This window comes from Bubalus bubalis, chromosome 3 (assembly GCF_019923935.1).
Source record: "Bubalus bubalis isolate 160015118507 breed Murrah chromosome 3, NDDB_SH_1, whole genome shotgun sequence".
Lineage (NCBI taxonomy): Eukaryota > Metazoa > Chordata > Mammalia > Artiodactyla > Bovidae > Bubalus > Bubalus bubalis.
In genome coordinates this window covers 17,394,066-17,458,232 of record NC_059159.1, presented here as the reverse complement: position 1 = coordinate 17,458,232, position 64,167 = coordinate 17,394,066, and the positions used below count along the sequence as shown (strand labels likewise).

The 64,167-nt window shown below is 45.7% G+C and overlaps 1 protein-coding gene across 2 annotated transcripts; it reads left to right on the top strand.

The window, feature by feature from the left end:
• The first annotated feature begins 4,024 nt into the window (after positions 1 to 4,024).
• Positions 4,025 to 22,590, top strand: LOC102413915 (ADP-ribosylation factor 2). Of its 2 annotated transcripts, none has more exons than XM_006060679.3 (5): positions 4,025 to 4,177; positions 7,296 to 7,462; positions 10,928 to 11,038; positions 17,810 to 17,934; positions 20,816 to 22,590. In XM_006060679.3, exons 2-5 carry the CDS (start codon positions 7,315 to 7,317, stop codon positions 20,975 to 20,977), a joined length of 546 nt encoding a protein of 181 aa, XP_006060741.1. In that variant the 5' UTR covers positions 4,025 to 4,177; positions 7,296 to 7,314; the 3' UTR covers positions 20,978 to 22,590. The 2 variants fall into 2 exon arrangements, with proteins under 2 accessions (XP_006060741.1, XP_006060742.1); XM_006060680.3 differs by having other exon boundaries at positions 4,133 to 4,285.
• The last annotated feature ends 41,577 nt before the right edge of the window (positions 22,591 to 64,167 follow it).

Here is a 64,167-nt window from a genome sequence, read left to right as displayed (position 1 = left end):
CTGAAGTTGAATGGTTCTATGAAGACCTATAAGACCTTTCAGAACTAACACCCAAAAAAGATGTCCTTTTTTTTATAGGGGACTGGAATGCAAAAGTAGGAAGTCAAGAAACATCTGGAGTAACAGGCAAATTTGGCCTTGGAGTACAGAATGAAGCAGGGCAAAACGCTAACAGAGTTTTACCAAAACACACTGGTCATAGCAAATGCCCTCTTCCAACAACACAAGAGAAGACTCTACACATGGACGTCACCAGATGGCCAACACCGAAATCAGATTGATTATATTCTTTGCAGCCAAAGATGGAGAAGCTCATTACAGTCAGCAAAAGCAAGACTGGGAGCTGACTGTGGCTCAGATCATGAACTCCTTATTGACAAATTCAGACTGAAATTGAAGAAAGTAGGGAAAACCACTAGACCATTCAGGTATGACCTAAATCAAATCCCTTATGATTATACAGTGGAAGTGAGAAATAGATTTAAGGGACTAAATCTGATAGACAGAGTGCCTGATGAACTATGGATGGAGGTTCCTGACATTGTACAGGAGACAGGGATCAGGACAATCCCCAAGAAAAAGAAATGCCAAAAAGCAAAATGGCTCTCTGAGGAGGCCTTACAAACAGCTGTGAAAAGAAGAGAAGCCAAAAGCAAAGGAGAAAAGGAAAGATATACCCATTTGAATGCAGAGTTCCCAAGAATAGCAAGGAGAGATAAGAAAGCCTTCCTCAGTGATCAATGCAAAGAAATAGAGGAAAACAATAGAATGGGAAAGACTCGAGATCTCTTCAAGAAAATTAGAGACAGTGTGGGAACATTTCATGCAAAGATGGGCTCAATATAGAACAGAAATGGTATGGACCTAGCAGAAGATATTAAGAAGAGGTGCCAAGAATACACAGAAGAACTGTACAAAAAAGATCTTCATGACTGAGGTAATCCCAATGGTGTGATCAGTCACCTAGAGCCAGACATCCTGGACTGTGAAGTCAAGTGGGCCTTAGAAAGCATTACTACGAACAAAGCTAGTGGAGGTGATGGAATTCCAGTTGAGCTATTGCAAATCTTAAAAGATGATGCTGTGAAAGTGCTGCACTCGACATGTCAGCAAATTTGGAAAACTCAGCAGTGGCCACAGGACTGGAAAAGTTTTCATTCCAATCCCAAAGAAAGGCAATGCCAAAGAATGCTCAAACTACCGCACAATTGCACTCATCTCACATGCTAGTAAAGTAATGCTCAAAATTCTCCAAGCCAGGCTTCAGCAATACGTGAGCCATGAACTTCCAGATGTTCAAGCTGGTTTTAGAAAAGGCAGAGGAACCAGAGATCAAATTGCCAACATCTGCTGGATCATCGAAAAAACGAGAGTTCCCGAAAACCATCTATTTCTGCTTTATTGACTATGCCAAAGCCTTTGACTGTGTGGATCACAATAAACTGTGGAAAATTCTGAAAGAGATGGGAATACCAGACCACCTGACCTCTTGAGAGACCTGTAGCTGGTCAGGAAGCAACAGTTAAAACTGGACATGGAACAATAGACTGGTTCCAAATAGGAAAAGGAGTATGTCAAGGCTGTATACTGTCACCCTGCTTATTTAACTTCTATGCAGAGTACATCATGAGAAACGCTGGGCTGGAAGAAGCACAAGCTGGAATCAAGATTGCCGGGAGAAATATCAATAACCTCAGATATCCAGATGACACCACCCTTATGGCAGAAAGTGAAGAAGAACTAAAGAGCCTCTTGATGAAAGTGAAAGAGGAGAGTGAAAAAGTTGGCTTAAAGCTCAACATTCAGAAAACGAAGATCATGGCACCTGGTCCCATCACTTCATGTCAAATAGATGGGGAAACAGTGGAAACAGTGTCAGACTTTATTTTTCTGGGCTCCAAAATCACTGCAGATGGTGACTGCAGCCATGAAATTAAAAGACGCTTACTCCTTGGAAGGAAAGTTATGACCAACCTGCTGCTGCTGCTAAGTTGCTTCAGTCATGTCCAACTCTGTGCGACCCCACAGATGGCAGCCCACCAGGTTCCACCGTCCCTGGGATTCTCCAGGCAAGAACACTGGAGTGGGTTGCCATTTCCTTCTCCAATGCATGAAAGTGAAAGTGAAGTCGCTCAGTAAGTGTCCGATTCTTCGTGACCCCATGGACTACAGCCTACCAGGCTCCTCCATCCATGGGATTTTCCAGGCAAGAGTACTGGAGTGGGTTGCCATTGCCTTCTAGACAGCATATTAAAAAGCAGAGACATTACTTTGCTAACAAAGGTCCATCTAGTCAAGGCTATAGTTTTTCCAGTGGTCATGTATGGATGTGAGAGTTGGACTGTGAAGAAAGCTGAGTGCTGAAGAATTGATGCTTTTGAACTGTGGTATTGGAGAAGACTCTTGAGAGTCTCTTGGACTGCAGGGAGATCCAACCAGTCCTTTCTAATGGAGATCAGTCCTGGGTGTTCATTGGAAGGAATGACGCTAAAGCTGAAACTCCAATACTTTGGCTACCTGATGCGAAGAGTTGACTCATTGGAAAAGACTCTGATGCTGGGAGGGATTGGGGGCAGGAGGAGAAGGGGATGACAGAGGATAAGATGGCTGGATGGCATCACCGACTCAATGGACACGAGTTTGAGTGAACTCTGGGAGTTGGTGATGGACAGGGAGGTGCTGCAATTCATGGGGTCATGAAGAGTTGGACACAACTGAGCGACTGAACTGAACTGAACACAGTCATTGGGCTTCCCTGATGGCTCAGGCCGGTCAAGTATCCGCCTGCAATGCAGGAGACCTGGGTTTGATCCCTGGGTTGGGAAGATCCCCTGGAGGAGAACATGGCAGCCTATTCCAGCATTCTTGGCTAGAAAATCCTCATGAACAGAGGAGCCTGGTTAGCTACAGTCCACGGGGTCCCAAAGAGTAGGGAGGACCAACTGAGCGACCAAGCACAGCACAGCACGGCATACAGTCATTAGGGCTTCCCAGGTGGCACTAGTGGCAAAGAACCCACCTGCCTGTGCAAAAGACACAAGAAACGTGGGTTCGATCCCTGGGTTGGGAAGATCCCCTGGAGGAGGAAATGGCAACCCACTCAAGTATCTTTGCCTGGAGAATTCCATGGACAGAGGAGCCCAGCGGGCTGTCCATAGGGTCGCAGAGTCAGACACGACTGAACCGACTTAGCACACATGCACATACTTTGTGACCAGGAAAGTATTAGGTTAAAAAGATTAAGATGTTATACAGACCTAGGTTTAAAACTCTGCCCAGCTCCTTTATAAAATAGAAATAATAGTAGACTCCAATTAACGCCGGGGCATTTTGGTCACACATATCAAGTCCTTGATATATTTCCTAACAAATTTCACGTGTTCAGTAGATGTTAGTTTTCCAGATTATGTACCATTAGGTACAACTATTTACGGGCATTAGTGAAACAAGATGGCATTGGGGGCTGAGTTAGCGACTGGATTTCTCAGTAAGTGAGGACTCTGGTTCTGTGCGTCTGAAGGAAGGTGCAGGTGGCTAGTATTTTCCCCAACTGTTGAAAATCTGTTCAAAATCAAGGCGACTGTTTAGCTTCAGACTGAACAGGAAATCTTCCTTATGCCTAATTTCGGTGCCGATGACTGGACGTTTCCCACACAGAAGTCCGCCTCAAGCTAGTTTCTACTTTTAGCTCAACCCGGGCAAATTTCCTTAAATATCTCTGTGAGCGTGGTCCCGCCCACATGCCCCACCCAGTTGGTCTGAATGCTCCCGGGGTTAATTCAATCCGTGGAATTTTTTCGAGCTGATTGGCGAAGCAAATCGGAAATCTTTTTACTTTTTTGATTGGTCGCACGCAGCCTTGGGGCGGGGCACATGGGCGTGCCTCGCCGGGACGCGGTGAGCTGTCATTGGAAGATGAAACCGGCATTTCCAGAGCTTCGTGCCGTCGCCTAGGTCGCAAGGGGCGGGCCTCCTCCCTCCCAGGCTTTTATTGTCCTTTACATTGGTCAGACTTGTTGTCACTCACGGAACCTGGAACTCATTGGTACAAAAGCTCCAAGAAGCGGTGGGTGATTGGTTGGCTACTGTTCCCGCCCCGATCCTGTCGCCATTTTACATAGGAGATCAGAAACCTTAAAGGGAGTGGTATTGGTACCGGTGGTCAGTTGGGCGATTGGTGAGTCGTGGGCTGCGGCGAGAGGGCTGCGGCACTCAAGGGCTGGCTGGGTTCTCGCAGCTTCAGAGAAAGGGAGGCTGGAGAGCAGCGGGTTGCCTGCAGAAACGGGTGGGTCTCCCTGTCTCTTCGCACTCTGTAGGGCAGGGGCTGCGGGACTAGTCTGCTTGGCTAGTCTGCTGCGGGGTTGGGGGGGTCGTGGCGGGGGCGGGGGGCGCCTCCGCTTTTTCGAGGGCCCGCAGGTCGAGAGGAAGCGGCCTAGCAGCTGGGCAGAAAGGATACTCGGACGCGTTCCCCGGGGGGACCCAGCGCGCGTGCCCGCCTGCTGCGCACGCCCACTTGGCCACCCGCGCTGGTTCGCGTCCTGGAGATCTCCACTCAGTTCTCTCTGATGGACAGTTGGTGCTTGTGTTAGAGGAAGGCGAGCGTGCCAGAGAGGCGCCGGGGTCGGCGGCGTCTTCCAGAGGGTCTCTAGCAGCCCAGCGGGCTTTGGGCGTCTGAAGCTAGGATGTGTATTGTGCTGTTGGAAGGAGGAATCGAGTGTTTGCTTCATAGGACATCTTAAATGTACCTCCCCTTGCGCAAAATGTTCCTTACGGTTTTTCTCATCTGTGAGATGTCTTTTTATCTAAAACAAAGACAAGGAATCTTTAACTTTGTCGCCCACAGGATTTTGAGTGCTGCAATGCATTGGACTTCTGTATGCTTTCTGTATGGCTTCCTATGAATAACTAAAGCATTTATTATCATTCTTTGGTTGTAGCAGTTTCCCTGTATCTAATTTTTGTTCAGGGTAAATGCTCTGCTCCTTTTCTCATGTCTTAGGATTAAATGTGTGCTTGGACATCATCCATGAAGTTTAGCAACTGTAGGACACGACTAAATTTCAGAGGTGGGGCCTCTGGAATTTGGTGACCTCACCTCTGAGGTCCCTAGGGAACTGATGAATGGGAGATGGACTGTCCTTGTTCCCTCTCACCTCTGCTCTGCCAAGGAGTAAAATTTCCCCATAATTAGCAGTTTAAAGGGAAACAAGGATTTTTTATTTTTCTTTGAAGAATCTTTGTAGACTTCAGTAACAAGGTTAGAGTTGTAGTCAGTACTACTTTTTATTGGAGGATAATTGCTGTACAGTATTGGACAGTACTACTTTTAAGTCTGTAATTAGAATGTCAAGCCCACACTTCAAATAGGCTGATCTGTTGAGATTAAAGATGTAAATTTCTGCAAAGCTAATCTGAGCAACAAATTTGTCTTGACTGTTGCCTTCCTTTATAGAGTCTCTCATGTATTCTACTGAAAAATAAAATATTGAACATTTGTACAGTTATATGTCAATATGTTGTTGTTCAGTAGCTAAGTCATGTCTTGATTCTTTTTGAACCCATGGACTGCAGCACACTAGGCTTCCCTGTCTTTCAGTGTCTCCCAGAGTTTGCTCAAACTCATGTCCACTGAGTCCCTGATGCCATCCAACCATCTCATGCTCTGTTGCCCCCTTCTCCTCCTGCCCTCAATCTTTCCCAGCATCAGGGTCTTTTCCAACCAGTCACCTCTTTGCATCAGGTGGCCAAAGTATTGGAACTTCAACTTCAGCATCAGTCCTTCCTTTGAATAACCAGGGTTGATTATTGCGATTATCTTTGGAGGAGTGATAATTGGGAAGGTGCACTAGGAGATCTGGGTCGATGATAATCATCTTTTTTTGATTTGGTTCATGACATTTCACTGAACTCTATGTTATCATGTATGTTTATGTAAATTATGTTTCAAAAGCTAATAATTAACAGTAAGGTGATCCTGTTGGTGGGAATATAAATTGCTACAGCCACTATGAAGAACAGTATGGAGGTTCCTTAAAAAACTAAAAACAAAGCTACCATATGATCTAGCAATCCTACTGCTGGGCATATACGCTGAGAAAACCATAATTGAAAAAGACACATCTTCCCCCGATGTTCATCGCAGCCCTGTTTACAATAGCTAGGACATGGAAGCAACTTAAATGTCCATTGACAGATGAATAGATAAAGAAGCTATGGTACATGTATACAGTGGAATATCACTCAGCCATAAAAGTGAACGAAATTGGGTCATTTGTAGTGATATGGATGGACCTGGAGTTTTATACAGAGTGATGTAAGTCAGAAAGAGCAAAAAAACAAATATTGTAAATTAATGCATATATGTAGAATCTAGAAAAACGGTGCAGATGAATCTATTTGCAGGGCAGGAATAGAGACACAGATTTAGAGAATGGACGTGCACACGGGGAGGGGGAGAGTGGAGCCAGTTGGGAGGTTGAAATGACATATGTACCATGTGTTAAATAGCTAGCTAGTGGCAAGTTGCCGTAAAGCACAGGGAGCTCAGCTTGGTGCTGTCTGATGACGGAGAGGGATGGGATGGGGGATGCAGGGGGGCCTTAGAGGAGGGAATATATGTGTACATATATACTGTTGTTGTACAGCAGGAACTAATGCAACATTGTAAAGCAACTATACTCTAATAAGAAAATGTAATTTTTAAAAAAGTGAGATGATGGTCAACACTGGGTGCTGTGGTCTCTCCCCCAATCTTTACCTGGTTAATTTCTTTGTTAGCCATGCAGTTTCCTAGTGCTGTTATTTCCTCACCTCTGAAATTTTTTAGGTTCTTTTTTGGGTCTTGATACTGTCTACTGGCCAAAGGCAACTATTAAATTTCTAAGAGGTGTTGATATCTAACCTGCCTTAAGGAGTTTGTTTCACAGTGTGTAGAATAGACTGGTTCTCTGCTTCATAAGTTCTCATTTCAGAAGTATTAGTTGTATCTGTGGTGGCATTGCTTCCATACTTAGGGTGACGAAAGCCTGCCACCATTGAGACTGGGTTTCCCATACCCCACTTGGATGCTGCAGTGGAAAAGTGAATTTTTTGGCAAGGCATCAAACGGCTTAGTTGAGTTTCCCCTATGAAACCAAGATACTCAGCTCCTTCCTAGCCAAACTATACTTGAAATTGTTCAAGTTTTGCTAGGAGCCACCTCCAGTGGAGGCTCGTATTTCGTGTGTATGTCTTGTATTTATGTGTCCATATCTCTGCAAAGAACCATTCCTTGACTTGCCTTTCTTTTCCTTCAGGTCACAGAATTCAGTAACAATGGGGAACGTTTTTGAAAAATTGTTTAAAAGTCTCTTTGGGAAAAAGGAGATGCGGATTCTTATGGTGGGTTTGGATGCCGCTGGAAAAACCACCATCTTGTACAAACTGAAGCTGGGAGAGATTGTGACCACCATCCCCACGATAGGTATGTTAGCGGCCTGAGACAGGACTAGTGTTCACCGCAGTATGTTGTGCTTTTACAGGCTGCTTACGTTGCTGAATTCTTACTTTGGAGAATCTTGTCCGCCTCATAAACTTCTTGAGGCCAAAACTGGGTAATATACAATTTCCTAATTGCTTCCTGGTATCTCTGGCTCATTGCTAGGTTTATAGGAGAGTCATACAAACAGATTTAGGTGGAACAAATTTAACCCTGTCGACTTGACCAAAAAAAAAAAAGGGAAAAGATAATGATGATTAAAATCAATCTTTCTTCCAGGAGCCTTTCCAAGTGGAAGCATCTCTCCACGCCAAGTGTGTTCCTGGCATTTAAAGATGTAGTGTGGAAAAAAGAGAAGGACATGGCATGGTTTTTTTTTTCTCCTTCACTTTGGCTCACACCGACTACTTGAGGTGGTGGTCCACTGATGATCTGAGTTGTTCCATTGCTGGAGGACAATCTGACGGTGTAGTTATTCCTGCAAACCAGCTCTGTGTTTTGTCGGCCATTTACGGCTTTTGCAAAGGCAGTTTTGGCAGAACTTAGTCTGTGCCTCCTGAGCTGCCTCTAAATCCAAACTCCTGAATGAGAATGGGCTCCCCGGGGGGGGCATGTGAATGTCATTAGTGTTCTGCAAGTTGGACTAGGCACAGGAACCAACTGAGCAACTTCGGAGATTGTAACATTTAAATGGGAAGAAAACCAAACAGAGAAAATGCTCATACCCATAGCTTTAAAAAATGTTATTAGTCCAAAAAGAAAATAGGATAATTACTTGTTTTTCTCCTTTCATAAAAATAATTCATCCTTCCGAAATGTCATACATACAGAAAAAATTTAAACAAATGTTAAAAAAAAACAAAACCTGTGATTTGGGTGAATATCTTTTTTTTTTTTTAATTTATTTTTGGCTGCACTGGGTCTTCATTGCTGAGCACATTCTAGTTGCAACAAGCGGGGGCTGCTCTCTGGTTGTGGTGCTCGGACTTACTGCAGCGGCTTCTCTTGTCGAGGAGCATGGGCTCTGGAGCATGGGCTTTGTAGTTATGGCACGTGGGCTTTGTTGCTCCAAGGCATGTGGGATCGTCCCAGACCAAGGAACAAACCCATGACCCTTGCATTGGCAGGTGGAGTCTTAACCTCTAGACCACTGAAAGGTTGCTACTGCAAGCCATGTGTTATGCCAGGATTCGTGACCTCCAGAGGAGAGGATTTCAATCCGGGATCAGAGACAAGGCTTGACTACTTGGAGCCTTTTGTGTAGCAAAGTTTCATTAAGGTATAACAGAGACAGGGAAAGCTTCTGACATAGATATCAGAAGGGGACAGAAAGAGTGCCCCCTTGCTAGTTTTTAGCAAGGCATTTTATGCCTGTTGGCAAGCTTCTAATCAGATAAGAGAGACACCTCAAGGCTGAGGGAGTTTCACCAGGCCCCTGTCCTACAGTATGCATATTTGAGATAGAATGGCAAAAGGTATGTCATCCCCAATCATAAATAACTGACATGAATACTGGTTTGTTGAGCCATTATCAACCCAAGGTTTGAGAAAAGAAAAAAAATGGTTAGTCTTAGGCAGAACCAGTTTCATCAACAGAGAAGGAAAAAAAAACGTCTGCCACCTGCAGTTTATTTCCTCCTGCCGCATGGGGACCTCTGGCCTCCCTGCCTGTTACCCTCTCACCACCAGGGATGTCCTGGTGAATATCTCTGTGAAGTCATATGCATGCTGTTTTCCAGCTTCCTCTGCATTACACAGCATCTTTGGTTCTCTTCTATGTCTTTACCTCTCTGTGGAATGCTTTCCTACCTTCTTCCTTACCACACCCACAAACCGCCCCCCCCAACCCCAACCCCACCGCTTATGTAGCTAAATGTCAGCTTATTCTTTCATTCTCAGTTTAAGCATCATTTCTCAGGGATCCCTTTTCTGGTCCCTTGGATGGTTTTCCCCTGTTGTAAGTTTCCATAGCAACCTGAACTTCTGAGTAACTCTCAGCACATTTGTCATTGCTCACTCACTGCCTCTCTTCCAAAAGTGTAAATAAGAGCAGGAATCATGTCTGCCTTGCTCACCACTGTTCTCAAGTGCCTAGCAAATTGCCTGGCACACAGTGGATGTCCAGTAAACTTATGGTGAATGGATTGAATACCAGTCTTGCGATAGATCATTGAACTAATGGCCCCCAATGAATCATGGCCCTCAGTAGCCACAGCCTTCACAGTCCCCTTCCACAGTGATACTGGGCATGGCCGTATGACATGCTTTGGCCAAGGGCACATCAGCAAATGTGATTCACACGGAGATTGGATAAGAGCTTGTGCCTTGGGGTTTGCCCTTTTGGAACACTACCACCACCACATGAGGGAGCTCAGTGCTCCTTGAAAATAAAAAGATTATCTGGAGAAGAGAGGTCCAGCCTACCCCCCAGAGGACTGTGCAAGAGGAAGCCCAGGCAACCTACTGAATTGGGGAGGGGGGAGAATCATTGTTCTAAGCCGTGTTCTAAATAAATCATTGTTCTAAATAATAACGGATATAGATCAACCTCCAGTTTTAGTAACTAGATAGTATGTGGCTCTGTGTTTAACAAATTTCCACTGATGGATGATTAGGTTATGTGCAACAGTTCTCTGTAAATGATCTTGATCATTCAAAGACCAGTCAAATGTGGCTGAGCTCACTAAGGAGATTGAAAAGGTACAGCCAGAGAAACATAAGGAAAATGGGAAGCCAGGGAAGAGTTTCAAGGAGGGAATGAACAGTAGTGTCAGATATAAAATCAAATTATGTAAGAACTGGAGAGCTGTTGATGGATTTCTCAACCTTGCTGACCTCGGTGAAACCATAAAGCATGGTGAAGCAGAACTAAGGTGTAATGGCTGAGAGGTAACAAAGTTTGACTTTAAAAGGGAGAAAGGGGTGGTTGCAGGTGATGACGTGGAGTCAAGGAAGGGTTTCTTTGAAGGATGTACTTTTACATCCTAAGCCTGCTGAGGAGAACAGGTTGGAGATTTCGAATGGGGCAGAGAAGAGCAATAGTAGAAGGTTCCAGACAGCATGGGTGGACCAGATCCAGCACATGGGTAGATGGAATCAGCATTAGCTGCTTCCTTGTTCCAAGAGGGAGGAAGTGTGGATGAAGAGGTAGGTGGGTTTCTGTGGTGTGTGGTGGGAGGCAGAAAGCAGCCCTATCGATGGCTTCTGTTTGCTCTGAAGTCTGCTGGAAGAGCTGCTGGGAGAGGGAGATGAGGCATCAGGTGGGAGACACCTGTCATGATGCACAGAGAGCAAGCTGACTTAACACGGTGTGTTGTGTAAGCTGTAGATCTTTGACTGGCAAGCTGCTTCATAAACGAAAAATACTGTCCAAATGTTAGCTGAAGTTATTTTGAATTGTTGAGCCAGCAATAGTCTGCATTAAACACTTTACCCATCTTCCCCGTGTAGGTTTCAACGTGGAGACAGTAGAATATAAAAACATCAGCTTCACAGTCTGGGATGTCGGCGGCCAGGACAAAATCAGACCTCTGTGGCGACATTATTTCCAGAACACACAAGGTAGAGATCATCCAGTTTCTCGCCTTGCAACCATTTCTGTTAAACGCATCTAAAGATGGGTACTTGAAGCAAAACCTTGGGGCACTCTGCTCTATCTGGACTGTCAGTCATTCCTTCTCTTTCGATGACCCACTTAAATTTACTGGGGAGGTTTTTTTTTGAGAAGTGGTCCCTGCCTTCTTTGGAAAAATACTTGGGCTTTAATGCTTTACACAGGCATCTCTTCTTAATCCAGAACAGTTATAAAATGGTTGTCCTGATGAGTTCCATCTTTTGGTTAATTGAAAGTGCCTTAGATGAAGTACCAATTTTTAAAGGATTTGAATTCTGTAAACTCCTTAAAGCCGGTTGAGCATATCTGAAAAATCATGCCTAAGGAGAGAAAGAGATAGACAGTGATGGTTGGAACCCCCAAACCCAGCATCCTGTGTGGCCATAGTCCCTCCCAGCTTCCCTGTTATCCACAAGTACATGAACAGGCACGAATATCCTAGATCAATGCCTTGTTTCCTTATACTGGATTTTTAAATGTTGGAGTTTTAATGTGTCCCATGCCAGTCTCTCTGAGTTTTTCCATTGATTATATTTTGGATAACCTTATAGATATTGCCTATCCAGGGATCCATAAGCTGTTCAGATAGTTTTTACACCCTCATTCTCAAACCATCTGGCATCCACATACTCATTTCAGAATTTACTTGGAGTCTTTTCATTTTGAAAATTCTACTACTGATGGTGGGTGTTTTCAGTGCATATGTTTCATAGTAATGACCCATATTTGTCTGTCTTTTCAGTCCAAATACCCAGGTCGACCACCTCTTTATATTGTATATCATTATTTTAGTGATGACCTTTAACACTTAAGTCTGTAGTTATTGCCTCAACCTGTAGATTTAGAACGTCTTTCCTCAGAATAGTGCATTTATCTTTTTTCACTTTTGTTAGTGGGAAATTGAAAATAAAGAACAAAGAAGATACATAACACATCCCCATGTACCCATTACACCCAGCTTCAAAAGTTATCAGCATTTTGCCCAGAGTGCGTGATAGCAAATGATGTCTCTTACTCATCGTCCTTCAGTGTTTATTTTAAACTGATAAAAGTTTTTGATTTCAATATTTATTTGGCTGAGCCAGGTCTTCCTATGGCCCACAGGATCTTCAGTTGCAGCATGCAAACTGTTAACTGTGGCACATGGGATCTAGTTCCATGACCAGGGATCAAACCCAGTCCCCCTGCATTGGGAGCATGGAATCTTAGCTACTGGCCCACCATAGAAGTCCCTAAAGCTTTTTTAAAAAAACTTAATCTCCATGCATTATCCCACTTCCAAAATTAATATCCTTTCTTTACTGTCTGGTACCCAGCTCTTGGGGGATTCCCTGGTGGCTCAGACAGTAAAGAGTCTGGTCTGCCTGCAATGCAGGAGACCAGTATTCAATCCCTGGGTTGGGAAGATTCTGCTGGAGAAGGAAATGGCAACCCACGCCAGTATTCTTGCCTGGAAAATCCCATGGGTGGAGGAGCCTGGCGGGCTGTAGTCCATGGGGTCACAAAGGGACATGCTTGAGCGACTTCACTTTCACCAGGCCTTGTTCAGGTTTCTCCAGTTCACATTTGACTTGTTGGCATCGGGAATCAAAGTTTACACATTGCATTTCATTGTCATGTCTCTTTAGTCTCTTATTCTACAACAGTTTATCCCTCCACTGTTTTCTGTCTTTCCATCTGCATTTATTAGCTGAAATCCTTCTAAATAAAGAATTCTTTTATCAAATATTTGGTTTCTCTGAAATATAGTTTATATAAGAAAGGCAGGAAAAAGATATAATTCTTTTCCCTTTATTGATTTTTGGAGAAACAGTTTGATGACCGTAGCAGCCTTCCATGATGTTAGTGTTAGTCACTCAGTTGTGTCCGACTCTTTGTGACTACGTGGTCTGTAGCCTGCCAAGCTCCTCTGTGCATGGAATTCTCCAGGCATGGAATTCTTCCCTGATGACGCTTAGATTTTTATGTTTTACGCTTCAATCTGTTGCAGACAGTATACGTTTTGACACTTAGTTGTTGCTGTTGAATCACTAAATTGTGTCCAACTCTTCTGCAACCCCCATGGACTGTAGCCTGCCAGGCTTCTTTATCCGTGAGATTTCCCAGGCAAGAATACTGAAGTGGTTTGCCTCTCTCCAGGGGATCTTCCTAACCTAGGGATTGAACCCATGTATCCTACATTGGCAGGCAGATTCTTTACTACTGAGCCACCTGGGAAGCCCACTCAGTGTACCGATTCAAATGTTAATCTCATCCAGAAACACACTCACAGACACACGCAGAATACTGTTTGACCAAATGTCTGGGCACCCTGTGGCCCAGTCCAGTCGACACATAAAATTAACTATCCAGAGTCCAAAATACTAGAGGTTTCATGTCCTCATTCTCTGAAGGGTTCCCTTCTCCCACCCTTTTAAAAGTTGTCACACTCAGTCAACAAGTAGAAATGCCTTTTTATTTTCAATCTTCTATTTATAGCAAGCCTAATTTTATTGAGTTTCAATAGCCATTGCTTTAATGGTAGGGAACTGGCTATATTCTAGGACCTTCGAGTGGGTGGTTTGGACTCTTGATGAAATAAGCAAATGGGGCCTCTTTGATGAATGGATTTTCTGTTTGAGTTGGTGAGTTCAAACATTGCATCCACTAGTAATCTTAGATGTTGCCCTTATTTTTCCTGCACCTTTGCAACAGATAGGCTGATTTTTTTATTTTAAATTTTCTTCTTCATCAGTATGTTGAGCAGAACAGACTTAATGATAGCTTAGCTCTCAATTAAGATAGTTAAGTAGGTGTAGATTGGAATGTGAACTATTTACGGGATTTCTTAGTTGATTTATCTATCACATGTGTGCTCAGTTGCTCAGTTGTGTCCAACTCTGTGACCCCATGGACTGTAGCCCACCAGCTTCTTTGTCCATGGAAATCCCCAGGCAAGAATACTGGAGTGGGTTGCCATTTCCTGCTCCAGGGGATCTTCCGACACAGGGATTGAACCCGTGTCGCTTGTGTCTCCTGCGTTGGCAGGTGGATTTTCTTAGAGAATGCATAAAATAGTGCATTAGATAGGCCATTAGTTGTGATGTGGAAAGATTTTTCTCCTTGATTTAGGTTCAGGTATTTGAATTTGCTAAATAGCAATGTATTTATATGGTTTAAAATTTAAAGAAGTGAAAATACACAGTGCAGAGTCGCCACCTCATTCCTGCCCCCAAACCACCCGGTTCCTCTTCCCATTTTTATTTCTTGTTTATCTGTCCAAAGATATTTTATGCATATACAGCCAGTTGTGGATACATATTTCTACCCACTTCTAAAAACAAATCACAGCACACTATTTGTTGATAATTTTACCTTTTTTTAGGTTTTCTTAGTTCAGACGTGTAGTGAGTCTGGTGCTGGTTCTTTTGTTTCTCACACAAGGATCTAAATAAAAAGAATATAAAATGGGACCTAATATTTATAAACCTTTATTTTTTATTGGGAATGGCCAATGAATCATATGTCAGCTTCTCCCCTGTCAGTTTTGCATGGGAGATTAAGGGTCTCCTAAGAATTCAGGAAAACCGCCTTTGCTCAGCTGTGATCGGAGTCCAGAGACTTACTGGAAGCCTATCAAGTCTTTGGGGGGAGTTTTGAACATTCTGCATTTTTTGGGTCTGATGTGATGTAACAGACATGACTTTGACTCTCATGTAAGCCCCAGACAGTCAGAAGCTGTGGGCACTCCCGTCTGCTGGAATGGGCTGTTCCGGGCAGCTGGTCAGGCAGCTGTTGGGTGGGCCTGGGAAGTGTGGGGGTGTCAGGGGTTGGGGAAGGGGTGTGTGGAAAGGGCCGAGGGCCAGCACAAGTTTTCCCTCCTAGACACAGTGGTGAGGTCTCAGTGTGAAAAGGAACCCGGAGTTCATCTCATTCCACTACCCTTTTCCCACCAGCAGAGTCCCTTCGGTGGGCTCCTGCAAGTGGCCACTGAAGCTGCTCACAAGTATCCAGTGAGGGGCAGGCCTCCTGAGGCGGCCCACGGCACCTGCAGTTCTGTTAACTCTTTTTTTTTTTTTTTAACTTTTTTTAATTTTAAAAAATTTATTTACTTCTTTGGCTTCATCAGGTCTTAGTTGTAGCTTACGGGATCTTCGTTACATCACGTGGGTCTTTCATTCTCTCTAGTCATGGCGCGAGGGCTTCGTTGCTCCGTGGCATGTGGGATCTTAGTTCCTCAACCAGGGATTGAACCTGAGTCCCCTGCATTGCAAGGCAGATTCTTCACCGCTAGACCACTAGGGAAGTCCCCTGTTGACTCTCTATCACCTCAACCTCCTGGAGTTGTACCCACTGATCTTCCATCTACTTCCAACAAGTTGAACCTCTCTATGTCATAGCTCTTAGATATTTGAAGACAGCCATCAGTCCCCTCGGTGAGTCTTTGCTCTAGGCAGAGTACTCCCAGTTATATAAATTGTTTTTCGTATGACATAGTATCTAATTCCTTTGCCGTCCTCGTCAGTCTTTACCCTTCCAGTTCGTCTGTGTCTTAGAGTGTGGGGTCAGCACCGACCATGTAACACGCCCAGGATGTTCTGACTGATGCACTGTATGTAGCCTAGGCTTTTTTTGCCCATATTTTAGAGACTGAGCTGCTCTCTCTTCTGTTGATACAGCCTAGGGTCACTATTATTAAATAGTTCTTCTGGCAGACACTTCCTGTTTTTGTCTGCCAAAGGGCTTATTGTCAGCTAACCACCCAGTTCTTACCGCCATTAAAGTCACATGCACCGCTGCTCAGAGCGTCTTCCCCTTCCTATATGTGGAATGTGTGCTGAGTTCCTCCTGGGCACCACCTCTGGAGACCCCGTGGCCCAGCTCCTCCGCCAGCCAGTGTGGCAGTGACCAGGTCTGTGCAGGCTTCAGCCACCTTTGCTCAGATGCGATGCGGCAGTCCCGTTCTTTGACCCATCTCTTGCTTCCTGGGATTTCTCTGGGCTGTAGTGTGGGATGCTGCAAAGATTTCTGACACCGATTGCCTGGGGTTGGGCCATACTTTACAGGTTAAGGGCAGAAGACGCCCTCACGGCAGACACCAGCTGAAAATTCAGGGCTCCCCAGACCACCCTCGCTTTATTTCAGCTGTTCGCAAATATGGCAGTTCCCAGGACACAACTGAGGGACTTCACTTGCACTTTTCACTTGCATGCATTGGAGAAGGAAATGGCAACCCACTCCAGTGTTCTTGCCTGGAGAATCCCAGGGACGGGGAGCCTGGTGGGCTGCCCTCTATGGGGTCGCACAGAGTCGGACACGACTGAAGTGACTTAGCAGCAGCAGCAGCAGTGTCCCTTAGGTTCTTTTTTTTGTTTGTTAATTGGCTGCACCGGGTCTTAGTTTCGGCCTATGGGATCTAGTTCCCAGACCAGGATCCAAACCAGGCCCCCTGCATTGGAAGCCCGGAGTCTTAACTACCAGGGAAGTCCCCCTTCAGATTCTGTCTTCATTAAAACAACTCGCAGGACTCAGATCGCTCCACTTACAGCCCCAGTTGTATTATATAGCAGAGGGATACAGAGGGACCAGCCAAAGGGAGAGATGCGTGTGGGAGCACACAAGGTTCACACGGCTTGTGTCTCCTCTTCCCATGCGGTCAGGGCTGTTACCCTGTGGCCCATAGAGGTGCCACATACACAGAGCGTTGCCAACTAGGGAAGACTGTCTGAACTTGGATGTTCATATACTTTTATTGGGTCTTTATCGTGTAGGCATGATGTAGAAATGAAGTAACTAAACATGAGCCTAACCTTTTCTCTATTCTTTTAAAAATTTTTATTGGAGTGTAGTTGCTTTACAACCTTGTATTAGTTTTTGCTGTACAGCAAAATGTATACATGTACTTACATCCCCTCCCTTTTGGACTTCCTTCCCCTTCAGGTGACCACAGTGCATTAAGTAGTTCGCTGTGCTATAGAGTAGGTTCTCATTAGTTATCTCTGTTATACATAGTATCAGTAGTGTATATGTGTCAACCCCCATCTCCCAATTCTTCCCCCTTCTCCCGCCTTGGTATCCACATATTTGTTTTTTATATCTGTGTGTCTGTTTCTCCCTTGCCAATAGGATCATCTATACCAGTTTTCTAAATTCCACATATATGCATTAATGTACAGTATTTGTTTTTCTTTCTGACTTACTTCATTCTATATGACAGCCTCCAGGTCCATGGTTCTACAAATGAGCCCGTTTTATTCCTTTTTATGGCTGAGTAATATTCCATTGTACGTATATATCGCATCTTCCTTATCCGTTTCTGGGTTAATGAGCATTTAGGCTGTTTCCAGTCCTGGCTGTTGTAAATAGTGCTGCAGTCAACATTGGCGTACGTGTGTCTTTTTGAATTACGGTTTTCCCTGGGTATATGCCCAGCAGTGGGATTGCTGGGTCATATCGTAGTTGTGTTTTTAGTTTTTTTAAGGAATCTCCATGCTGTTTTCCATACTGGCTGTATTCTCTGTCAACTGTTGTTATTGTTGATCTGTTGAGGGGCCATGGTGCCTCTGAAAAAGGCTGGTGGGGTGTCCAGCAGGCTCCCCAACTCTGGAGATTCTATATATGCTTCCGTATTGATTGCTTTCAATGAAACCACACACGTAAGCAGGCAGAGGCTGTCAGGACGTGTGAACAGCTACCCTCCCCAGGTTCAGATTACTAACACGCTGCCGCTTTCCATTCAGGTCTGATTTTCGTGGTCGACAGTAATGACAGAGAGCGGGTCAATGAAGCCCGAGAAGAACTAACCAGAATGTTAGCGGAAGACGAGCTCAGAGATGCAGTCTTATTGGTGTTTGTAAATAAACAGGTATGTCACTAGCTGTCTGAATACTGGGACTGAAAAGTACTACCAGCTGCTCGCTTTAAAAATAGAGATATTTAATTAGCTGCCTGCCTCCCTCTCACCAGTCCTGCCCGTAACCTTCCCCTTCACCTCCTTTTTAGTTTGGGTCTTAACATTCGTTCACTCGCTCAGCAAACATCCACTGAGCATTCACTAAGATCCAGGCATTGTTTGGGGTATTGGTGATACAGCAGTGAACCAGACAGACAGAAATCCCTGAGTTCATGGAATTTGCATTCCTAGTGGGTAGAGCGTCACTCAGTAACAGATATGTCCTATGTCTGGGGGGAGTCAAGGGAGAAGGGGCAGGTGTGGAGATGGATCAGAGGGCCCCTCTGATAAGAGGACGTCTGATCAGATGACACCTAGCTGCCATATAGCACAGGGAGCTGAGCTCAGGTCAGCACTCTGTGATGACTTAGGAAGGTGGGGTGGGGTGGGGGTGGGGTGGGAGGGAGGGCATATATGTATACATACAGCTGATTCACATCATTGTACAGAAGAAACTAACACCACATTGTAAAGCAATTACACTCCATTTAAAAAATAAATAAGCTATAAGCATATGTTGTACAACACAAGGAATACAGCCTATATTTTATAATAAGTATAAATGGAGTATAACTTTTAAAATTGTGAATTATTGTATACCTGTAAGCTATATAATCAGAGAAGGCAATGGCAACCCACTCCAGTGTTCTTGCCTGGAAAATCCTATGGACGGAGGAGCCTGGTAGGCTGCAGTCCATGGGGTCACTAAGAGTCAGACATGACTGAGCGACTTCACTTTGACTTTTCACTTTCATGCATTGGAGAAGGAAATGGCAACCCACTCCAGTGTTCTTGCCTGGAGAATCCCAGGGACGGGGGAGCCTGTTGGGCTGCCGTCTATGGGGTCGCACAGAGTTGGACACGACTGAAGCAACGTAGCAGCAGCAGCAGCAAGCTATATAATCAGAGAAGGCAATGGCAACCCACTCCAGTACTCTTGCCTGGAAAATCCCATGGATGGAGGAGCCTGGTAGGCTGCAGTCCATGGGGTCGCTAAGAGTTGGACACGACTGAGCAACTTCACTTTCACTTTTCACTTTCATGCATTGGAGGAGGAAATGGCAACCCACTCCAGTGTTCTTGCCTGGAGAATCCCAGGGATGGCAGGGCCTGATGGGCTGCTGTCTATGGGGTTGCACAGAGTCAGACACGACTGAAGTGACTTAGCAGCAGCAGCAAGCTATATAATATTGTACATCAACTATATTTTAATAAAAAAAAAAAGATGACCCCTGAAGGCCCTCAGGAAGGGAGCCAGACTGTTCTAGGAAGAGCACGGCAGCCAGTGCAGCTGGGGTAGAGTGGTGTGGGGTTGGGGGTCAGCAAAGGGGGAGATGAAATTGGATGATATGGGGCCAGTCCTTGAGGAAACTCGGTTTCCATGTAAATAACACAAAGCAGTAAAAGTGGGGGTAGGAAGATGTGGAACCATACAGCCTCAGGACAAGAAGCTGAAGTAAGGGTGGAAAAGGTGGAATCCTGTGGAAGTTAACAGCCTGAGATAAACAGTCATGTTTTGATGCATTTCCCCCTACTTTCTCCTTCACGAATACATTCGTTATGTAATTGAGATCTTACCATTTTGACAGTGTTGCGTCCTGTTTCATCATTTCAGATTTATCAGAGGCATGTTCTCTCGTCATCTAGCTCTTTGTAAGCACTGTTTTAAATGGTGGGGGCATCATAATTCACTTGGCCATTATCCCACCGTTAGATTGGATGTCAGTTTGAGGTTCATTAGTGCACATGGACTTTGATAAAAGAAAACGTTTGTTCTTTTTAATTATAGAACCAGGACACGTTCAGGGTATAGATCCACAGACAACTCACAATATCGAGTGAAACATTCTAGCCCCACTTTTCAGGATAAAACCATTGTTCAATTCCTTACATCTCTCTCCAGAGCTTATTCTGCATTCTGTTTTGCAACCTGCTTAGCATATCTTTGATGTCCTTCCAAATCATTGTCTAGATCTACTTTGTTTTTTTTTTTTTTTTTGGCTGCGCTTCGCAGCATGTGGGATCTTATTTCCCTCATCAGGGATCAAAACCTGTAGCCCTGCATTGGAAGCTTGGAGTCTTAACCACTGGACTGCCAGGAAAGTCCTCAGATCTACCTTGATCTTTCATGCTAATTTATTCAAATTCGGTTTCAGCTTACTACATGCTAGACACAGTTCTAGGCACTAGGAATACGTCAGAGAACAAGATAGACAGAGATTCCTTCCATGGTAAAACTTGCATTCTAGTTAAAAGAGGCAGGTAATAAACATACTCAGTCAGTCAATTTTGTAATTCAGTAAACTTGCGGTGAGGGCTGTATTTAAAACAATGAAGCAGGACAATCAGGAGGGGTCACGGGGGCACAAAGACCTTGCAGAGCGTCCTGAGAACTTGGGCTCTTTACACTGAGAGAGACAAAGGTGTGGAAGGGTGTTAATAGAAGGACTTGATCTGACTTCACGGACCGCCAGGTTGAGGATAGACTTTTCAGGGAGGAAGAGCAGAAGCAGGGAGACCAACTCAGAAGTAATTTCAGTACTCCAAATGAGAAGCAGTCAGACTCTAAATATATTTTGCAGGTAGGGCCAATGGTCTTTCCCAGCGTGGAACTGTGAGAGTGGCGAGAAAGAGAGGGAAGGAAAAATTAAGGGCGATTTGAAGGTTTGAGGCCTGAGCTTCTAGGCGGCCAGAGTTAAGACTGTGGGTTAAGGGCAGGTGTTGGGGAAGAGCACGGTATTTCATTACATGGATGGAACATTGCTGAACTGACTTCTGAATATTCTCTTCCAAGGATCTTCCCAATGCTATGAACGCAGCAGAGATAACAGACAAGCTTGGCTTACATTCCCTCCGCCAGAGAAACTGGTACATTCAGGCCACTTGCGCCACCAGTGGAGATGGGCTTTATGAAGGCCTGGACTGGCTCTCCAACCAGCTCAAAAACCAGAAGTGACGGGAGGTGCCGCGCTCCCCGTGTGTCGTGGCAAAGTCAACTGGCCTCTTGTGTGTGCATGTGTGCGTGTGAGGAGCCGAGTGTGGGTGTGTGGCCGGGCGTGGGCGCAGCTTTCTCACATAGTGCCTTATACACGCTCTAAAGAAACCAGTCTTACATGTTAAGAACAACCAGTGTTACATTTTCTACACTACCTTCCATTTCAGTAGCTTTGATGACCAGTTTTGCGGTCCATGAGGAAGTCCCAAGGGCTCCCCCATGCCCAAGAGCCGGACTGGTCTTTGTGATGGGAAAGTTGGGGGAGGGTGGGCTGTGGACTGCCTTCACTTGTGTGATCTTGGCTCAGGCCTGGGGTCTCTGCACACCTAGGGATCCTGTTAGACTCTGGCATCCTTTTGTTGAAAAAAAAAAAGAAGGCTCAAATTAAAAAGGCCCTTGCTTGCCACAGATATAAAGTTCAAATCTGAACTTATTTTCTAGCCCAGAGGTCCTGGTTTAATGTACATTACTGAGAGAAATCAGTGATCTTATTCTATGAGAAGAAAAAAAAAAACCCCATAACACTAGACTCTGTAACACTAGAAAATCATTGAATCCTTCCTTCCTTTGACTCTTATTTGCCAAATGGAGGCCCTCTGGGGTGGGCACCCAGCGCATGGCAAGGCTCTTTGCCAGGGATGCCCCGCCACGCCCCAGGCTGGGTCAGGGAAGGGCAGTGCCTTCGTGTTCCTCATCACCTCTCTGAGGCTGCTGCCCAGACTCCTCTGCTCTGCACCGAATGTTCTCCGCCTGAAGCAGGAGCTTGGCTCCCCAGATGGAAGCAGAACCATGTACAGTATGTCAGTCCAACTTGTGGTTTGGGTTAGCTGCTCTTCGTAGAACCACACACCCGGGAGTTCTGAGAGTTTGTGAGAGAATCAAGGGGTTAAATTTGGGCAAAGAGACGCCGGGCAGCCAAGTTGGTTGGTGCTAAATTTTGCCATGAAGGATGTCTCATCCAGGCCACTCTCCGTGGCACTGGGACTCCCTCTTCTGGTTGGCAATCATGGAATTTTCCATGCCATGGAATCATGGCAAACGTGGAAATGTGCTCTATGTTATCCTCAAAATAGAGGTAACAACGGCCTGGAAATGAGCTGGGTTTGCTCAGTAGTCTAGAGCTGTTTTGTCCAGACAGCTGTTGTCCAAATTTGTACCTAAGCTCTTCCACTATTACCTTTTAAAATTGCTTTTTCAAAAAAAAAAAAAAAAAAAACCTCTTTGTTTTAAATTACAGAGGAGGAGAGTGTAAAATGAATTTTAACAAAAGTAAACCTTGTTGATAACCACAAAGTTGCTATGACTCGGAAGAAATTTCATGATGTGATCAATGTTAGTGTAATGTTTTTCCTTAAGACATTAAAGAATGTTCCTTGCAGTACTGGCAAAGTCCAGATTTGATTTTTTAAACCATGCAATTAAGTCCTGAGAAATATTTAGATTGTGCGCCTCAAATTGGCAGGGAGTGTGTCTTACACTTTTGTATTTATGCTTAGTGCGTGTGCCCGGTACCGTGCTGGGCCTCATCAAATACTTGTTGATTGGTTGGACAATAAAGACTTGCTTTGGAAGGAGGTGAGGACAGTCATGTGCTTCCGGATGTCTTGAGCGTCTTTAAAATTCCTTCCCCTCTCCATCTCAGCAGACTTGCTGTTAAAAACCCCCAGGGCACTTGTACAAAAGGCAGAACATCCCGGGGTGCTGTCTGGGCCCTCCTGCCTTCAGCAGTGCTCCTCATTCTTACCTTCCATGAGACTTGGAAGTACTGAGGTCTTTCTCTGAATCTGGAGCTGATGATTTATGGTTAGTGGATCAGTGGAGGCACTTCAGCGCAGTGCCTTTGAGCAAAGGCTTGGGTCCCTGAAAGCCATATTCACATCCCACCTGTGTCCTCACTAGCTGCCTGGCATCAGGCTTGTCATTTTTTGCCTCCCTATCCCTGAGCCTCCGTTTGCTTAACTGTTAAATGGGCATAATAATGCCTACCTCATAGGGCTGTGAGGATGAAATGTCTCAGACCTTTGTTTTCCTTGCCTGGTGTTTCCCTGAGGGTATTTTGATGTCTCAAGTCTGAACAGCAGCGCGGGCCACAAATTGATCAGCATTTTTTTTTTTTTTTGGGGCTGTGCTATGTGGCTTGTGGGATTTTAGTTCCCCAACCAGAAATTGAACCCAGGCTCATGGCAGTGAGAACACAGAGTCCTAACCACCAGACCTCCAGGAAATTCCCTGATCAGCATTATTTATAGGAGCAGTGAAGTGGGATGCGATAGGGCTATATTTAATCTCTCCCACTCTGTTCACCTTCTAATCCCATTGAATCCCCTGTCCTTTTCTAACTTGGGAAGTGATAATATCAGTTGGGATGCTTGTTTAAAAAAGCATGTTGCTATGTCCCACACTTATTTTTGTAAATTTTCTTATTTTTAGCATATTCAGAGTTGTGTGACCAGCACTACTAATTTTAGACTGTGTTCATCACCCCTCAAAGAAAACCTGGATCTATTCCCTAATCCTCCCTTTCCTATGGCCCCTAGCCACCGTTATCTACTTCCTGTTTCTGTGGATTCGCCTATTCTGGGCAGGTGTGGGTCCTGGGCAGGTGTGGGTCCTAGGCAGTTGCTTCCTGAAGCCCTGAGGTGCTGTTGGCTTGAACACAGCATCAGTCCTGAGGCATGAACCTGTAGACAGGTGAGGCAGAGCCCCAGGGAAGAGACTGCCTCACAGGTGACCCTGAAATTTATTACCTTGAGAGGGAAAGGGGTGCTTCTAATAATTATGCAGGGGCACAAGGCATACCCGGGGATGTATGGTTACCCTCTCAGAATGGAGAGAGCTTTGAATCTGGAATCAAAGTCACTCTGCCCCGACCCGCCCCCAATTTCCGCACCTGTAAAGAAGTTCCTAGGCTTACCTGGAGGCAGCTCTGTGTGAGTACCAAGAATAATACAAGGTAATCGGGGGATCCATGAGTCAATTCTATATATGTGATTTGATCTATTTGAAACAATACCTTAACAGAGCTGAGAATATTCACATGTGAGTTGCTCGAGACAGGTGGCTTTTTATTCCTGTGGAGGTCAGTTTCAAGTGACATGAAGCATAATAACTTGAGAAGACCTGAGTTCTTTGTCCACAGGTATCTGGAGGCTGTCAAACAGTACACAGAAAATCTGACAACGTGCTCTGGAGACCCTTTTTTCCTTTGAAATTTTTGATACTCTTCACCCTTTTGGGCAGCAGCTTTATTGAGATACATTTCCATGAATTCAGAGATTTTATTCAGTCATATCCTATTGTGCAACCATCGCTGCAATCAATTTTATGCATTTATTTGGCTGTGTCAGGTCTTAGTCACAGCACTTGGATCTTTGCGGCCACAGGCTCACAGACTCAGTAGTTGTGGTGCAAGGGCTAAGTTACTCCACGGCATGTGGGATCTTAGTTGCCCAACCAGGGATCGAACCCTCGTCCCCGGCATTGCCAGGCAGACTGTTAACCACTGGACCACCAGATCAGATCAGATCAGATCAGTCGCTCAGTCGTGTCTGACTCTGCGATCCCATGAATCACAGCACGCCAGGCCTCCCTGTCCATCACCAACTCCCGGAGTTCACTCAGACTCACGTCCATTGAGTCAGTGATGCCATCCAGCCATCTCATCCTCTGTCGTCCCCTTCCCCTCCTGCCCCCAATCCCTCCCAGCATCAGAGTCTTTTCCAATGAGTCAACTCTTCACATGAGGTGGCCAAAGTACTGGAGTTTCAGCCTTAGCATCATTCCTTCCAAAGAAATCCCAGGGCTGATCTCCTTCAGAATGGACTGGCTAGATCTCCAAGCAGTCCAAGGGACTCTCAATAGTCTTCTCCAACACCACAGTTAAAAAGCATCAATTCTTCAGCGCTCAGCCTTCACAGTCCAACTCTCACGTCCATACATGACCACAGGAAAAACCATAGCCTTGACTAGACGAACCTTTGTTGGCAAAGTAATGTCTCTGCTTTTGAATATACTCTCTAGGTTGGTCATAACTTTCCTTCCAAGGAGTAAGCATCTTTTAATTTCATGGCTGCAGTCACCATCTGCAGTGATTTTGGAGCCCAGAAAAATAAAGTCTGACACTGTTTCCACTGTTTCCCCATCTATTTCCCATGAAGTGGTGGGACCAGAGGCCATGATCTTCGTTTTCTGAATGTTGAGCTTTAAGCCAACTTTTTCACTCTCCACTTTCACCTTCATCAAGAGGCTTTTTAGTTCCTCTTCACTTTCTGCCATAAGGGTGGTGTCATCTGCATATCTGAGGTTATTGATATTTCTCCCAGCAATCTTGATTCCAGCTTGTGTTTCTTCCAGTCCAGCGTTTCTCATGATGTACTCTACATATAAGTTAAATAAACAGGGTGACAGTATATAGCCTTGACGTACTCCTTTTCCTATTTGGAACGTCTGTTGTTCCATGTCCAGTTCTAACTGTTGCTTCCTGACCTGCATACAAATTTCTCAAGAGGCAGATAAGGTGGTCTGGTATTCCCATCTCTTTCAGAATTTTTCACAGTTCATTGTGATCCACACAGTCAAAGGCTTTGGCATAGTCAATAAAGTAGAAATAGATGTTTTTCTGGAACTCTCTTGCTTTTTCCATGATCCAGCAGATGTTGGCAGTTTGATCTCTGGTTCCTCTGCCTTTTCTAAAACCAGCTTGAACATCAGGAAGTTCATGGTTCACATATTGCTGAAGCCTGGCTTGGAGAATTTTAAGCATTACTTTACTAGCATGTGAGATGAGTGCAATTGTGTGGTAGTTTGAGCATTCTTTGGCATTGCCTTTCTTTGGGATTGGAATGAAAACTGACCTTTTCCAGTCCTGTGGCCACTGCTGAGTTTTCCAAATTTGTTGGCATATTGAGTGCAGCACTTTCACAGCATCATCTTTTAGGATTTGGAATAGCTCAACTGGAATTCTATCACCTCCACTAGCTTTGTTTGTAGTGATGCTTTCTAAGGCCCACTTGACTTCACATTCCAGGATGTCTGGCTCTAGGTCAGTGATCACACCATCGTGATTATCTGGGCCATGAAAATCTTTTTTTGTACAGTTCTTCTGTGTATTCTTGCCACCTCTTAATATCTTCTGCTTCTGTTAGGTCCATACCATTTCTGTCCTTTATCGAGCCTATCTTTGCATGCAATGTTCCTTTGGTATCTCTGATTTTCTTGAAGAGATCTCTAGTCTTTCCCATTCTGTTGTTTTCCTCTATTTCTTTGCATTGATCACTGAGGAAGGCTTTCTTATCTCTTCTTGCTATTCTTTAGAACTCTGCATTCAGATGTTTATATCTTTCCTTTTCTCCTTTGCTTTTTGCGTCTCTTCTTTTCACAGCTATTTGTAAGGCCTCCCCAGACAGCCATTTTGCTTTTTTGCATTTCTTTTCCATGGGAATGGTCTTGATCCCTGTCTCCTGTACAATGTCACGAACCTCATTCCATAGCTCATCAGGCACTCTATCTATCAGATCTAGGCCCTTAAATATATTTCTCACTTCCACTGTATAATCGTAAGGGATTTGATTTAGGTCATACCTGAATGGTCTAGTGGTTTTCCCTACTTTCTTCAATTTCAGTCTGAATTTGGCAATAAGGAGTTCATGGTCTGAGCCACAGTCAGCTCCTGGTCTTGTTTTTGCTGACTGTATAGAGCTTCTCCATCTTTGGCTGCAAAGAATATAATCAATCTGATTTCGGTGTTGACCATCTGGTGATGTCCATGTATAGTCTTCTCTTGTGTTGTTGGAAGAGGGTGTTTGTTATGACCAATGCATTTTCTTGGCAAAACTCTATTAGTCTTTGCCCTGCTTCATTCCGTATTCCAAGGCCAAATTTGCCTGTTACTCCAGGTGTTTCTTGACTTCCTACTTTTGCATTCCAGTCCCCTATAATGAAAAGGACATCTTTTTTGGGTGTTAGTTCTAAAAGGTCTTGTAGGTCTTCATAGAACCATTCAACTTCAGCTTCTTCAGCGTTACTGGTTGGGGCATAGACTTGGATTACTGTGATACTGAATGGTTTGCCTTGGAAACGAACAGAGATCATTCTGTCGTTTTTGAGATTGCATCCAAGTACTGCATTTCGGACTCTTTTGTGGACCATGATGGCTACTCCATTTATTCTGAGGGATTCCTGCCCACAGTAGTAGATATAATGGTCATCTGAGTTAAATTCACCCATTCCAGTCCATTTCAGTTCTCTGATTCCTTGAATGTCGACACTCACTCTTGCCATCTCTTGCTTGACCACTTCCAATTTGCCTTGATTCATGGACCTGACATTCCAGGTTCCTATGCAATATTGCTCTTTACAGCATCGGACCTTGCTTCTATCACCAGTCACATCCACAGCTGGGTATTCTTTTTGCTTTGGCTCCATCTCTTCATTCTTTCTGGAGTTATTTCTCCACTGATCTCCAGTAGCATATTGGGCACCTACTGACCTGGGGAGTTCCTCTTTCAGTATCCTATCATTTTGCCTTTTCATACTGTTCATGGGGTTCTCAGGGCAAGAATACTGAAGTGGTTTGCCATTCCCTTCTCCAGTGGACCACATTCTGTCAGATCTCTCCACCATGACCCGCCCATCTTGGGTTGCCCCACGGGCATGGCTTAGTATCATTGAGTTAGACAAGGCTGTGGTCCTAGTGTGATTAGATTGACTAGTTTTCTGTGAGTATGGTTTACGGAAGTCCTATTTTATTTCTTTAGCCATACCACGCAGCACATGGGGTCCCAGTTCCCTGACCAGGAATGGAACCCACGCCCCATACACTGGAAACACAGAGTCTTAACAAGTGGACCATTACGGAAGTCCTGCAATCAATTTTAGAACATTTCCATCACTCTGAAAATAAACCCTGCAGCCTGTAGCAGTCACTCCCATTTTTTCATACCTCTCAACCCTAGGCCATTACTAACCACTGGTCTCCTTTCTATCTAGATTTGCTGCTGTTGTTGCTGCTGTTAAGTCGCTTCAGTTGTGTCCGACTCTGTGCGACCCCATAGACGGCAGCCCTCCAGGCTCCCCCATCTCTGGGATTCTCCAGGCAAGAACACTGGACACTTTAAACTTTACTTTTTAACCACCAGCTGGTCTTTGAGGTATATCACACTAAGAAGTTTTCTCCTGTTTTTCATTATGTTACTCTAATAGACAGCATAGGAGGGTTTCCCTGGTGGCTCAGACGGTGAAAGAATCTGCCTGCAATGCAAGAGACCCAACTTCGATCCCTGGGTCAGGAAGATCCCTTGGAGAAGGGAATGGCTACCCACCCCAGTATTCTTGCCTGGAGAATTCCAAGGACAGAGGAACCTGGCGGACTACAGTCCATGTGGTCACAAAGAGTTGGACACCCCTGAGCGTGCATGCATGCAGCCTGCTACTGCGCCCGTTGCCGCTAGGTGGTGGTGGTGCTCCACCTGACTGACACACAGCCCTGGAGTGGGCCACGCGGGTTCCCAAGCGTGGGCGAATCCATTTTATTGCCTGGACACCAAGAATGACCCAGAAAACTACAGCTAGGAATACGCCTGGAAGAGAAAGATGAAACAGGAATTGTGAGTGCCAATAATAATAAAGGTGGCAGCAACAGTTGTTGATTGTGAAGAATTAATCTCTATTTACTGAGCATGGTGGGTCCTGTTCTAGACACTGCACACATCATCTCTAATTGTCACACCCAGCAAGCCATGTGTATTGTATCTGCTTTACAAAGCAGGAAACCAAGGTTCAAGGATACAAAGCGACTTGATGGTGGCCGCATGGTCACGATGCAAATGCAGGTCTGGGGCTCCAGGGTCCTGTCCTTCCAGTCCACACTACTGCCATGGGCTCTGGCCTCCAGAGGTCAGTGGAGGGGGAGGGAAGGCAGCAAAAGTGCCCAGTGGAGACATCTGGGGAGGGACACAGCAGCACTCGAAGAACTGTGTCAGCTGACACGCCCTGGGAATGAGGAGTGGATGGAGGGGAAGAGCCAGGGCACTGAGATGCTCTGAGGCCAGTGGAGACCTGAACTTACCCTGGAGGCTGATAATGTTCCTGGGAAGTAAAAGAGATAATCACAGTGTTCTAAAACTGGATTGTGGCAATGGTTGCATAACCATAAATTTACTAAGAACCAGCAAATTGTTCACTTACAATGGGTGAATTGTGTGATGTGTGAATATTCAGTAAAGCTATGAAGTTTATAATCATGAAACCAGTAGCGACGAGGGTGCCGACTCCGTGGGGCTCAGCAGTGCTCTAGGCACTGAGAGGAGAGGGTGAGTAGTGTCTCAGAGTAGAAAGGCTCACCGATGGCTGTCCAGGGTCTGTCTGAATGCTTTGGGTGTCAGGGAGCTCAGTACCTCATAAAGCAGCCCATTCTAGCTTGGGATGACTGTAACCCCTTGAAAGTTGAAGTCTGTCTTTGTCTTTATCCTGTCATGCAGAATAAATCTCTCTGCTTTACCATGTGCCATCTCTCTCACCACTCAAGGACAGTCACTGCCTTCTCCCTAAGTCATTGTTATCCCATACAGAAATCCCCAGGGTTTTTCACAGGACAAGATTTCCAATGTTCCTGTTCTCCTGGTCTTTCCCTGCCATATTCGTTTTGATCTGTTCAGCATCCTTCCTAAAATGTGGGGACCAGTGGTGGGCCCAATATTCTGTTAGATGGCAGCCCAATGTTATACTTAACAGATTGGATCCTAGAATTAAGGCCCTTTGGATTCAAATCCTTGCTGTTACAGATCAGCTGTGTAACCATGCTTAAAGTACAAACTTTTCTGGGCCTCTATATCTCTTTCTGTGGAGAAGGCAATGGCACCCCACTCCAGCACTCTTGCCTGGAAAGTCCCATGGACGCAGGAGCCTGGTAGGCTGTAGTCCGTGGAGTCGCTAAGAGTCGGACACGACTGAGCGACTTCCCTTTCACTTTTCACTTTCATGTATTGGAGAAGGAAATGGCAACCCACTCCAGTGTTCTTGCCTGGAGAATCCCAGGGATGGGGGAGCCTGGTGGGCTGCCGTCTATGGGGTTGCACAGAGTCGGACACGGCTGAAGCGACTTAGCAGCAGCAGCAGCAGCATATCTCTGTCTGAGTTATTGTCAGGGTTGTACTGAGTCTCACCTTTGGAGGGGCTCTGCTGTCCAACCTCTTTAGGTGGGCTTGGTGTTGGCTAGAGCACAGGAAAACAAACTGAAATAGCAGGCTGTCACAACTGCTAATCAGTCTAGTGCATGCATGCTCGGTTGCTTCAGTCATGTCCGACTCTACAGTCCCATGGACTGTAGCCTACCAGGCTCCTCTGTCCATAGGATTCTCCAAGCAAGAATACTGGAGTGGGTAGCCATTCTCTTCTCCAGGGGATCTTCCCGACCCAGGGATCGAACCCAGGTCTCCTGAGTCTTCTGCATCTCAGGTGGATTCTTTATCGTTGAGCCACCAGGGAAGCCCAGTCAGCCTAGCAGATACATACAAACCCTCAGAGGAAGGGTCTTTGCCATCTCTGCCTACAGGGCTTTCCTCCCATGGAGCTTTGGTCCCTGGCAGAGGGGGTGTGGTAATGAGAATGGGGTGGCAGCCAACATCAGCTTGATGGGCTCATGCCCAAGTTTCTTCTTCTTTTCTTCAACATTTTTATTTGAAAAATTTTAAACAGTTGAAAGCACTATTTAGAAAATCTTCACCTAGATGCCACAGTTGTTCACTTTGTCCCACTGGCTCTTTAGATCTTTCTATATATACTTCTTTTGTTGAGTCCTTTGAAAATGAAATGCAGTCATCATGACCCTTTACCCCTAAGAATTTCAGCCCAGATCTCCTACATGTGAAGACATTCTGAACATAAACAGGAGATTATTATTACATCTGAGAAAAGCTGGACTCAATTCCTGATATCATCTCCTTGCTAGTTCATATTTAAATGTCCTCAACTGGGACTTTACTGGTGGCCCAGTGGTTAAGACAGGTGTTTCCAATGCAGGGGCCATGGATTTGAACCCTGGTCAGGGATATCTATCAATCATCTTTTATAGCAGTTTTTTTTTAACCCCCAAATTTTATCACAACATTTGTTCATGTTTCTTTAATCTGTATACACCTATTTTTTTTAAGGGCATTTTTTTTTCTTTCGTTCTTTTGGCCACATTGCACAGCATACAGGATATTAGTTCCCCTACCAGGGATTGAACCTGTGCCCACTTGCTGTAGAAGCACAGAGTCCTGACTACTGGACCACTAGGGAATTCCCCAGGGCATTTTTTTCAAGAGTAGACTCTTAATCTCACCCTTTATTCACAGCACAAACCCCTCCGTCAAACAACTCCCAGGGCAGGTCTCACTGGATGTCTTGTGGCTCCACAATCTAGCTACTGTTATTCCAGCCATTTTCATTTGTAATCCATTGTCTTGAGAAAGAGACACTGAGACAGCCTAGCTGGTCTACATAATTCAGCCTTAGTCAGGTCAAAGGCTTCATTTGGTTGAAATTTAACCTGATTCACTGCTCACCTCTCCCTTAAGGTCCCAGGAATGTAAACACCCTGCAGATTCTCCCACCAGTGCTGTTTGTGTCTTACGATACTGCCTTCAATTCACTGACTCCACACATTATATTTCCACTCAATCTTAACATACGTACTTTTCCCTCTTCCGGTACAGTAGACATCCTTTTTGATCAAAACGACACAAGAAGCATCAAGAACACATGTGAGCACAGCACAGTACTGGCATACAGTAAGCACTCAGTAAGTATGAACTATTGTTGATGCAGCATTGGGACCCTTGTTCCTCCACCCTCCTGTGTAGCTGAAGGTTGTCACTGTGCTTTGGCAGCCACTTCATGGCGCATTAGCTTCTGACATTTCCAATCTCTTTGTCAGATCTCTTCCATGAACTGTGGTGAAGCCATGTCCCTCTTCTACATTATCCATGCAGCTACTTTTAGGAACCTGAATATAAGGCGAGTGCAGAGAAAAAGAGACCTAGCCAGCCAGTCAGGCAAGAAAAGGGAAATTTATTAGAGGGAAAAGAGATGGTGACTGGCACTTAAGGAGAACCAGCGTCTTCCCTTTCTGACAGAGTCCTTCTTATACCCCACCAATGAAAAATTCTCTGAAGGGATGGTCATGTAGCCAGAGGTCTGGAATCTGGTGGTCTCACAGCTTTGAGAAGATAGGCACCAGTGAGATAACAGGATGCCATTTGGGCAATTTGGTCAGTCCCAAGGATCACTGTGATTTATTCTTTGTTTGCAAGGTTGGCACAATGAGCCATCTTATCAATGAGACCTCATGTGGACCCTATTACTAATAACTGACGTTTGTCTCTTTTTATTTCATCTAAGCCTTGGCCCATCACTCTAACCTTTTGGCTTCATTTTGAATCTTGTCATTGAATGTATCAATTCTCCTGCCAAGTTTGGATTTCTGCAAATTTCATATCATGACTTGGGAGTCACCATCTCAATTGATTAGTAGACCTATTGCATGAGACTAGCTTCCTGGCATCAGAAACCTCCTTCTGGCTTGACTTATTTGTACAAACAAATATTTCCTGAGCTCCTATAATGTGCTCTGGAGAGGGCACCATTTGATTCTTTAGATACGGATATTCAGCCACCTACACTTTGGCTAGTCACACTTTAAATCTAGCCCTTTTCCTTCATCTCACCCATCAGGAATCCTGACAAATTCTGTCAGATGCTTTGCTAAAATTAAGTAGACAGTTTGTATAGCAATGTCTCCATGTACCACTCTGTCAATATGGAAATGAGGTCAATTTGGCCAATTATCCTTAACAAGCCACATTGGCCATGAGTAACATCTGCTATCTTTGATAAGAATGCTAAACTGGTGGCTCAAATGGTGAAGAATCCACCTGCAATGCGGGAGGTCCGGGTTCAATCCCTGGGTTGGAAGATCCCCTGGAGAAGGGAAAGGCTACCCATTCCAGTATTCTTGCCTGGAGACCTCTATGGACAGAGGAGCCTGGCGGGTTACAGTCCATGGGGTCGTAAAGAGTTGGACATGACTGAGTGACTAACACTTTTCACTCTTTTTTTCAAAACTTAGCTGACTACAGGTCAACAGCAGACATACGAATCTGTGATTTCCAGAATCCATTCTCTGTCAAATCTGAGCAATGTTTCCCCATCTCCAGCTTTTTCCCATCCCTCTCAGCTTTTTGATTTCTCAATATTTACCAGTAGAGGTTCTACAATCAGACTGGAAAATTTTCAGAAACATTTAGTTGGCATCAAGAGCTCATGCAAAGCAGAAGGGCTCTCCTTGGGTACTGCATTGTCTATCTTTGGTCCCAATTATTCCATAGTCATGTTTGTTAACCTTCCCAGGTTGAATATTATTCTCTTTAACAAAGGAAATGGAAGAAAATTAGGAGAAATAAGGCTTTAACTTTTTTCAGTCTTTTATTACCATCACGTCATCTGCCTTGAACTATTATTCTTGCCCTGACAAAATTTAGCTTTGAAAGCCTGCCTTTGCTACATTTACATTTTATTACAAACTCTCAACATTCTGAGATACAATACTACTTACTACGGATAATAATATGAATACCACTTAATATTTATTGAATATTTACTGTGTTCTAGGCACTATGCTAAATGTCTTACACATATTCATCTCATTAATAAACATTTCTGAAACAATCCATTCTTATACTTTGTCTTTTAGTTTTGTTCATTCACATCCTCTTAAAATCTGAGTCTAGTCACGAGCTCCTGGTGTAGCCCTTGCATTTATTAAAAAGCTGTACATCCTTATATTCTTCTGAGTGGGTGGGTCCTGCCTCTGAAGTTGGGATGACCCAGGTACAAAGGAGTCCTGCCTTCCAAGACCTGCCTGCAGCAGGGGTGGTTCCCTGGGGCTGGATGGATGATGCAAAATCTTGACACAGGGTAACCGATGCCTTTGTAAGGGAAGTTCAGTTCAGTCACTCAGTCGTGTCCAACTCTTTGTGACCCCCATGGACTGCAGCATTCCAGGCTTCCCTGTCCATCACCAATTCCCGAAGTTTATGCAAACTCATGTCCATCGAGTCAGTGATGCCATCCAACCATCTCATCCTCTGTCATCCTCTTCTCCTCCTGCCTTCAATCTTTCCTAGCATCAGGGTCTTTTCTAATGAGTCAGTTCTTCACATCAGGTGGCCAAAGTATTGGAGTTTCAGCTTCAGCATCAGTCCTTCCAATGAATATTCAGGACTGATCTCCTTTAGGATTGACTGGTTGGATCTCCTTGCAGTCCAAGGGACTCTTAAGAGTCTTTTCCAATACCACAGTTCAAAAGCATCAATTCTTTGGCACTCAGCTTTCTTTACAGTCCAACTCTCATATCCATACATGACTATGGAAAAACCATAGCTTTGACTAGCTTTGTAAGGGAAGGAAGAAGCTAAAAATTAACCAAGGAAAGGTGCCAAAGGTGGACAGGCAGACTGAGCATCAAGACCTAGAATGCAGGGGAAAGGAGTCTGACAGTAAAATTCTGGGAAGCTTGGATCTGGAAGCCGAGGGAAGGAAGTCCTTCCAGGTGGGGGCTGTACCAGTATGAACTGATCTACGAAGGTTCATTTTAAGAGTCAGTTTTTCTGGGCTAAGGAATGCCCAGCTAACTGATAAAATGGTATTTCTGGGCATGTCTGTTGAGGGTATTTCCAGAAAGGATTCGTGCTTGACTCAGTAGACTGAGTAAAATAGACTCATCCTCACCCACATGGGCTGGCTGGCATCATCCAACCCGACGAGGGGTATAACAGGGCAAAAAGGTGGAGGAAGGGTGAATTCTTTCTCTTCTTGAGCTGAGACATCCATCTCTTCTGCCCTCAGACATCGGAATTGGAGCTCCTGGTTCTTGACCTTGGCCTCCAGGACTTACACCAAGCTGTCCCTCCTTTGGCCTCCTGTATGCTGCCTGGCCCTGGTCCTCCAGCTTGCAGACAGCAGAACAGGGCCTATCCCAACCTCCATCATCAAGTAAACCATTTCTCACAATAAATCTCCTCTCATACATCACTCTGTATCCTACTGAATCTGTTCCTCTGGAGAACCCCGAGGTACCATCTTTTCTCTTTCTCAACAATGAGGGTCAGAAATGAGTCCAGAGGAGTGGCCTACCTCCACCACTTTCTCAACCTGCGGAGGACTGAGGCCAGCACCAAACAGGTAGGACCTGACAGGACACTCTTCTTTTAGCAGAATGGTTCTTTCTTATGATTTCCTGAGAGCCAACTTTCTCCTCACTCCTGAACCTTGACTCTGTTCCATGCTGTGATTTGCATATATATATATAGCGGAGAAGGCAATGGCAACCCACTCCAGTACTCTTGCCTGGAAAATCCCATGGACGGAGGGGCCTGGTGGGCTGCAGTCCATGGGGTCACTAGGAGTTGGACACGACTGAGCGACTTCACTTTCACTTTTCACTTTTATGCATTGGAGAGGGAAATGGCAACCCACTCCAGTGTTCTTGCCTGAAGAATCCCAGGGACAGGGGAGCCTGGTGGGCTGCCGTCTATGGGGTCGCACAGAGTCGGACATGACTGAAGCGACTTAGCAGCAGCAGCAGCATATATATATATATATATATATATATAGCCTCCTCACTGTGCTGTTAACTCTTGAAGATAAGGGATTTTTTTTTTAATTTTTTGCAAAATTGCCTCCTAGGACCTAGTGCTGGGTACGTGTTTAACAAATATGTGTTGAGTTTGTGAATGAAATCAAAATGCTCCCCTTCTGCTTTTCTGGCTGGGTCATGTAGAGAAAAGTCCCAGGGCAATATCATGTCTAGTTCTTTCTCCTTTCACTGATCTTAGGAATTCTCCACAATTCATCTGGTCTCAGATGTGTGGATTTCCAGGCAAATGATTTGCACACAAAGACTGCTCAATATGTGTTACTTGTTCCTCTAAATAGAGACTCCAGAAGAGACTAATACACCCCAAAGAAGCAAATATTTCTCTTTTTACAGCTTCCCAATGCAAAGCAAACATTGTAGGGATGAGTATGCAGAAGGCAGCTGATAAATACTTGGTGACTAATTAGGCAGTATAAATATGTAAAAACGTAAATTAGAAAGGAAGAGAGTTGCATTATAGATAATCAAATAATGAAGTTATTCAGGATGGTAGGATCTACCTGAGTTCTGGCTATTGAAGAGGAAACATTGGCTGGCAAGGCAGATCTTCCTTGTAATTAGACTTCAATTAGGATAATATTGCAATTAGCCTCAGATATTAGAGCAGGTATCTTCTAGTCTTAGAACAAACTCCTGGGGGATTTTAGGTTGGGTGGTAAAAACAAGTTGTCCCAGGAATAAATAAATTCACTAGGAACCACTTCTGAGTGAACCCTCCCCGCGTGGCTAATAGAAGCAAAACCGTCTTTGTACACTTGATTGGGTTACTTTGTTTTGTATCAATGACACTTAAACACAAGCTTGAGAATCTGGATGGCCAATTAACAGAACAGCGCTCAGGAAATGAGAAGTTCTCAATTTCAGAAAAATCAGTGATTTCAGGCAGCTCAAGTGTCTTCTGCCTCATTAGGGCAGACAGCCTCATCCTCCAAGTTCTGGCTGACAAGGACTTGCTGTGAAGACCGGCACCAAAGGGACTGAAAAAATAAGATGCTCAATTATCTTGCCAGGCATTGAAATTTTTTTTTAAACCCACCTCACTCCAACAATTCCATTTAAATAGCTCAATTTCCTGTGTTTTAATCTGCTGACAGATACAGGAGGACGGGCTGTCTGGGGGTGTCTGCTCTCCCTGGTTGGGATGGATATGGTTTGACAGGTTCAAGGTCCTCTCTGCCTGTGACAGCCACGAATTCTTGCTCTTTGACCCCTCCAACCAGTAGATTTTCACCTCATTCATTCTATCCCATCCACCACACTTCTTCTCTTTCTTCTGTGACAGGAGAGGAAAGTACAGAGTTTTTTGTCAAAGGGCCTGAGCTGGAATCTCATCTGGCTCCACTGCCAATTAGTTAAGTTTTAGTTTTCTGAGGCTCAGTTTCTCTGTCTATAAAATGGGTACAACAATGTCCTCCCAAAGCACTCAGAAGATTTCTGGAAAGGGCGGTGCCTATGTGACTCACCTAAGCTTTATAGGGCAGTCTGGGTGCTGCTGTGGAGCCCACAACCATTACCAGACGCTCGCTGATGATTGATAGTCCTTAGGACCAGCCCCAGAAGCCTCCACGTTGAAGCAGTGTTCCCTGTAGATGGCGCTCTGGCCCGCAGAATGCTGCTTGTGATAAACGGGGCAGGTGGGACCACACTGGGAGTTTGACAATCGGTGGGTCCAGCCTGAGTTTCCACTTCCTGTATGTCCTGAGTTTCCACTTCCTGTGCGTACTGAGTGCATGCCCCACAAAAGGCCTCCCACCGATGCATTTGGTTTTTTATAGGACCGTGTGTGCACACTCGGTTGCTCAGTTGTGTCTGACTCTTTGTGACCCCATGGGCTGTAGCCCGCCAGGCTCCTCTGTCCATGGGTTATCCTGGCAGGAACAGTGCAGTGGGTTGCCATTTCCTTCTCCAGGGGATCTTCCCGACCCAGGGATCGAATCCGCATCTCCTGTGGCTCCTACATTGGCAGGCAGATTCTTTACCACAGAGCCACCTGGGAAGCCCTCTCATAGGACCAATTCCCTACTACATCAGGAATCCTCCTTTTTGCCTTTTCTGCCCTTTCCAGTGGACGGAGCAGTAGGTCTCACCACTTCCTCTGCCCAGGCCTCTCCTGCCTGCCCATGCCCTTTGACCCCTGCAGCAGGCAGTGCGTCTGCAGCTCCTTCAATCCCTTTGGGGCATATTAGCACTCAGGTCACTCCCCAGGCCCTCTTCCCTTGTGATGGAGGCTGCCATCTCTGCTCTTGGAAACATCCTTGTTTTGATCTTGTTTCTCATATGAGATGGAGCTATGCAGTCTGAGAAAGCATCTAAGCCAGGGCCAAAAGAGAGGGGCTCCAGGCTTCGTGTGCCACTAAGAAGACAAAGGCTGAAGGGCACGGCTTGGCTCCAACAGGGGAGGTCAGACCAGAATCCCAGCCCACCAGCCAGCGCTGTGTGACCGGGGGATGCCCTCAGCCTCCCTTCCCTCCCACACAGAGAAGAGAATAAGACCTGCCCTCTAGGATGCAGTAACAAAGACTCAACAGGGTGAGCTGAGCCGTGAGCTTGGCAGGGTGTCAGGCACAAAGTGATATTCACATGAGGGTGATTACTATTCAGTACGGAATAGAGGTAATGGGTTGGGGACCTCTGACCAGGGAGAAGACAAGGCTAGCTAGTGAGCAAGGATCGGGAGGGAAGTTACGGTGGGTTCTGGAGAGGCAAGTCCTTGGTGGCCTTTGAAAGCCACTGTGGGGACCCACCTTCACTCAGCTGACCCTCTGGGAGTAGGGGGCCAATGGCTGGGATCTGGGCACGGGGCATGGTGAGCCAACTGTCTGTCCAGCTGTTTTTGCAACAAAAAAAAGATGGTGTCAGAGCCTTTGAGAGCCGAGCTCCTTTGACTTGTAGCAGACAGCAGAGACCAAGGCCCCCTGGAAACTGACACCCTCCATATGGACAGCTCTCTGGCCAGCACACTGCAGGAGCCCGTGGGTGCAGGGTCTCGTCTGCAGAAAGCCCATGCAAATTCTGGAGGGCCAGAGCCAGCGCTGAGCAGATCACGAGGGGATGGGCTCCGTCTCACCCTCCTGGTCAGTGATCCCTGTCCCCTAGGGACTCTGTCTCCTCTGTGTCTCTTGAAGATATTCCCTCCCCCGACTGTGGGATTTCCCACCCTGCATGGTTAGAGGAGCAGGTTCTTCTGGGTTTGCAGCCAGCTGCCATGTGCATTAGCACATTAACTTTGAGCTAGTTTCTGAGCCCCTTTTCTTTCAGTTTCCTCAACTGCAAAATGGAGTTATGAGGGTCCACGAAGTTAATATATAAGGTGTTGCAACAGGGCCTGGGGTTTACCATTTGCCTATAGGTGTGATCTGGGACCACTGTGTGTGCCTGGGGTCCTCCGGGCCCCAACATCTCATCTCCCATTTGAAAATCAATCTCCCTGTCTCTCTCTCTCTGCTACTTTTCTTGGCATAGTTTTCATTAAATGAATATGTTATGAAGGGCCTGCCACATGCCAGGCACTGGGGAGAGGAAAGTGTTGGGGACACAGAGTTGGGATATACGGTGAGCCCTGGACTGGATTCTCCAAAGCTGTGATTTGTCCACCCTGCTGCTCTTTGCGCCATCGTGATGATGGAGACAGTGGCTCAGGCCTTGAAGACTAGCCCAACCCAGCCCCCACAGAGACAGAGCTGCCTCAGCCCTCCGCCTCCAGGGAGAGCTGGCAGTTCTAGGGGAGGGAGAGGGGCTGCAGAGGAAAGCTGGGAGTCTGTCTGGGAGTCACTGGGGCTGGTGGCTGCCAGCATGGCTGCAGCTCAGGAGCCCTTCATCCAGGGACCGTGAGCCTCTGCTCTGCTGATGACAGAGCTGTCAGTCACAGGACACCACGGAACCTGCAGGACCAGACACTGCTGTCTCTTCTCTGACAGGGACATTTGCCACGGGGGCCCGGGGAGCTCTGAGGGGAGAGCTGGGTTACCCTCCCCCAACTCAGGTTCACACAGTTGTGTGAACTCCCAGGGTCACAGAGAAATGTCCTGACACAGCCCAGCACCCTTACATAGGCCATTCCCTCTGCCGAGCCTGCTCTCCCCTGCCTTGGGCCTTCTCCATTGGACGACATCTCAGGCGTCCTTCAAGACTCGGTTCCCCAGACCCCTCCTCTGGGATGCCTTCTTCAGGGCCCCAGGATGGAAGGAATTCCGACCTCCTCCACGCTGCTCTGATGTCCACAGTGGTCACAGTGAGTGATGGTTATTGGTTTAGGTGTCTGTTCCTCCTGCCATACACAGACTAAAGGCCAGGCCCCCCCTCTCTGTGTCAGCGCCCCACAAACGTGCGCTGATGAGTGGATTGCGGCTGCCACCACCCACCGTACAGTCTCGACCCTGAACAGGATCCAGTTCCTGCCTCACGCCTGGCCTACAGCCGCAGACCGCTCTAGCGAAGGGCTGGGGTTTTGAAGGTCCACTGGATAGAAGGATCTAGAATGAGGGGGCATTTTCCTAGGGAGGACCCACTCTAAGCTCTTCTTTTCCTAATGAACCAGGAGAGACTGTTTGGAATTATCTCCAAATGTGCATGATGGATCTGAGCTCTGAGCTAGCTAAGCCTCTTATTCCCTTCTGAGGTGACCCGCAAAACGTGAACCGCACCCACCGAAGAGGGAAATGAGACAGGGTTTCCCAGGCAGAGATCCAGGGAGGCCTCCCACAGACCACAGAGGGGGAAAACAGAAATCAGTTTCATTTCAATTTTGTAATCGGAGACACAAAGTGTTCCACATGTTTGCTCTTAAGATGGAGGAGAACAGAAAATGACAATAAATGAAGGAAGCAATTAGGAAAAAGATCCCTCCCATTCTGCAGAAAGAGGAAAGAAAGGAGGGCAGAGTGCAGAAATCATGACATGAAAGAAGAGAGGGGCCCAGAGAGAGAGGGTCTTTGAGAACACCAGAAGAGATGAACATAGAAACACACATACCTACACACACACACAGACATATACAAACACACAGACACACACACAGAATACAGACACACGTATAGACACACAGACACATACATAGACAGACATACAGACACAGACATACAGACACAAACACTCATACAAACACATCGACACACACACAGACATACACACAGAGTTCAGACACAGATAGACACAGATACAAAGACACAGACATACACAGATATACAGACATACATAGACACACAGACCCACACACACATGCACAATGCTTGATCTCATCAAAGACAGACTTTCTAAAATTTGTTGTTTGTTGTTTTTACCATTGAAGGAGGCAATTTGGGACTTATTTCTCTGTTGTTTTCTGACCTCTATTGTCAGTGAGAAGTCTGATGCTATTCTTTGTATTGATCTCTTTTTCTTAAAATCTCTTCTTTTCCCAACTCTGGAAACTCTTAATATTTTCTTTTATCTTCATGCCCATCACCATGAAAGCAGTGTTGGCCTCCGTCCATTCATGTGTTAGATGCTCAATGGGCTTTAAACCTGGAAATGCAAGTCCTCCAATCCTGGGAAATTTTGTGGTATTATTTCTTTGATAATAAATTCCCCTCTATTCTCTCTATTCTGTCTTTCTTGTGTCGTGCCTTCTAGGTAGAGCTTCTATATTCTCTATTTTTTTCCTCTCCATTATTTTCCATACTTTTTTTTCCACTTTCTGAAAGGTTTCCTTGCCTTTATCTTCCAAACCCTTCCATTGACTGTTTTATTTCTCCTATCATATTTCCAATATCTGAAGGCTTTCTCCTTTTGTTTCTGATGATTCCCTTAAAAAAATGTTTTTATTTATTTATTTGGCTATGATAGGTCTTAGTTGTAGCATGTGGGATCTAGTTCTGTGACCAGGGATCAAACCCGAGCCCCCTGCATTGGGAGCATGGAGTTTTAGCCACTGGACCACAAGGGATGTCCCTGATTATTCCCTTTTTTATAAGAGTATTTTGGGAGTACAATTTACATAACATTCATCTATTTTAAGTGTATGATGCAGTGATTTTTAGTAAATTGACAGAGATGGGTAGCCATCACCACTATCTGCTTTGGATCTTTCCTTCTCGTATTATCTTTTGTTCTAGTTTCACTAGTGAAGTCTCTTATGTCTCTAAAGATATGCATGGCCAATCCTTTGATGTTTTCTTTCCTCCACTTTCCTCTCTTCGGTTGTGGATCTGCTGGTTTCAATTCCTATCTTTCATGTTGGAGACATTTCTCAAGTTCTTGGTTGTCCTTTGCAGTCCACTAATATTTAAGAGTAAAGTATTAAGAAGCCATTCTGTGTATGGATGTCATTTGTCACTTGATGAGTTTCACCATAGGAGCTATATAGGGGTCATTTTTGGGGGGCTCCCCAAATGTCAGTAGCCGGTCTTTTCTAGGGGCTATTGACTTTCTTCAAAGAAGAATCCAGCAACAGCCTCTCTGGGGTGGGGTCGTGCAGGTCAGTTGCCAATATCCCTGGAGCTGTGTGCTGCTGGGGGCTGGAGGGGGTAAAACCATTTGTAGATAGGCTTTCATTTAATTCTCCTATTTTCGCTCTGGTGCTCTTCTACTGTTCTGTTGATTTGGGCTTTAGACTCTTCATTTCTCCACTGAATAAACCCCCTGCTGGGGCGGGGAAAGGTGCTCACTTGGCTGTACCAAATGGGTGTGGGGACGTGGGGCATCTTTCTCCTGACACCCCAGTTTCCAGGTGGCCTGAACATGCCCTGTTTCTAGTTCTACAGCTCATCCTTGTCTTCTGCAGTTCCCAGTCAGTGCTACAACTCCTGTGTCTTGCCAAAATTCCACAGCTTGAATCGGCTCTGTTCTTATTAGCATCCCCCTGTGTAGGCACATGGTATTCAGATTTCTCAGCTCTGATAATTCCTCCACCTGCTTTCCATCTTCCAAAACTCTGTTGACATCTTTTATTTTTTTTTTTTCTCTCATTCTTTTCCTTCTTGTGGCCTTATAACTTTTTTAATACCTTGACGCACATTTTAGTGGAGTTTCAGAAACAATGATAAATCCATCTGTTCAATTTGCCAGGTTTAACCTGTGGGGTTAAAGATTTTTTCATGCTATATGGTGTTTTTTCAGCTATAAACATAAGGAAAAACAAGAGGAGGTCTCTGTATGCTATACCAAATATGTTATGGATTCTTTTCTTATCAGAGTGATTGTTCTAATCTGGGTCACGTGTTCTTAAAGAGAAACTGGGAAACTGAGGGAAATCCTGAGAAAGGAGCCTGAGCTAATCAGAGGGATGGACTTTGAATCCAGGGAAAAGTTGGAAGGTGTTGGTGATGTTTAGCTGGGAGAGGAGACTCAGAGATGGTTTAGTGATTCATCTGAATTAATTTTCCTTAAAGTGATTTATGCCCCATTCCCCACTCTCCTATTGTGTTAACAAGAATTCTTTTTTTTTTTTTAAGCCACAAGGCATGTGGGATCTTAGTTCTTCAACCAAGGGATTGAACCTTCCTCCCCTACATTGGAAGCATGGAGTCTTAACCATTGGACCACCAGGAAAGTCCCAATATGAACTTCTAAATTACCATGGTATGTAAAACAAACAAACAAATACAAAAAATTACCATGGAAGAGGCATCCTAAACTTGAGAGAGAGGTGGATAGGGGAGAGACCAAGACTGTATTAATCAGGATAGGTTAGGCTATGCTGCAGTGACAACAAAATGGTGGAATTTCAGTATCTTAACACCATAAAGGTTCATTCCTCTCTCGTTTCACCATCTTGTCCCTGCTTGGTAGCTTCCTCCAAAAGTGGCTCAGGGACCCAGGCTACGTCCATCTCATAGCTATGTCATTTGGAACATATAGTTTTCAAGGTTCTGCAGGAGAGGAGAAGGACTGGAAGATTACACGAGATGTTTGTAAAGGCCAAGACTGGAAGAGGTTTATATCACTTCTTACTCACCCATTGGCCAGAACTCTGTCACATGGTCCCAAATTACCTTTAAGGGAGGATAGGAAAGACAGTCGTCCTGGAGGAGAATGCAGTGTGATAAGGATGTTGCATTGTCTCTGCCATCTGTCTACTAGGTTTTCTGAGGGAGATGCCAGTATTCTCAGGGGAAAGGAAGATACGGTTTCTATATCCACAGTGCCTGAAAAGAGGAAATGATGTTCAATTACAGTAGGAGGTAGGGATTTCCTGGTGGTCAGTGGTTAAGAATCAGCCTTCCAATACAGGAGATGTGGGTTCATTCCCTGGTTGGTAAACTGGGATCCCACATGCTGTGGGGTGACTAAGCCTGCGTGCCTCAGCTGCAGAGCCAGATGCCACAACTACTAAACCCATGTGCTCTGGAGCCCTTATGCTACAATGAGGAGCCCACACATGGCAACAAAAGATCTTAAATTTTGCAACTGAGACCAGACACATACAAATAAATTTTTTTTTTTTTTAAAGGAGGAGGCAGCAGTCAGACATAAAGAGAACTTGCTTGGTTTTATGGGAGTCAGACATTAGAATGGGCAATGTCCCCATGCAGATCCCTTAGAAAAGATTTCCTTGGAGTTGATGGATCTACCTGCTTGAAGGATGTACCAGATACTCTTTCAGGATTCCACCCAATTCTTGGATTCTGCTCTCAAATAGGCAGAGTTTGTAAAGATGGAGAACAAAGACCAGGGGTGGATCCAGGTGTTGTGAAGCCTGAAGGTTACACTACTTTGGATGGCTTCTGTAAGAAACATAATGCAAATTTATGGACACAAAACTAGATGCAGGGCCTGGAAGGGGCCCTTGCAAGTAGAGGGCCTCAAATATAAACGTCTTAACTTTCTGATAAGTTTTCCTCTGCCAGGAAAAGTCCATTGCTCATTGGAACAAAGAGATTCCAACACATCTTCCAACAGACTTGCTTTTCCAGATTTGAGATCACCCTCAAGATTTTTTTCTCAGCCAAAAAGTTGTTGAATGCCTACCATGATTTAACTCAGCAAAAAGCTTCTGAATGCCTACTACAAACAAGGCACTGGCCTGGGCACATCGGTACCTGCCTCTGTCACAGGACTGAGCTGGGCACCAGCCCAGGGGTTGTCAGTCCTGATTTGAGATGCTCTTGAGTTTGTGCAGGCAGCATCAGGGCAGAGGAGGAGGATGGGCAGAGAAAGCCCAAGGGGACAACAGGGCCATGTATAACCTGAGGACATGGCTGGGGGATGGGGGGCAGTCATCTGTGGACGTCAAGCTCCTATGTGCAGAGGAAAAATCCCTGCTGCTGTCTGTCTTGCTTCTAAAAGGAAAGGTTCCTGCAGAAGCCTGCTGTGCATTGGGAGGCTCGGCTGTTTCCTGCGACCCCTCCGTCAGACGCATCACTCCTCTCCGGGGGCTGGAGTCACTGCAAAGAGTCAGCAGTCTGAGCTCAGACACTTGGTCTGGAGCCCAGCTGTCAGCCCTGTCCTCGTCGCTGTCCCTGGCTCTGTCCTCTGGGAAACTTTTTGAGCTGATCGAACTGCAGCATCTGGAAAACTCCACAGCAAAGTTAAGTCCTGTATACATCCTCCAAGAGCTTTTTTTTTCCTCTTGGATTTTTTTTTTTTAATGGAAGAGAGTCACACACCAACAGTGGTTTCTGAAGCCCCTTCTCTAGTCCAGAGTCCAGGTCCTGGATGCGCTGGGCAACCTGATGGACACTTTGGTCTCTCCAGGCCTCTTTTTCCTCATCTGTAAAATTGAGAAAATAACCCCTCTGAAGGGTGATTTTGGTGACTGTGATCAAGGTCAGTATGGGTCTAGAGAGGGGAGAAATTGAAAGTGAAGTCGCTCAGTCGTGTCTGACTCTTTGCGACCCCATGGACTGTAGCCTACCAGGCTCCTCTGTCCATGGGATTTTCCAGGCAGTAGTACTGGAGTGGATTGCCATTTCCTTCTCCAGGGGATCTTCCCAACCCAGGGATCAAACCCGGGTCTCCCGCATTATAGACAGACGCTTAACCATCTGAGCCACACTGATATCTCACAGTCTATCCACTAGTCCAGCCACACAGTTGCTAGCCAGGGGTCCCAATCAGTGAGGAAGAATGGAGATAATTGGGCAGGTAGGGTTCTTGGAAGCTCCGAATTTGCTTTATGGTTTGTGATGTTCTTGCATGATTTGCATTGGGCCAGGCCTGGTAAGGCTGGATGGAGGGAATAAAAATAATCAACATCGCAGTGATTTGCCTGAAAATTTTTATATGGAGACATATTGTACTGAACACAGGCTTGAAAACACATTTTAAAAGGCTTTCTAATGAGGCAAATGGAAAACAACTCATATGAGATATACCTCCATGGCAGAGAAGACTATTAGAGGGCAACAGAGGTTGCCTCAGACAGAAAAAGTAGGCTGAAGAAGACGCTGGGGTGAAAGGGGCGATATCAGGGTGGCCAGGGAAGGCCTGGGGAGGGCTGGTTTGGGGTCCCCTCCAGGATTCACTATGACCCTGATTTCTACCCAGAAACCCCAGAGCCCTGCCCTCTGCTCTTCACACTAGTTGCTTCCCAAACTTCTTGGGTGATACCTAATTTGGGGTCTAAATCCCTTTTTAGGCTTTCTTCATGGTCCCACTCCAGTACTCTTGCCTGGAAAATCCCATGGACAGAGGAACCTGTTAGGCTGCAGTCCATGGGATCGCGAAGAGTCGGACACGTCTGAGTGACTTCACTTTCACTTTTCACTTTCATGCATTGGAGAAGGAAATGGCAACCCACTCCAGTGTTCTTGCCTGGAGAATCCCAGGGACGGTGGAGCCTGGTGGGCTGCCGTCTATGGGGTTGCACAGAATCGGACATGACTGAAGCGACTTAGCAGCAGCAGCAGCAACAGCAGCAGCATGAACTTTTGAAGATGCCAAACTGTTGATATAGGCAACACTGCTTGTGTGTGAAAAAGTTGAAGAGGGGCCTGAGTTTTCTCCTGATTCTCCCATGGGTTCAGGACCCGGGACAGAAGCCCTCACTCTAGACGAGGGGTCCCCAACCTCCGGGATCTAATACCTGATGATCTGAGGTGGACCTGCTGTAATCATAATAGAAATAATCAATAAATGCAATGCACTTGAATCATCCCCAAAACATCCCCCACCCCACCCCCGTCCGTGGAAGACTGTCTTCCACAAATTCAGTCCCTGGTGTCAAAAGTGTTGGGGACTGCTGTTCTAGACCATGCTGGGGGACAGGAGAAGATGGGCAGCTGAATCACTGGGAGGGTGGAAAATAGGCCACTGCCAACTTTAGAGAGAGCTGGGTACCCAAAGGAAGATGGAAACTTGAACCTCAGAATGCACTTTCTTCTATGAAGTCTGTCTTTGTGGCAGTTATGATCCCCGGCAAGTAGCAAGTGCCTCCAATAGATGGACCCATGTGAAGCCCCTGGTTGGCACCCAAGGTAAGCCTGGCCCTGCACTGGGTGCAGGATGCAGGAAGAAGATTAGACATGGCTCTTCTCTGTTTGTGGGACTCCCAAGTCTAAGAGTCTAGATGCCCTGAGAAATGACAATGCAGTGTGGCATGTGCTATCAAGGACGGTGAAGGAAGGTCAGGTTTAACTGAGGGAGGGAAGTTGCACTGATCTGGAAACTGGAAGGCCACCACAGAAGGTGAGCAGAATGGGCCCCTAGGACCTAAAAGACTGGGATGTGAGACCAGGCTGTGTAACCTCCAAGAACCTCAGTTTTCTCTTCTATACAATATGCTGAGAACTACTCATAGAGTTGTTAGGAGAGGCAGATGAAATCATGGTCACACAGCACCTCCATGGATTGGACCTTAGATCTGACTTTTGGAAAAATCTAGAAACTTCAAGGGGAGCATGGGTAAAGGCATGACTCAGGAGGGTACATTGTACTGACTCAGTGATTAAGAGAGGCTGCTCCCCACCCTTTTTTGGCGGGGGGGGCACATTGCATAGCATGTGAGATCTTAATTCCCTGAACAGGGATTGAACCCTCACTCCTGCAGTGGAAGTGCAGAGTCTTATCCACTGGATCACCAGGGAAGTCCCTCCTTTTTTAAAAAAATTATTATTTATTTACTTATTTATTTAGGCTCTGTCAGGTCTTAGTTCTGGCATGTGTGTCTAGTTCCCCAACCGGGGATTGAACCCAGGTCCCCTGCGTTGGAAGCATGAAGTCTTGGCTACTGGGTAGCCAGGGAAGTCCCAGACTGCTCCATGTGGATGGTCCTGTCCCAGGTAGATTCAGTGACTCAGCAATTCTTGATTTGATGATGTAGCACTTGAAACATTTCATCACATCCTGGTGATTAAGCAAAAGGACTACTTATAATATAGGGCTGCTGACAATCATTAACGATTGTCCTTAACAATAATTGAGAGTTTCCTATATGCCAGGCCTCCCATGGTGTTTGTGGATAGACTCGCCATTCTTTGAGCATGCAAAGGGAGGAAACTGGGACAATCCCCTTATGGGGACGGGAGGCCTCCTGTCACCCTCAGTTCCAGTTCATTCCTGCCCTGCCTCCATTCTCACTCAGCCTTCCACAGTCCTGCCCCCCATAAGCCTTGATCCTCTCTTGAAAGTCCTGGTAGAAGTGAGTGAGACCTTGTCTCCCATATCCTCTGCCTGCCTTTTGTCTGTGGAAAAATGTTAGCCAAAGAATAAGTTTAATCAAGGGCTTTCCTGGTGGCTTAGATGGTAAAGAACATGCCTGCAATGCAGAAAACCTGGGTTCAGTCCCTGGGTTGGGAAGAGCCCCTGAAGAAGGGAATGGCAACCCACTCCAGTATTCTTTCCTGGAGAATTACATGGACAAAGGAGCTTTACAGGCTGTAGTCCATGGGGTCACAAAGAGTCAGACATGACTGAGCAACCAACAAGTTTAATCACAGAAGTGAGAACATGCTGAAACAAAAGAAAATAGTCAAAGCAGACCAAATAATAATAGTGTAGACATTAAGCGTCCACACCAGCTTGAGCTCCCAAGATGGGCAGCTGCCGGTGTCCATGTCCCCAGAGTGAGCCACAGGCGACTACCATGTCTCCAGGAGACTAGCAGAAGTCTACAAGATGGCAAAGTAGAAGGATGTACACTCATCTCCTGTAACAACTCCAAAAGTACAACTCACTGCTGAACAACTGTTGACAGGAGAATGTTGGATCCCACCAAAAAAAGATACTCCATGTCCAAGGGCAAAGGAGAAGCCCCAGCAAGATGGTGGGAGGGGTGAAATTGCATTTAGAATCAAACCCCATACCTGCCAGAGACAATTCGAGGGCTCAAACAAAGCCTGTGTGCACTAGGAGTCCCCACAGAGACTGAACCAGATTTGCCTTTGAGTGTTTGAGTGTCTCCTGTGGAGGTATGGGTCAGCCGTGGACTGCCACAGGGGCAGGGGCTCTGGGTGCTGCAGACCTGGATATGGCATACGCCCTCTTGGAGGAGGTCGCTATTAACCCCACCATAGAGCTGCCAGAACTTACACAGGACTGGGGAAACAGACGCTTGCAGGGCACAAACAAAACCTTGTGTGCACCAGGACCCAGGAGAGAGGAGCCGTGACCCACAAGAGACTGACCCAGACTTGGCCATGAGTGTCCACGAGTCTCGGGTGGAGGCGTGAGTCAGCAGTGACCTGCTCCAGGGTTGGGGGCACTGGGTGTGGCAGTGCGTGCTTGGGGCCTTTTGAAGGAGGTCATCATTACCTTCACTACCTCCACCATAGTTTGGCCTCAGGTCAAACAACAGGGAGGGAACACAGCCCCACCCATCAACAGAAAACTGGATTAAAGATTTCCTCAACATGGCCCCGCCCATCAGAACAAGACCCAGTTTCCCCCTCAGTCAGTCTCTCCCACAGGAAGCTTCCATAAGCCTCTTATTTATCTTTATCCATCAGAGGGCAGATGTTGAAAACCACAATCACAGAAAACTAATCAAAGTGATCACACGTACCACAGCCTTGTCTAACTCAATGAAACCATGAGCCATGCCATGTAAGGCCACCCAAGATGTATGGGTCATGGTGGAGAGTTCTGACAAAGTGTGGTCCACTGGAGAAGGGAATGGCAAACCACTTCAGTATTCTTGCTTTGAGAATCCCATGAACAGTATGATAAGACAAAAAGATAGGACATTGAAAGATGAACTCCGCAGGTCAGTAGGTGCCCGATATGCTACCAGAGATCAGTGGAGAAATAACTCCAGAAAGAAAGAAGAGGAGCCAAAGAAAAAAACAACACCCAGTTGTGGATGTGACTGGTGATGGAAGTAAAGTCCGATGCTGTAAAAACAATATTGCATAGGAACCTGGAATGTTAGGTCCATGAATCAAGGTAACTTGGAAGTGGTCAAACAGGAGATGGCAAGAGTGAACATAGACATTTTAGGAATCAGCAAACTGGTTGACTGGAATGGGTGAATTTAACTCAGATGACCATTATATCTACTACTGTGGGCAGGAATCCCTTAGAAGAAATGGAGTATCCCTCATAGTCAACAAAAGAGTCCAAAATGCTGTACTTGGATGCAATCTCAAAAACGACAGAATGATCTCTGTTCATTTCCAAGGCAAATCATTCAATATCACAGTAATCCAAGCCTAGGCCCCAACCAGTAATGCTGAAGAAGCTGAAGTTGAATGGTTCTATGAAGACCTACAAGACCTTTTAGAACTAACACCCAAAAAAGATGTCCTTTTCATTATAGGGGACTGGAAAGCAAAAGTAAGGAAGTCAAGAGACATCTGGACTAACAGGCAAATTGGCCTTGGAGTACAAAATGAAGCAAGGAGGGCAGAGGCTAACAGAGTTTTGCCAAGAGAACACACTGGTCATAGCAAACACTCTCTTCCAACAACACAAGAGAAGACTCTACACATGGATTTCACCAGATAGTCAACACCAAAATCAGACTGATTATATTCTTTGCAGCCAAAGATGGAGAAGCTCAATACAGTCAGCAAAAACAAGACCAGGAGCAGACTGTGGTTCAGATCATCAACTCTTTATTGCCAAATCCAGACTTAAATTCAAGAAAGTAGGGAAAACCACTAGACCATTCAGGTATGACCTAAATCAAATCCCTTACGATTATACAGTGGAAGTGACAAACAGATTTAAGGAATTAGATCTGATAGACAGAGTGCCTGAAGAACTATGGACAGAGGTTCATGACATTGTACAGGAGTGATCAAGACCATCCCCAAGAAGAAGAAATGCAAAAAGGCAAAATAGTTGTCTGAAGAGGCCTTACAAATAGCTGAGAAAAGAAGAGAAGCAAAAGGCAAAGGAGAAAAGGAAAGATATATACATTTGAATGCAGAGTTCCAAAGAATAGCAAGGAGAGATAAGAAAGCCTTCCTCAATGATCAATGCAAAGAAATAGAGGAAAACAATAGAATGGGAAAGTCTAGAGATCTCTTCAAGAAACTTAGAGATACCAAGGGTACATTTCATGCAAAGATGGGCACAACAAAGGACAGAAATGGTATGGACCTAACAGAAGCAGAAGATATTAAGAAGAGGTAGCAAGAATACACAGAAGAACTATACAGAAAAGAACTTCATGACCCAGATAACCACGATGGTGTGATCACTCACCTAGACCCAGACATCCTGGAATGCGAAGTCTAGTGGGCCCTAGGAAGTATCACTACGAACAAAGCTAGTGGAGGTGATAGAATTCTAGTTGAGCTATTTCAAATCCTAAAAGATGATGCTGTGAAAGTGCTGTACTCAATATGCCAGGAAATTTGGAAAACTCAGCAGTGGCCACAGGACTGGAAAAAGTCAGTTTTCATTCCAATCCCAAAGAAAGGCAATGCCAAAGAATGTTCAAGTTACCACACAATTGCACTCATCTCACATGCTAGCAAAGTAATGCTCAAAATTTTCCAAGCCAGACTTCAACAGTGTGTGAACCGCGAACTTCCAGATGTTCAAGCTGGATTTAGAAAAGGCAGAGGAAGCAGAGATCAAATTGCCAATATCCGCTGGATCATCAAAAAAAGTAAGAGAGTTCCAAAAAAACATCTACTTCTGCTTTATTGACTACACCAAAGCCCTTAACTGTGTGGATCATAGCAACCTGTGGAAAATTCTGAAAGAGATGGCAATACCAGACCACCTGACCTGTCTCCTGAGAAATCTGTATGCAGGTCAGGAAGCAACAGTTAGAACTGGACATGGAACAACAGACTGGTTCCAAATTGGGAAAGGAGTACATCAAGGCTGTATATTGTTACTTTGCTTATTTAAATTATATGCAGAGTACATCATGCAAAATGCTGGGGTGGATGAAGCACAGCTGTAATCAAGGTTGCTGGAAGAAATATCAATAACCTCAGATATGCAGATGACACCACCCTTATGGCAGAAAGCAAAGAGGAACTAAAGAGCCTCTTGATGAAAGTGAAACAGGAGACTGAAAAAGTTGGCTTAAAGTTCAACATTCAGAAAACTAAGATCATGGCATCCGGTCCCATCACTTCATGGCAAATATATGGGGAAACAATGGAAACAGCAGCTGACTTTATTTTTTTTTTGGCTCAAAATCACTGTAGATGGTGACTGCAGCCTTGAAATTAAAAGACGCTTGCTCCTTGGAAGAAAAGCTATGACCAGAGAGCATATTAAAAAAGCAAAGACATTACTTTGCCAACAAAGGTTCGTTTGGTCAAAGCTATGGTTTTCCAGTAATCATGTATGGATGTCAGAGTTGGACTATAAAGAAAGCTGAGTGCCAAAGAATTGATGCTTTTGAACTGTGGTGTTGGAGAAGACTCTTGAGAGTCCCTTGGACTGCAAGGAGATCCAACCAGTCCATCCTAAAGGAGATCAGTCCTGAATATTCATTGGAAGGACTGATGCTGAAGCTGAAACTCCAATACTTTGGCCACCTGATGTGAAGAACTGACTCACTGGGAAAGACCCTGATGCTGGGAAAGATTGAAGGCGGAAGAAGGGGATGACAGAGGATGAGATGGTTGGATGGCATCACCAACTCAATGGACATGAGTTTGAGCAAGCTCTGGGCATTGGTGATGGACAGGGAAGCTTGTCCATCAGGTCCAGGCTGCAGTCGATGGGGTCGCAGAGTTGGACACGACTGAGCAACTGATCTGAACTGAGACATTAAGCACAGCTAAGGACTTTTATTTCCTTCTCAGGGGCTATAGATAATATTCCAAACCAGGCTTTGAGCTGTCTTATACATCCTGAAACTTGCACCAGGTGGAGAAGTTAGCTGTATGATGACCACACCATAGCCATGACATGGGCTGCAACCATTCTGAGAACTGGCCTCAAGGAATATTCTGAGAATTGTCCTCAAGGAAATAGGAATAAACTGATCATGGAACTGAAGATAAATTGTACCTAAAACAATCAAGATGACACTGGTCAGACCATTGCATGACCAATTTCAAAATGACTGTCAAAGCTGACTCTGCTGTTTCTGCAAGTAGCCCCCTCCCTTTGTCTATAACAGCTCTTGCCCCCTGATTGTTGGGTTGAGGGGTGGGGAGTTGGCCTTTGGACAGGCGTCTACCCTCCCCGCCCCCACACACACTTGGTTGCCAGCATGCAAAGGGAAGCAAATTTCCTTTCCACCCACATGGCCTCTTTAACAACTTTTGAGTGGCAAGCAGCCAAACCTGGGTTCAAAACACTAGGTTCCAAACACTAGGTCAGAGCCAGGAGGGGCTTTGGAAACACCCCATGTCAGCACCTCATTTTATAGAGTAGGAAACTAAAGCCCCTGAAAGGAAGGGACATGTTTTCTAGACCAGAGGGAAAGGTGTCTGAGCCTAGCAGGTGCTGGATGGATCCAGGCAGAGGGCCTGGGTCAACCTGTATTTTCTGTCCTCATGATCTGGGGTGGGGGTCTTCCGGGTAAGGTCAGACTGGTGATACTCTGGGTGTCCACAGGCTTCCCAGATTCATATCCGGTCACTCTCCTTTCGAGTGGTCCTTGTCCTCAGTGTCCCAGGCCACCCAGTTTCTCCTTAGATCAGGCGGCTGATGTGGGAGGCCCAGGCCTCTCCAGGGCTCCACCTCTGGTCTTGGGGGTGCAGGATACGGGGTCGGGTGCCATGGCAATGGTGATGTGTGAAGTGATGGAAACTGCAGTCCTGTGTGAGGGACCAAATTCCCACCCTCCTGCATCCAGCCTCTGTTCCTTTGGGGATGAACCTAGCAGTTCACTGATGAGTGCTTAGTCGCTCAGTCGTGTCTCTTTGTGACCTCATGGGCTGTAGCCCACCAGGCTCCTCTGTCCATGAAATTCTCCAGGCAAGAATACTGGAGTAGGTTGCCATTCCCTTCTCCAGGGGATCTTTCCAACCCAGGGACTGAAGCCAGGTCTCCAGCATTGCAGGCAGATTCTTTACTGCCTCAGCCACCAGGGACGCCCATGGAATTGCTGATCGGAGGGTAACTCTAGGTCTGCCTTTTGGAGACACTGCTAAGCTGTCTTCTACAGAGGCTGCACCATCTAACATGCTTCACATCCTGGCCAACTTCTGTTCTTTTGAAAACAAGAGTCTTTTCCCTCTCCACTGGCAGCCTCACCCTCACCAGCTCATTCTGTTCTCTTTAGGACCTGATCACAAATGATGAGCCCGTTCTCACGTGCGAGGCTCCTCAGCCCAAATGCCACAGCAGTTAACTCAGGAACAAGGTGTTAAGGCAGCAGTTCTCACACTTTGCACATCAGAAGCCCCTGGAGGGCTGTTGAAACACGGGCCTTTGGGCCCCACCCCCACAGTTTCTGATTCAGTTGGTCTGGGAGCAGCCCTGGAAAACACTTTTCTAACAAATTCCCAATGGGTGCCCAAGCTACAGTCTGGAGACCAATCTGAGAACTAGGCTTTGAGATGCTGTAGGCTTTGCCCTTAGGAGGTCCCTTGCGTGGGTCTTTCCCTTCCTCATTTGCATAACAATAGCACCCCACACCACCTCAATTTAAACTCTCCCTCCCCTAAACCTCCTGAGGCTGGGTGTAGGGAGACCGAAGGACAATGATTCTTTGTCTTCCTCAGTTCTCAGACCCTCAGCCCATCTGAGCTGCTCCTTCTGGGAAGTGAGTGTACCCTGGCTGACAGCATCATGGCAACGAGGCCCTCATGTCGCCTTGGATCAGCTTTGATTGACTTTCCACTTTGGAGCTATTCTCGGTGAGAGACTGATATTTTATTCAGTGTGTTAAATGGCTGATGGGAGTTAAATGTGCTAAAAGATTGCCCTGGGAATACTGTTTCAAGGCCTGGTGTGAGGCAAAAAGAAGGAAAGCCTGACCTCTCCTTTGAGCTCTAGAACCTTCCACTGAAGCTCTATTCAAGGTAGCCAACTGCCAATTGTCTGTCCCCTTCTCCTCCTCCCAACTGTAGCATTGAGATCTTGACCAACCCTTGGCTCCTGGATTTGGCTAACAGAGCTCAACATCTCAGCTCCAGCTTGACTGCCTCCTTTGCACAACAAGTCACTTCCTTTATCTGGGCCTCAATTTCCCCACTGGTAAAATGAAAGACTCAACTACAGCAATGGTTTTCAAAGTGTGTCCCAGAGAGCCCAGCATTCTGCTGAGGATCAAGGTGTCCGCCAAAACTATCACCTCTGCTTCGTTACAGTGGTCTTGCTTGCCTTGATGTCTTTGGGTTCTATCTATCTAAACACCTGTTTTTTAAAAAAGAATTTTTATTTGGCTGTGTTGGGTCTTAGTTGCGACACATGGGATTGTGGCTGTTTAGTTGTGACAAGCAGGCTTAGTTGTTCCGAGTGTCAACTGAAAAATATAGCCACAACTTTAAAGTAGAGAGTTATTTTATTTAGTGGGACTGTTTAGGACTCTGAGCCCAGGAGACAGCATCTCACTCAGTAACTCAGAGAAAACTGCTCCAAGGAGTTAGGAGGGGAAGTCAGACTATTTACAAGTTTGCGGCAAAGGGAGCAGGCACTCTGAATATCAAAGATCTGGTATCAAGTTAAGGAATTTCGCATTCTATGTTTAGGAAGCTGCAAGCCTCTGGGCTCACTGAATTCATTCCTTTCTTGTGCACCTCAGCTATCTGGAGCCAATCCTGTTTCCTTGTTCATCTTGCTTCTTGCATTTCTCAGCTCCTCAGCAATCACCGTGGGGGGGTGGCAGCATCTGCTGGATTGCAGGTTTGGGAACCCTTATTCACATTAGGAGGCCAGAAATTGCTGATGGCTGGGATATTTCTTGTTTATTAATATGGCAGGAGATATTTTCATTTCACACGAGGCATATGGGATCTTAGTTCCCTAACTAGGGCTCAAACCCTTGCCCCCTGCCTTGCAAGGCAGATTCTTAACCACTGGACTACCAGGAAAGTCCCCTATCTAAACATCTTGATCTCAGATGGCCTCAGCCTGCAGTGACTTGAAGCAGGATTTTCGTTCCTGGCCAGAGATTGAAGCCAGGTCAGTGAGAGCACTGAGACCCAGCAACTAGACCACGCTGACCCGTGATAAGGCCCTGAAAGCCATTCTCACAAGAGACAGCAACTACTGAAACAAGTAAAGTGTTTATTGGGAGGAAAAAGGGTATGTGTGAATAAACTCACACAACTCAGAGAGCATTGTGCCCTCAGAGAGTAGTTTTGTCGCAGGAAGGGGGACTGTAGGGTAAGGGAGTTAGAGAAGGCGAGGTTCCGAAAAAGAATAAGACTGGCACTTTACAGGAACAGATCACCTTTAATGAGGCAAGAAGGGGCAGCAGTCAGATCAGTGGGCTGCTGCACTAAGTCAAGAGCAGAGTAGGTATGTATAGAAAACATATATATGCGAAGATACATTGTTTTGAGGGGGTCTGTTTTTCCTCAAGATTATTTTTGATTAGTTTTCAATAACTGGGGTAAGGATTTCCTGAGACCGGCCGGAGACTGGCATCGGCTGGGAGCTGAACGTAATCAATCTTAATGTCCATTCCTTTCTTCAGGGGAGAAAGTTCTTTTTTCTGTATAGAATGGTGGGGAGGACCTGGAGGGTGGCTTTAACTCCAGACTGTTTTGAGCCATGTAGCTTTCCTTCGGGGACCCCTTCCAGGGCCTGAAACTGGGCTCTTGTCTAACACTCAGAAATGAATTGTCCTAAGAGTCACATGTGCTGACAGAGCAAGAGATTTTAGTGGGAAAGGGCGCCCGGGCAGAGAGCAGTAGGGTAAGAGAACGCAGGAGAACTGCTCTGCCCCTGGCTCGCAGTCTCGGGTTTTGTGGTGATGGGATTAGTTTCTGGGTTGTCTTTAGCCAATCATTCTGACTCAGAGTCCTTCCTGGTGGTGCACGCCTTGCTCAACCAAGATGGATGCCAGTGAGAAGGATTCTGGGAGGTGGTCGCACATGTAGTATCTCCTTTTGACCTTTCCCGAACGCTTCCGGTTGGTGGTGGCTTGTTAGTTCCATGTTCCTTACCAGGACCTCCTGTCCTAAAACAACGCATGCAAATGGTTACTATGGTGCCTGGCCAGGGTGGGCAGTTCCAGTCCTTGTGCTTGTCCTAACAGTTTGAATCACTTATATGAGGCATTTCTTCCCAGCTTTCTCTGGCCAGTTATCTTGCTTTGCCTAGTTCCGAATCAGTATTTGGTTTTTCTCAGAGGGTCCTCCCATGCGTGCACACGCATCTCTTAGCCAAGGTGGATTCTAGCAAAGAGGTCTATGGGTACATTGACATCACTTACTATGGGGAGACAGTGTCTCCCTTTTGACCTCTGAGGAGACTCTCTGTGCATATATAGTCGGGAAGGTCTCCTTGACCTTGAGAATAAGAAATACACGGTCTGTTATCTGGGCAGGGCTCCTGCTATTACATTATCTTCATTTTGGAGTGTCTGTTCACAGAGAGCAAATTCCAGCTGCTCAGCCTGGGGCCCGTCTATCTCCTGCCTCAATCTCACCCAGAAGACCAGATTTCTGCTGCTGTAAAGTAGCTTGAATATCACTGGTTTAGATGATCTTAAAGATTCTCCTGATTCTGGTTTTATCTTCTACATTCTGTAATTCTTTGGTCTCTGTGTCTCTTTCAAGACCAAGCTGTGTGTCTCAGCCTTGAATTTTCCTAGAACTTCTGAAATTAAGCACTCAGGATGTGGGTTTCTTCTGGGACGGAGGTAGGAGGAAGGCCCAGCAGGTTGGCCGCTGCTCCAGTCGACTCGTCTGTTTAGGGTAGGGTGGGGTAGGGGAGGAGTTCTCCAGGCCTGGTGGGTGGGGCTGGGGTGGGTGGGAAGGAGGTTAGAGTGGACACCAAGAGCTTGTCAGGGCGTGTGTGTGTGTGTGTGTGTGTGTGTGTGTGTGTGTGTTTTCTGCTGAGATGAAGCCATTGGCAAAGAGTAGGACCCCATTTCATGGTCCCTGTGACAGGCGCTTGTGAAACTGACCAATTCCCAGGGCCAGGGATGATGAGAGTGAAGGTCCAGAGGGAGCCACCCATGAGGGTATTTTCTCGATATCAAATTGACCTCCCACTACTGAAGCTGGTCCACGGCAACCAGTAAGCATGATTAATGAGCTGCCATCAGGACAGAAAAGCATCCATGGAATACTTCTCCAAGAGCCAGGAAAGTGGTAGGAAGAGGGTAAAATTGGCTGACTTGGAGGAGCTGAGGCCATTTCTCCTGGAGACGAGTAGGCAGGGGTTGGGGTGGTTAGATGGGGGCTATCTGTTACCAGGCTCAGGTACACATATCCTTACTCCTGGGCATGTGATGCACAGGCTTCTGGATTTACGGTGAGAAAGAGAGAGGTAGGACTCTCAATCATTTTACAGACCCTGAAGCCGTGACTGGAGGCTTCTCAGGCTGGAATATATTACGGAAGGGAGCACCTCCTGTGATTTGCCATAAATTGTGGCACCATGGCCACTCTGGAGACACTGGAAATATTTAAAGGGAAAAGGAGGAAGGGAGTTGGATGACAGAAATGTGCGTGTGATGTGCCCAGGCAAGGGAGAACCAGGCAGCTGCGGTAACAATAACACTCCTAGCTGGGACCCAGGTTCTAGCCCTGCCCTGGCATTCCCAAATTCCATGGCCATTTGGTCAAAGGCCCTTACCATGTAAAAGAAAGTGCTCTGCAGCCAGAGCTGGATTTGATTTTTTTTTTTTTTCCAATATTTATTTGGCTGCCTTGGGTCTTAGTTGCAGCTTGCAGGATCTAATTCCCTGACCAGGGATCAGACCCGGGCCCCCTGCATTGGAAGAGAGGTGTCTTAGCCACTGAACCACCAGGGAAACCCCGTGAATCTTATTTTTACCAGTTTTCAGCTGGGTGACCCCAGGCATGTTATCTGAACTCCCAAGTCTCAGTTTCATTATCTGTAAAGTGGGAAATAATAATACAAGTGGACGACATCGCTCTTGTCACCCAGCCAAAAGCTAATCTCTCCTTTCTCCTTCAATTTTGTTTCGATGCGGGAGAACAAGATGGCAGAGGAGTAGGTGGACGTGGAGTACATCTCTCTCCACAGATACATCAGGAATACACTTTCAGACACAGAAGTGCATGCAGAACATCAGCTGAAAGTAGACAGGAGAGCCTGACCCATGGAAAAGAATATATAGAACCACGCAAAACTCGGGAGGACAAAGGAACTAGGGGGGAGGGGGAAAACAGGAGTATTAGTAGGACAGGAACTACCCTTGGTGGGCGGGGGAACTGAAGCAGGGGTCCGATCCCCACATCGGGGCAATTGTCTGAGTCAGAGGAGAAACATTTAAGGCTGAGAGTGAAACAGCTGATCAGTGGCAGCCTAAATGGAATGAGGATCAGACAGTCCTTGCCTCAGCCATACAGACCCCGGACAGCAATGGGGGTCTCCTGGAAGGGGCAGCGGGTGGGACCTGGAGTTTAGGGATTGTGACAATCCCAGTGCGAGGGCTGCTGTTGACTGCAGAAAGACGGGTCAGCAGTGTGAGCTAGGAGATCGTGGTGGGAGATGCCTGTGGAGGAAAGCCAGGCAGCCGTGGAAGCAAGGCGATACTGCCGAGTCATGTGTAGGGCATGGAGCCATCACCATAGCCTCTATCTTCCCACACACCAGCACTGGCAGCTGAACAACAGAGAGACTGGCCCATCAAACACCTGACGCACCGAACTACAGAGTAGGATCCCACCTAGGGAGCTCCTCTAAGTGCCTGACCTGCCGAACAAGAAGGACCCCAGGCAAGGGAGCCCTCTAAGTGCCTGAACTGGCAGAGCTACAGAGAAAGACTGGCCAAAGAGGCCTTCTGATCACCAGCTACGAGAGGCTCGAAAAATGACTCTATTAGGGCCATAACTCCTTGAACACTTGGCGCTGCCAGGGTCCCTGCAAGCCAAGCAGCTGCAACACCTTCATGCTCAACTCTCCCTGAGGCAGAGCTGCCCCAGGCAAAAAAAAAAAAAAAAAAAAAAGTCATATGTTTATGCGCATAGGGTCGCTTCGGTCCAACTCCTTGTGACCCTGTAGACTGTGGCCTGCCAGGCTTCTCTGTCAGGGGGTTCTCCAGGCAAGAATACTGGAGCGTATTGGCCAATACTGGTTGCCATACCCTTCTAGAGCACTGTATTTTCTGCTGCCCTAGCCACCAACCCCCCTGAGTACCTGGGGCTGCCAGAACCCCTGCGACCCAAGCAGCTGCACCACCTCCACACCTGGCCCTCACGGGGGCAAACCCAAGCCCTCCAGGGCAGCTTCAGGAGCTAAACCCCAATGGATGACCCACATGTAGAGGCGGAAATAAAACCACAGTTGAAACCCAGGAGGCAGTGTGGCTAAGGAAGAAGACCCAAAACCTTCCCACCAGCTGTATAAGTGGCAGATTAAATCCACATGATCAACTAAGCAGACTCTGCTTCTATGAAACATACAAAAGGCCACTGAGAGCTCCCACAAAAGCAAACGCGCTAGCTCTGATGGCTGTGGACGTTGGAGGCAAGAACACACAGGAGCAGGACCAGATTCGAATCTGAGCTGCCCCCACAGCAGGTCCAGAGATCAGTACATTGTTGGAGGGCATCCTAGGGAGCTAAGGTGGACTGTGCTTCCCAGTGGGGGAACGGACTCTGACAGCAGAGACTCAAGAAAAACATTTATTATTCTTATGTTTTTACTTGCTCTGTAGATTCTTTTGGACTTTTTCCCCTTTTTTCCCTCCCTTTATCCCCCGCTCTGTTGTAGTTGTCAATTTTATTGGCACTAAGAAATCCAATTAAGCTTTTGAGCTTTTCTTTTCCCCTCAGTCACATTTTTTATTGTTATCATAAACCTCTGCCTCTACATTGGGCTTTTGGAGTTCTGTGGAGTTTTCCTCTTTTTTTCTTTTCTCTTTTTAAAATTTTAATTTCTTAAAGCTATTATTATTTTTTATACATTTATTCCTTTGCTTTTCCTACTGTTCTTTTCCCCTTGCAGTTAATCTTTAATGTATATAAATCTTCTTTATCTACCTCTATTTAACATCTATTCTTTCTTTTCTTTCTTCTCAACATATTTGTTAGTTTTATTTTCATTGCTTTATTCCCCAGTTGGCACGTTGCTTTAGTTTTGTTTTCCAGTTTGTGCTTTAATTAGTTTTGTCTGGTAGATATAGTTTTTGGTTTCCTTCGTTTGCCAGGTCAATCCATTGTACTTAATTTTTGTTGGACTGTTTTGATTTTGCTTGTGGGTGTATATGTATATGTGTATGTTCAGTCACACTTTCTATTGTTGTTATAAACCTCTGCCTCTACATTGGGCTTTTGCAGTTCTGTGGAGTTTTCCTCCCCCCCCCCCCTTTTTTCTTTCTTCTTCCAATTTTTCCTCTTTTTTAAAATAATTTTAATTTTTAATTGTTTTAAACCAATTATATTTTTTCTACATTTATTCCTTTGTTTGCTTTTCCTGCTGTTCTTTTCCCCTTGCAGTTAATGTATATAAATCTTCTTCATCTACCTCTATTTAACTTTGCATATCTATTCTTTCTTTCCTTTCCTCTCAACATATTTGTTAGTTTTGTTTTTATTGCTTTATTCCCCACTTGGCACCTTGCTTTAGTTTTGTTTTCTAGTTTGTGCTTAAGTTAGTTTTGTTCTTAATTGGTAAATATAATTTTTGATTTCCTTTGTTCACCGGATCAATCTACTGTACTTTATTTTTGTTGGACTGTTTTCTGTTTGCTCATGGGTGTATATGTATATGTGTATATTCCATTATTTTAATTATTATTTGCCTGATTTTGTAACTGCCATTTGTCTGGGATTCATCTTTGATTTCTTGTTTTTGGATATTTGTTTTACTCTCCCTTAATGCCATAACAAACCACTTACCAGAGATCAAACCCTGAGCCTTTGGAATGGGAACACTGACACCAAGACCCTGGACTACCAGAGAACTAACCCTAGGGAGTATCAAATAGTAAGAACTCACAAAAGAAAACCACTTGAATACAAAACCTGGCATCACCCAGCCACCATTAGCACCCTGTGCAGGACGCCTCATCTAACAATCTTGTTTAGATGAAACGTGATCTGGGAGGGCGGGCCCCTCCTGAAACCTCAGTGGATAAAGTACAGGTGGTCTAATTCAAGCGTGATATGTCATTTCTTTTTGTTACTGTTTAGTTTCAGGGTGCACATGTGACCCAGCTTCAGGCAATGGGCTATAAAGGGGAGGCTCTTGGGGGACTTCTGGGAGGATATGTTTTTCTTTACATGCCAAGAAGTCGTGTTCCCATCTTCCTGCCATGAATGAGGTTGAGTGCTGATGCTTGGAGCTGTGGCAGACATCCTGCAACCATAAAGTAATAAGCCTGGGAAAGAAAGGTTAAAACCGCATGGATTGTGGGGCAGAAAGATAGGAGACTGGGTTTTTGATGACTTTGTTGAGCTGTTGCATCAACCCTAAGATCCCTCCAGACTTCTTTTCCGATTTGGTGAAGAAGTTTTATTCCATAAGACATTAGCACACACCCTGTAACCTACAGTCCCAGCATTCTTTCCAATAACACAGCGATCTCAGGGTTGTTGTGAGAATCAAATAAGATAATAATATATGGGAAAACTCCAAGCCTAGGACTTGGCTCAGAGTAGGTGTTCAGTGCATATTAGTTTCCTCCCTCTTCTGTATTTTCACGTCTTAATTTTAGACTTTTTTTTTCCTTCTCTACCATCCTCTCAGGATTGTGGTAAGAAACAAATGAGATAATTGTTATTTATTGCCACAATAATGCTGTAGCAAGAGATAACCGCAAAACCTCAGTGTTATACCACAATAAACATTTCTTTAGCTCCCGAGATTGTGCCTTTGTGATGTAAACTGGCTCCTTCACAGGGCTGGTGGTTGGCTGGCTGGGGTGATGGCACAGCTGGACCACGTACCTCTTTCTGTACAGGACAGCGCAGTTATAGCAGTAGAGGTGCTAGAGGCTCGGGAGGAGGTGGAAGCACGCAGCAATTCTCAAGCCTCTACTTCCTGTTTCCTAACGTCCCATTGACTAAAGCAAGCAGCTTCGCTGTAGCCACTACGAGGGGGTGGGGCAGAATGAGGACACCACGCCCACAACGGAGCCTATTTTGCATAACAAAGGGAAGGGGTTAAAAATTGGGCCAGCTTTCTGTCTTTGTTTTCCTTTCTGGCAATTAGTCTACAACAACAATATACATGAAAGGACTTTGTAGAGGGCTCTACAGAAGACCATGATAATGAGGATGGTGATTTAGACAATGGCCAAAAAAAGAGGAATGTTACATGAAAAGTCCAGAATAGGCAAATCAAATAGAGACAAAAAATAGGTTAGTGGTTACCTAGGATTGGAAGCGTGGTCTTTGGGGGGTTGACAGCTAAGGTGTGCAGGGTTTCTTTTGGGGGTCATGAAAAGGTTCTAAAAGTTTTTGGGGGGGTTGCTGCACTACTTGTGGGATCTCAATTCCCCAGCCAGGCATTGAACCCTGGCTACGGCAGTAAAAGTTCCAAATCCTAATCACTAGACCTCCAGAGAACTCCCCCAAAATGTTCTAAACTGGATTGTGGTGATGGGCACATAACTTTGTCAACACACTGAAGGCCATTGAACCATACAGCTTAAATGGGTGAATTGTAAAGTATGTGAATTATATCTCAAGAAAGCTGTTTTAAAAGGGGAGAAAAAAGGAGGGATGATCCTGGATTATGAAGAGGAGCCAGGAATCACTAGGTGGGCTGAGTCTCCCACTTCCTGTAAAGCTACCAGGGCACCACCATGGGTAACCATTGAAAAACCAACTTGTTAAGGTTTTCTTTACCATTCTTGGAAATAATCTCTGACTTTATATTCAATTTTGTGTGGAAAGTTAAGATTCTGTTTATAGCAAGTCACTGCCTGGCCAGCTTTAGGACAGCAAGCCCCCTAAGCCTGAAGAGGGACTGGGTGGGGGTGGGATGTCTCAGGCCATGTGAGATGTGGCTTTTTATAGGCACCGTGTGAAGTGTGGGGACATTAGCCCCAGGCCTGTGGAGGGCTTCCCTGGTGGCTCAAACA

What these genes read in the sequence shown, in the direction of transcription:
- LOC102413915 (XM_006060679.3), top strand. Translation starts at nt 7,315, where the DNA reads ATGGGGAACGTTTTTGAAAAATTGTTTAAAAGTCTCTTTGGGAAAAAG. An exon ending in GACCACCATCCCCACGATAG is followed by an intron (nt 7,463 to 10,927) that starts GTATGTTAGCGG and finishes TTCCCCGTGTAG; the next exon opens with GTTTCAACGTGGAGACAGTA. An exon ending in TGGTGTTTGTAAATAAACAG is followed by an intron (nt 17,935 to 20,815) that starts GTATGTCACTAG and finishes TTCTCTTCCAAG; the next exon opens with GATCTTCCCAATGCTATGAA.